Source organism: Physcomitrium patens, chromosome 8, assembly GCF_059467195.1.
Source record: "Physcomitrium patens ecotype Gransden chromosome 8, ASM5946719v1, whole genome shotgun sequence".
Classification (NCBI taxonomy): Eukaryota; Viridiplantae; Streptophyta; class Bryopsida; order Funariales; family Funariaceae; genus Physcomitrium; species Physcomitrium patens.
This window is the reverse complement of record NC_143417.1, coordinates 17940371-18010381: the sequence shown is the minus strand read 5'-3', so window position 1 is coordinate 18010381 and position 70011 is coordinate 17940371. Positions and strand designations below refer to the sequence as shown.

Genomic DNA, 70011 nt, shown 5'->3' with positions numbered 1-70011 from the left:
CTTTTAGATTACATAGAAAATTATTAAAAAAAAAAGTCTAAAAAAAAATTATTATTTGATAATTAATATTATTTCTTTTTATAATAAAAATAGTTGAATAAAATATTTTTTATTGAAGCTTATCCAAGACTACAATGTCTTTGCATACATTGTTAATTACTTAGATCCTATCAAATTCTTAATTTGAGCTTAAATCAAGTACTATAGTTATAGAGCTTGACATCAAAGTTAAGTATGTAGATACATGCTATCTAGAAATTACCTTTCTATTGCAATTCTTATATTTTTAAGTTCCAATTAAGTCTTCTCTTAAAGGATTTTGATTATGAAAAAATCCATCTACATCTAAATTGATAATGTCTACCTAATATACAACTTCAAAGTCAAATTTTTTAAGTAATAAAGTATATTTAATAAGTTTATTAATAAGCTTATTTGGCTCTATAAATTACTTCAAAGATTGATGGTCAATTACCAATGTAAACCATTGTCTATACAAATAATGTTGAAAGTGAGTAATGGTCCAAAATATTACCAAGTTTCCCCTTTAGAAGATAAGTAATTAGACTCAACATTGTTATTACTTCAAGAAGCAAATGCAATAAAAAATTCTCATCTTATAACATTCTTCTATATCAATACTACTTTTGGCCCTACTACACTCCAATTTGTGTGTAGTTGAAAAGGTCTAATAACATTTGGATATCAAAGCATTGGAATTGAATCCAACTTTTGTTTCAAAGTGTCAAATCTATATTGTTGCTCACAATCTCAAATTCATCATCAATCTTTTTCTATGAAAATAATTAAAGGCTAATAATCAAGATGAAGTTTTTAAAAAACTTTTAATAATAATTTATCAATCCAAAAAAATTGAAAGTTATGAAATATTACTTGGTATCAAGATTTTTTGTAAAGCACCTATCTTTGCTTGTTGTATACCAATTTCTCTTGGAATTGCCATTTGGTTCAATTATAATAACCATTTGTGGAAGAATTTACATTTGCTATGATACAAAAATAATCTCCATTGTTATAATTGCTCAAATAAATTGCTTTTAAATACATCATATGATTATATGGGCTATTACTAAAAATGATAATATCATCAATGTAGCATCTAATAAATTATAAGTCTATCAATACTTAGTCCATCATCTTATAGAATTTACCTTATATATTTTTAAGACTAAATAGAAAAAACTTCTAATAATAGAATTAATCTTTAATATCTTAATGAACTTTTAAAGTATTATTTTCACTTGATCTTCAATAAGTAATAGTAATTGATGATAAAGAGATCTTAAGTCCAAAGTACTGAATACTTGAAAAAAATCCTATTATATCAAACAACTCTTTTGATATTAACATTAGATGCTAATTAGACTTGATTTTACAATTAACTAAATATTATTATCTATACGTTTTTTTTTCTATTCAAATATCAAAAAAATATTTTTTTAAAGACATAATTGTAACACAAGTGTACTTACTATTGGTAAGTTCAATCAAGCTTGTAACTAATAATTCTTCATAACAAGTTTGGACTCTAGTTTTTTTTGACATATTAAGCATATAAGGTTGTTGAAAGATTGAGTGATCATCTTCCAACTAAATATGAATATCTTTGTCTCTATAGTCTTTAAGATCTTAAAGACTAAAGGCAAAATAATTGCAATACAAGAAAATTAAAAGCTTGTATCTTTTGTACTTTGGGACTAATGAGATGTGGCCTTAATCCCCATAACTAATCATTAAAATCTATGGTATTTTTTTACTAATTGCGTACCATTATATGTTGGCATGGCTTTTAAACTTAGTGAATTTAGAATCCTTTGCTCCATGACAATTGCTTTCTAACCTCAAATTGACATCAAAATATTTTTGAATAAGAAGGCATATGCCAAAAAGCTACACCAAAGTATTGAGATCTATAGCTTAGCTTAGAAAAAAAATACCATTGGTCCTCAATTATATGAGAAACACCTTTGATGCTAGTCAAAAAACTCATGACCTACTATCTTTCATTTGTATTAGTTTCTTTATGAGTTTGAAAATTACCATCTCATATTATGCAAAATTTATAAGTTCAAAATACAGATGATCTTAAAAAGATTATAAATATAGGAAATGTTCGATAAGGTGCTTCTATCTTATTGACTAAGACTAGAAGAAGTTTGTTAATCTTAGTAAATATATATATATATATATATATATATATATATATATTTAAAAAACTTGATTAATATCTAAGATATCATCAACCTTGTGCCTAAGAGCTTGTTTGGCTTTAAAAAATATTGTTGTAAGTAAGTGAAAAAAGGCAAAGTTGCTCCAAATCCATGAAGACCAATGAATATAAGAGCCTAAAGCTACAACATCCACAAAGTTTAGAAGACCAAAGAATTAATGAATATATTGACCAAACTCTAAAATATGTATTCATGTGTCATCTAATAGAAATACATTCTTAAAAATGTATCCAGGTGGTGTAGATTGATGCTTAAACCACCATTGTATAAATTGCATCAAACCTATAAATAAATTGGGCTAAAGATCATCTAAACCTGAGCTTGCTACAATATATGAATGATATTTATAAAATCATCCAACAATTAATAAATCAATATAACTTAACTTCTTTAAATCTTCATCATTAATAAGAATGAGTTTTCAAATGAATTGATTAAAATAACCAAGAATGGCAGAAGGTTATAATTTTTTAGAATATAAAATTAACCACATTTAAATATGATATCAAGCTACTTGATTAGGTGCAATTATGATATCTATATAAATATATTTCCTAATAAAAAGCCTAATTTATAATAATATTATTAAATTTGTGTCAATATTTGCAAAGAACTTCATAAGAGTATACTCTCATTTGATGGATGCTAATAAATAGGTTCAATAAAGAGAAATAATAAATAATGGTTAGATATCTTTAAAATATCTAATGAAGATAAAATAATTGGCATTGATAAGAAAGTTTTGCACATATTTTCAATTGAAGAGATGAATCTTTTTAGTATCTTATACAAACCTCTAAAGATAGTTGATTACATAGTTTTGCAAAATTAGATATAAATACTAATGTCTCTTCTAATAGAATTGATCTACAAGGCAAATCTAATGCTAATGCATTATAATCAAATAGGATTTTTTCCAACATAATCATGGTAGTTGTTGCAAATGTGATAGAAAATAAATTTTTTCTTTTCAATATCAATACACTACCCTAATATAATCCATACTTCCTTAGTTTAATTAACTAGATTATAACCAAATAGATAAAGTGCTTGTTTACTAATTAAAATATTATAGTTAATAGTATTAGTTATTTTACACTTTAGAAACAAGCATGAGTAAAGTGGTTCAAGTCTGATGCAAAAAATCAATACCAATGGCTCCTTGATATAGCCAATAACTTGTTTTGTACCTCCTATTAAAGTGACAATGATAAAAAAAAAAAAATAAGGTTCTATGCCTATAATAATAAGACTTAATTTTTAAGCAAGTTACTTGTTAATCATAAGTGATTAAATACTAAAATCCATCATAATATGTAAAAGTATAATATGAATGGTACTGCTACTAGTACAACTAATAACAAACATATTATTGTCATTAATCAACCATATCACTCTTAGGTACAAATTTCAACATTTTTAAGTAGATCTAGTTGAAACATCTAACAAATATATTATGCATATAGCCAATGGTATCTCAAATAAAAGACTTATATTTATTTCTTTTAAATGACCTTTATTAAATATAACTATGGTTTTACTTGCAAGCTTTATTTGCAACTTAACCAAATCATCCTCTGTTAAAGGCTTTGTAATTACTTTAGTTATATATAAAGATGACATACGTACCTTGCCTTCTAATATTTTATCATCTAACTGGAAAATCATTGCTTTTTTAAATTTTAGCATTAATAAATCAATTTTGGAGAATATAGGTATATTTAATACTTTATAAGTTAAAGTATATACCAAGTCTTTGAAACTAGTGTCTCCATCTTGTGTTGAAGTTGAAATAAAAGATCTTGTTGAAAAATTAACATATGCAAGAGCAAATAATAATAACAATCAAACATAAGTATTAAATTTTTATAATTTCTTTGACCATCTTGCAAGATTTTTGATACTTCACTTGTGGTAGGTGCTATATTCTTATCTATTTTTTAGGCATAAGTAGCAACTACAACTACCATTTATTCTAATGTATTAAATATACAATTATCCAAAGTAGAAGAATTTTCTCTAGCTTTAGAATTTATGTGAAATTCAATCATTTGGTCTAATAAAGACATACTATTGAATCTTTTTTTTAATATAATAATTTTATCTTCAAAATTATTTTTTTATCCAAAGTAAGCTGCTTACTTGAATATAAGATAAATCAAATATCCTCATTGTAATTGAGTTTACTAAAATAAGTATATTTTAATTAAATTTTTTTATATTTTTCTCTAACCTTAGTCATTTTTATATTTTGCTCAAGTTTTCTTATATGTTGAGTCTTTTTCTCCTTTTTAGGATAATTAAAATTATTTTTAGTGTGACCAAATTCACTACACTCTCTGATAATGAATAATTCTTTTATATTGATTTTCTACTAAGTTACTTGTGGTAGTTGTAATTTTTTTGGACCTAAACATATGTGTCATCTAAACAATCATATTAGTAGTATTATATTATTAAAGGGCCTTATGACATTTCTCAACTTCAATAAATGCTTAAGCTATTATTACCTTGCTATTTTAGTTAAAGATAATTCTTTATGTAGTTAAATCCAAAAGTTGCTTATTAATCTTACATAAGAAAATTTTGAGAAGCTAGATCTCAGCAAAAACACCTTCTAATTCCATTGCAAATTAAATCAAACAAATATACATGGTATGTAGAATATATATATATATATATATATATATATATATATATTTACTTTAAAAGTCTTGAATGTGTTGCATTTGATCATATCTAAAACCTCCATACTTATTTTCCAAGTGTTTAAAAAATATTTAGAGAATCTCGAATTATAGTAGTTCTTTCATTGTAGATAAAGTTATATTTATTACTTGAGTTATTTCTAATAAAGTACATAGAATGTTGTCTAAGGTCATATCTACTTTTTTTTTTTATATGATTTCTTCCCAAGATGTTCCAACTTTGTTTTAAATAGGTCTTTTCCTTTCACCATAGGTATTGTATTTGAAATAACACCTTTTCTGAGGGATAAAATAAAATTTATTCTTGCAATAATGCTCTACTTCTTGAAATTCAAATGAACATTCTTTATTCTATCTTCTTTGACTTTGAAATGCCTCATTTTCCAAATATTGTCGTAGTAATTCAAAGGCATACCAATTATTGAAAGTAAGAAATCTTTGGTTTTTTTTATATATATATATATATATATATAATTTTTTTATCCATATTTAGAACCTCAACTTTTAATTAAGTAAAAAATATCCTTGACTTATTTTGAAAATTGATCTCTAATCATCTTTTATCTTGTAAAATATTTTTACATCCAAGATCGAAAGCCTCCTATAGGTATCTAACACCAAATTTGACTAAAAAGCCTTGTTAGTATTCATTATTGGCTCAAAGTCTTAGATGTGGTCATTATCTAGGAGTTTCACAAAGAAGATTAATAAAATCAACTCTTAGTATATACCATAAAATGGAATACTTGGATACTTGCAACTATTTAAAGATCTAAAGAATATATATGCATGTAATCACTACCAAGCTTTACAATTCACTAATAATCACATCCAAATCACTACATGTCCAACAAATTATAAAATATAAAAATCTAAATGGCCAAAAACTTAACTTTATCTCTATAATACATCTATTAATATTAACTAGTATAATGCAAAATAGAGCATTATTAGAAAATCCTTGAAAATAATATCCACAATTAAAAAAAGTAATAAAGATAAAATCTAAAAATCTATATTGAATCTTAATTTCTAATAATACCAAAAAAATCACAAGTGAATCAAATAATGAGCATCTTCTTGCAGTTAATGGTTATAATTACAAAACTTGTAACAATAATAAAAAAGTAAAAAAATAAAAATGTGACAAATTAAAGAAAAAAAGTAAAAAAAAATCAAAAATTTACTTAGAAATCAAATAGAATTGAATAAATGTCACATTAATGCTCTAAATGGTCCCTACTTTATAAACCAAAAATGTCATTAACTTCCTTTGAAATCTTTTATATAAAACTTGGACTTTATATGCTCTTAGAGTGAACTTCCAAACTTGATACTTAAAAGTTTTGGACTATTTTATTTTATTTTATTTTTTTAAAGTCCTAATATTGCATATTATTATATATGATTGAACTAGCTACTATCACCATGTCACTCTATGATCAAATGTTAGCCATTTATTACATAATTCTTAAGATTGTTATATGTTCATGTAACAGTGATGTTTCTCCTTGATTATAAGTTCTATTTCCATTATTGTATAATACAAATTTTAGCTTGAAAATACATTAGGTACCTATCTATGGGATATAAATAAAAAAATATAATAACAAGATCCTAATTAGTCTAATAGGATCACAAATTCTAATTAAACTTTAACAAATTTAATCAAACTTTAACTAATTTAAAAGAAGTTTTCAAAAAATTACTTAAAAAAATAAAGAAGTTATAAATTTATCTTAAGGAAAAAAAAATTATTCAAAAATATTAAATTAAAAACCGTAAAAAAATAATTAATCATCTTTTTTAAATATTAAAAATTAAAATCTTAAATAAATCCTAACTAAATCTTAATGTAGTCTTAAATAAAACTAAATAAAAACTTGACCAAATCCTAATCAATATCCTAAATTAATCCTAATGAAATCTTAATAAAATTCTAATTAGTCTTAAATAAATCTTAAATAAATCATAATCAATTCGTATATTTATTTTAAAATATTATCAACTATTAATTTAATTTTTGATCTTAATTAAAATTTTATCTATATTTTAATTCACAAATAAATAATAATTACATAATGTTTGAAAAAAATTGAACAAACCAGTTGAAATCAAAAGCTCTTAAAATTCTTAAATATTGACCATTCTCCTTCTTCAATCAAGATGATGGTCTTTCAACAACAATTTTTTTTTGTAGAACCATTCAATTGCTTAATAAATTGGCTAATTTGTAGATAATCAAGTCCAAGTTTTTTTCATTAAAATGTTTTTTCAATCAAAATGGTATTTTTTTAGGATTGCATAGCTTTTCATTGATTCTAAATTTCAAATATTTGAGATCCTAACTTGATAAAACTTTCATATCATTCAATCTAACTGTTCAATTGATATCAAATTCATGAAATATATTTAAGATTGTTACATCTATAAACTTATAAAATTTCACTCATAATTTTTTTATGATTTTCATATAATCTTAAAATTTATAAAATTCTTTTTATTTTTCAAAATCTAAAACCACTAAGTACATCTTTTACTTTGAAAAGCCCTTATAAACTTAATATATATTTAAATTACTTAAAATTAATTTCTAAATAAATTTTTAAAATATTTCTCCCTAATTGTCTTCTTTGATTAGCAAAAGAATCTTAAAATTACAATAGGTGCATGGTTTTGTACCTTGGGATCTTATTTCAATCCTTATTTATAATTGGTTTTCTTTGAGTATCAATTCTTGATATTTTAAGGTAAATTTTGTTAAAATCTATTCTTAATTCCTTCTTAAAGATGTATATATAATTAAATTTTTTAATCTAATTTATTTTGTCTAATTTATGGCCTTATAAAATAAATATATATATATATATATATATATTTTCTATAGAAATGCAGCATTTATACTAAAATTTTTTACTACCTTTCTATCATTTATTTGTATTTTACTACTGTATCTTTTTACTAGGCTATTCTATTATAAAATCCATCTTTTTATGTTTCACTATATTATTGTGTTACCATACAACATTGTAGCTTATTCCAAAGCATTGCAAAGAAGCATCGTAATGTATCATTGTCAATTATGAATAATCGCTGCAAGTTGTTGTTCTTGTGTAGCCAATGCAAAATACAATTGGATCAATTTTACCTACAATGACATGAAAATATTTCTTGATGACATAGAAGCAACTTCAATTTGTAAATTACATACTTTGATAATAACCTTGTAACAAAAGAAAAAGATTGCAATCCTATTGCAATATCAATGAAAAAAAATATTGTGACCTATGCTGCAATGTTGTGATGTAAAATGGCTAATAGGTGAAAGGGTGAAGAAAATATCATATTTTTGAAGATCTTATTTCAAATATATTGTAACAAGTTATCTTGAAAAAATAGATAATAGTCAAGGGGTAGGAAAATTAAAGGTGCTAATATTGCCTTTTTGCAAAATAGGCTTCTACTCACTTTGTAGGACCACAAATAGAGCAAAATAAGGTAGATTGGAATATATATATATATATATATATATATATGTATATGTAAGCACCTTTGGAAAGAAGTTCAAAGTAGTTTTCAGCAAAAATTATCTAAAAGAACTAGATATTGATACCCAGAGAGACTAGCTATGAACTAGGATCGAAATCAGACCCTGATGGACAAAATCAAGCTCCAACGATGATTTTGGGGTTCTTTGGCAGATTGGAGAGTATAATTAGAAGGCAAACTTGATAAGGTTTCAATAAACATTGTTTTGGAGTGATTTAGATTTGCATTGACTTTGTAAGGGCTTTGCAACATCAGAGTTTGTTTTGGGTGACTCTGGATTTGTAAATTAAAAATGGAGATATTTTTTTGGAGAATTTTGTAAGTTTGGTAGTAGATCCACAAGTAAAAATTTGAAGGTTTGTGGATTTATATGTGTTCAATATATGCTATGAGTTTGAGCTTGATTGATAGGTTGGATCAAGGATTATTGAGGTTTAAGTGGGTTGGGATCTCAAAAAGTAGAATTTTAGGTTTAGTGAGGGTTTCTAAGATTTCTTGTAATCTATCAGTTGGATTGGAGTAAAATTTATGTGTGTGAGTAGTAGACTTATTTTCATACATATGTGAAAAATTTGAGATCAATTGAATGGTTCAATAAAGAGATATTAGTACTGGAAATTCAATATTTGGATTAGAGAAGGAGGCTGGCCAACATCCGAGCAAATATTGGGTCGATCTTCTTTTTGGTGAGTTTGAACTTCTTTAAATTTTTTGTTCTTATTATCAACTTAATTTTTAAGAGATAATTTAAAATTTGAGTTAAAATCAATGGTTCATTCATTAATTATTGAGGTTTAGAATTACTGTAAAAATTACTTGGCGTAATTTAGGGTTTGGATAGGATATGTTTAGGATTTGATTAGGATTTGGTTAAGGTTTGTTTAGATTTTTTTAGAATTTGATTAAGATTTGGTTAAGATTTGGTTAGGATTTATTTAAGATTTGACTAGGATTTATTTAGGATTTGGTTAGGATTTGGTTAGGATTTGTTTAGAATTTGATTAGAATTTTGTTAGGATTTTTTAGGGTTTGACTAGGATTTATTTAAAATTTAGTTAAGATTATTTTAGGATTTGATTAGGATCTGGTTAGGATTTGACTAGGATTTATTTAAGATTTGGTTAAGTTTTGTTTAAGATTTGATTAGGATTTGATAAGGATTTGTTAGGTTTTGACTAGGGTTTATTTAAGATTTGATTAGAATTTGATTAGGTTTTGACTAAAATTTAATTAAAGTTTCTATTTTGATATTTTATTAAAATTTCTATTTTAGTATATTTTTAAATTTCTATGTTATTTCTTTATGATTTCTTTAAAAGATCTTTAGAAATACTTTGTATTCTTATGTAATTCCTTTGAAATTTTGATTGAATTTGATCAATTTTTTATTATATTTGGTAATTTTTAATTATAATTTGTTTAAGAATCTATTAGAGTTGTTAGGATTTGTTGTTGCAATTTTTCTTTTATCTTCCACATCAGATACCTAGTGCATTCTTAAGCCAAACTTCACGTAATACGACATTGTGTTACTATATAACATTGTAGCTTATTCCAAAGCATTGCAAAGAAGCATCACAATGTGTCATTATCAACCATTAATGATTGCCACAAGTTGTTGCACTTGTGTAGCCAATGCAAAATATAATTAGATCAATTTTACCTACAATGACATGAAAATACTTCCTACTAATATAGAAGCAACCTCAAATTGTTAATTGCCTAATTTGACAATAACCTTATAACAAAAGGAAAATATTGCAATCTTATTGCACTATCAATGAGAAAAAAATATTGTAACCTATATTGCAATGTTAACAAGTAAAAATATTGTACTATACTACAATCTATAACAAAATGTTCTATGCCTTGCACTGCAACCTTGGTGCTTCAATTGTAACAATGTTTTGCACTACTCCAACACTTTGCACAACAATCCTACTATGCCTATAGACTCTTATGATTTACCTCACAACCACCTTGCATTGGAATAGTATATTGTAACCTTGTACTACACATTACCTCATACTACTCTCACACTTTGTATTCTAATGCCCAACACTATAATACAACAACATGATATATAACACCCAATTATACAATAATAATCCAAAAATAAAATAATATTCTAGCAAATACTACTAAATATAATAAAAAATAAGATGTTTTTATTTTTACATTTAACTTTTAACTTTTAATTTTTAACTTAAATCTATTCCATTTCAATGTGTTACACTACAAATTGAAGAAAAAAAATATAATCTTGTCAAAAGATGATAATGAATCTATACATAAGTAAGTGAAGTTATCTCTGATATCACAAAAGAGAAATATTAGAATACAAGTGTAAGTAGAGAAAATCCTAAAGTTTTATCAAAATGGCTAAATCACCACAATCAATCAAATCCTCACAACACAAGCTTTCTCTTTTTCAAAATCACTCACAAGTCTTGCTTTGACAAGAATGTCAAATCAAAGGAGTTTTTCCACCTAAATATTCAAATCCTTGTTGATATTAACAAATTCAACTAATGAAAAAGCTAAATAGGTGAAAAACCACTAAACCAAACTAAATTTCATACATCCAACAAGATTTGACATCCAATGCCAAATCATGTGACAACTTTGTAATTATATAGAATTTTACAATATTTTAGAACATAACTTTTTAAAGTATATGTGTTTAATAATTATTGGATTTTTTTATAAATTTTTTTTAGAAATTCATAATAAGTTGAAATAATATAATATTTTGATATATAATAGATTGGATAGGTCATTTATGTATAGAGAGAGAGAGAGCTTGAAATTGATTTGTAAATGAATAAAATAATTTGGAAAAGAAACAAGAAATAAAATCAAACTTTAGATTTTTCAAGTTCAATATTTAAATATTCCTCAATGTATAATTTAGTTACTCTGAACTCATCCCTTTCAGAACATTAATACTACTATATGTTTAAAAGAAAATATATAAGGGGTTTGGCATATGTTGTAACCTCTCATATGCTTTAAAGTGTTAGTCATAAAATATGAAATAAACATGTATGTGTAGCTACTGAAAACAAAACTGCAAATAAAGTGAATGAGATTTGTATGGTTGAGCACCATACTCTTGAACAATAGCAGCAGTCCTTATAAGTCCACGGGGGATGGACGGAGAGGCGATAAAAATGCGACCAAGTAGGATGAACGTTCAATGCGAGGTTGCAGTGCCGTAATGACATATGTCATCCACAATTCCGCACATCCATCCATCTACCCATCCATCTACCCATCCATCTACCCATCCATCTATCCATCCATCTACCCGTCCATCTATCCATCCATCTACCCATCCATCTACCCATCCATCTACCCATCCATCTACCCATCCATCTATCCATCCATCTACCCATCCATCTATCCATCCATCTACCCATCCATCTACCCATCCATCTATCCATCCATCTACCCATCCATCTATCCATCCATCTACCCATCCATCTATCCATCCATCTACCCATCCATCTATCCATCCATCGACCCATCCATCTATCCATCCATCTACCCATCCATCTATCCATCCATCTACCCATCCATCTACCCATCCATCTACCCATCCATCTATCCATCCATCTACCCATCCATCTATCCATCCATCTATCCATCCATCTATCCATCCATCTACCCATCCATCTACCCATCCATCTATCCATCCATCGACCCATCCATCTATCCATCCATCTACCCATCCATCTATCCATCCATCTACCCATCCATCTACCCATCCATCTACCCATCCATCTATCCATCCATCTATCCATCCATCTACCCATCCATCTATCCATCCATCTACCCATCCATCTATACATCCATCTACCCATCCATCTATCCATCCATCTACCCATCCATCGACCCATCCATCTATCCATCCATCTACCCATCCATCTATCCATCCATCGACCCATCCATCTATCCATCCATCTACCCATCCATCTATCCATCCATCTATCCATCCATCTACCCATCCATCTATCCATCCATCTACCCATCCATCCATCTATCCATTGGGTGGTCACACCATTGTGAAGTTGCGTTGCACATACTAGAGCGAACCTGGGGAACGGGATGTGAGAACGAGCAATTAGGACTAGAAAGGAGGGGGGGGGGGGGAGCAAGGACGCAGACCATCCTACCCTAAACTCAAAGGAGTGGGCCTTGCTGCGGGTCACTCTCTCCCTCTGTTTTGCAGCAAGGCCGTCGACATAGCCGTCGTGACCACGTATTTCAAGCCCCGTGTCTCGCGAAGCCGGCAGCCATGGTATTCCGCAGATTTGTGGAGATCGGGCGCGTCGCCCTCATTAACTATGGCCCCCATTATGGTAAGCTCGTCGTGATCGTTGACGTGATCGACCAGAACCGGGCGCTTGTCGACGCTCCCGACATGGTCCGGACCCAGATTAACTTCAAGCGTCTCTCGCTTACGGACATTACCATCCCCGAGCTACCGAGGACTCCCCCGAAGAAGGTGCTCAAGAAGGCGTATGATGATGCCGAGGTGGAGCAGAGGTGGGCCAACTGCGCCTGGGGCAAGAAGCTCGCTGTGCGCACTAATAGAGCAAGTTTGAACGATTTCGACCGTTTTGTAGTTATGGTGGCGCGAGTCAAGAGGAGCTGCATTGTGCGTCGGGAGCTCGGAAAGCTTAGGAGGGAAAAAGCTTAGGTCAACTGAAAACCTGGTATGGGTCTCCACGTCTACGCGACGTGAAAACTGTATAGAACTAGACTTGATATTCTTTGTGCAAATTTTTATCCATGAATTGGACGTTATTTGTTATTAAGGTTCTTGAACTTTATCGTGATTTAGGCCGTTTTCGTTGCTACGACGTCTGCTCCGTGAGCGGTGCTTTGGTGATTTCTAGGGTGCAGACGTCATGGGTGCAGCGTCCTTGTTATATTTTATTGCAATTAGCTGCTTCTAGTTGTCTCATCATCTATTTAATTTTTCAGTATGCGTCTTGTTGACGAGTATTGCTTCTCCAAAGCGGTGTAGTCCCTCCTCTTCGCAGTCAACTTCAATTAGGGTTTCTCTACGATTTTCAGCTTCTTTCCTCACAAACGCCTCTTTACCGTCAAGGAAAGTATGTCACGGTCTAAAGCCCGGATATCTATCGGTAGTTCTCTATATCAGTCGTCCTGTAACCCAATGCTTGTGAGATTTTTATGGTTTTCTTTATCCTCACATCATGAGATTTGCTTTTCTTTGAGTGGGTTTCGTTTAGTTGTCAGTATTGTTGAAACCTGCCAATATTTTTACCTTGTGACAGGACGCTCATGTCGATGGACACATTTCGAGTTTGTAGTCGCTAGCAATCGTGCTATTTGGGCCCTGCTGCAATTAATACGTGTGGGATGAGAAGCAGAAGAGACTTGTGACAATTTTCCTACTTATGAAATTTTGTTCATGTGAGCATATCCATCCTTTGAGGGAAATGACCCTATCACGGTGATTGTACATTTAGGAGTTGTTTTGCGTTCCGGTTGACTCTTCTAATTTGTAGGAATGAGCACCTCTACTTCTGGCTGTGTTGGTGGATGAGTTTGTGGTTTTATCGCTGCGTTTTCTGCTATATTTATCTGAGTCACTGACCTCTCAATATTTTATACTGGATCCGGCAGCCACTGGTAATGAGGTGTTTTGAATGCTCAAGATGTTAGAAGTAGTCGAAGATGTGTCTCCCATCGTTCCTTCGCATGCGTTGTGCATGAGTTTATTTGCGTTTGGCGTCGGCTTCGATTGAGTATTATTTGGAGAGAGTGTATCCAACTTGGGAACGTCTAGGATTTGTCTTGACCTCTTGTCTTTTGGTGACTTTCCACGATGAATCCCCATGTAACACGTCTTCTTTTTTCCACAGCAATGGATTGCGGTACCATTTTTCAATGGGGACTATTCTTCATCTCACCACCTTTGGCGAACAGCATAACTTGCATGTTTGTTTACATCAAGCCCCAGACAGTTACTTCGTACCCTCAGGTTTTCTGTAGCAATTATCTTTCTTCGCTCAAAGACAGGTTTTCTGGAGTCTCCAGTGTATTGCAAAACGGAGCTGCACTGAGAAATGATTGTCTGTAGGCAACAGGTGGCTAGCTTAGTCCATGTTGATATCTTCCTCGGAAACTGATGTGAAAATGTTTACGGCTCGCAGTGAGATAAGCTGCTTTTGAATATAGTTGGTGCAAGTGCCCTTTTGACACCTTGAACACCTTTTGACCTTCTCTGATAGTTCAAGTTCCACATTCCCAAGTGGATTCCTGCAGAGTGTGATTGAAGATCTGGCCACAGCTGGCATGTTACCATTTGCAAATGCACGAGTGATTGATTGTGTACAGTGGCGTGCAGTCAATCTACTATTGGGACTGCATTTCATGGTATATTTCAGATTGTAAATGAATACAATCAGCCTGGTCTCATATTTTTCAAGGAATGATAGTATAATGTTTGTGGCCAGAATATTCAAATGATGGCAAGTCATTGCGTCATTTTATGGTTGTACTCTCCAGAGTGAATGTCTTTGTTCAATTTGTACAGCATTACAGCATCACTCAACTGCCTGCCTACTCACATCTGCTGGTACACACTACTTTTGTAGAGTAGTGGCAGCAGGAGTTGACAATATGCATCTATGTTGAATTCTTTTGGTTAGAATATTGGTTGGCTCACAAGAAGGGAGGTCCTCAAACCCTGAAAGTGAAGGCTTGCTGTTGAGTCACGCAAAGACTATATCTTAAACTTCCTAGTGCTAAGGAAGAGGGTGCTATTCAAAACAGGGGAGGTCTGGTTTTAGATCCTCAGCAAGTTGGTTATTCATGAATGGTCTTCCTAGGTAGTGAAAATTGTAAGTGTGTTAATGTGTTGATGATAGTGATAATGTCCCAAGAAGAACATTTAAATATCTTTTCAACATTCCCAAAAAAGTTCACATGAGGCTCATCAATCTGAATCACGATATTGGGTATCATGGGAGCAGGGGCACACAATGATGTAATTGTGATTGTGTACAGGGAGCTGGAAACTGCATCATGACAGCTTTTTGAGTTTGTGTTCTTCTGAGATTTGTTTCGAAAACGTTTAAAATATTTTTTTAACATAATGGGGAGGACCCCTTTGCAGAGGGATGTCTTTTCTTCTTCTTCTTCTTCTTCTTCTTTTTTTTTTTTTTTTTTTTTTTGTTTTCATCATCGATAAAGAAAATGAGTGAGATCAAGGTATGCAGCCTACACTCCTTGCCCTCACTATGTCACTTCAGTAAGTGATACATTTTTTGTCATATGCTTAATAATGTTTGGATTTGAGTTTGAAATGTTCAAACAAGTTTACTTTGTTTCTTTTTCTTTTTTTTAGAGGGGGGCAGAGGAGGGAGTCAGAGTCTCTTTTACCTTTGTTCTTTGTTCTTTGTTCTTTTTTCTTTCTTGTGGGCCAATTTCAACATGTGTGCCTTCAGTTAGAGTCAGTGGGACAGGGATTCTGGATTCCACACATCAGGTGCTCCCAGCCCTAACTGTCCACAATTGCCACCTTATGTAACCCCATAGGTGGACAGGCCTTACCACCTTGCTAGTGCTTGTGGGTGTCCTGGAAATACCTGGCTGCTCATGGAATTCCCCCAAGGGACTTGTTTACTCTCAGGGCAGTGCTGCCTGCTTCTGCCAACCCCTGAATGCTCATCTCCCATCCACCTATAATTGCTGTCCTTCAAGCTTCATTCCTAAAATACCAAAGCTTGCTTGATGAAGTTTGCTGCAGGCTGTATGAGCTAAAGCTCTTGCATTGACACAAGTTGGTGGTTGAGTAGTAGAAGACATTACCAAAAGCATACAAGCAGATATACAGAGATGAAAGCATCAAGTGAAGCACAAAAGGGATCTTGGTAATGTAAAGGATGAAGCTGAGGAATGACACATGAAGGGGGGTGGGGGATGAGCAATTCATGAATGGGTAGAAGATGGCAGCACTCCCCAAGAATGGGCCACTCCAGGAATGCCCACCAATCATGGATGTGTGCAGGATACCTGCAAGTCCTGTGGAAAAGGTGGGTAGGGTAATGAAGCCTACTCACAGTGAAGTAGTGGCTATTTGCAGTGACAAACCTCAAATCTATGTGTCTGTTTACACTTGTTTGAGAGGGTGGCACAATGGCAGAAATGGTGGCCGACTTTGGGACAAGACTGCACAGTGATTGGGCCCAACAGGGCAGCTCAGGACAAGGGAGATATATGCACATGTGAACTTAAGAAGAAACTCTCATACCAATCAAAAAATGAGGAAAATGGAAAGGAAAATGAAAGGGAGGGAGGGATGGATGGTTGGCATGCAGACAGGAATAGGGTGACAGATGTTCATAGATTTAGTTTCAGTCAACAACACTCTCAACCTCTTTCATACACATCAATATTGACCATGACTATGCACTCTGAAAAGCCTTGTTTGGTTGAAAGAAGATTTTAAAAAGAAAAGTGTGATGTGTCTTCAAGAGTAAAAGAAGATAGGAAAAGAAATAAAAGGAGAAGAAGGACTAAAGAAGATGATAAAAGAAAGAGAGAGATGTGATGCACAAAAAGAGCTTTTTAAGAACAAAGAAATTCCTGTCATTTTCATTCCTACAGCATGCAAGAGACAGATAGTTTTGCAAATTTTGACCACAGTCTGTATTCAAAAAACAACCAGATACACTCCCCTCATAAGAAAGAAAAGAAAAAGAAAAGAAAATAAAAAATAACTCCCATGTCCTTCCTTCCTTCCTCCCCCCCCTTTTTTGTTTTGTTTTTTTGTTTTTTTTTGGTACTCAAAATTTGAGACTGGATTTTAAAGAATAATAAAATCCCCACTTAATTTATTAAAAATAAAATTACAATGATAATAATCTTATCAATATCCTAAATGCTGATGGGAATGTTATCCAATGCTCAAGGTTATCCTTGGGCATTGGATAAGGGAGGTCATGGGTTCCATGACACAACAATGGTCTGTTATGCTCAGAAATGGCTGAGATAAGTGTTGGTTTCTTTCCTGTATTTACCTCTACCACTGCTGTCAATACTGGGGCAAAAAGGTGGCTGCCAAATTTGTTTGAAACCCAAGTGGTGTTGGCAGGTTTCACACTGCTCCCATCCAGAATGCATCCTGAGAGGTACATGCAGATCTTGATAATAAATAACAAACTATAATAGTAGCATATATTTTACAAAAAAACCTTTGCTCCCTTGAAAGCCAAAACTTCAACTTCAATCACAACTTTCCCATGACACCCTCAAATGGTGGACCCACCATCACCACCACTCACACAAGTGAATTGTGCACATCAGGTGTCACCTCTGGTTCTTCCCAGTGGAATGGTTGGCTGCTGGGGCTAGAGAGATAAATTTGACCCCATCAACAAGTTGCTTCCCTCCCTCATGCATGGAAACTTGTTCTCTCTCAGGGTTCCAAATGGATCATGTTTAACAGGTGCATAGAATTGTTTGTGCAGCACATGAGAAAATTCAAATGTTAATTGGGTTTTATTTAAAGCTTGGGGAAGCATACATTTCAAAGACACAATAGAATCATGGGTTCTGAATTGCCCACTAGGGTAGCCTTGAAGACAGAGGAAATACTGATGACCAATTGGAGGGGCTGGTTACATCCCAGGGGAAGTGTCACTAATAGATGCAAACACTAGAGTTGCAAAATCTGGAGGCTGAAAGAAGGCTGTGATGAGCTCAAAAAATGGCTCTCCCTCCCCCAGCCCCGCATTATCTGTCTGTCTGTAAGTGTGCATCACAGCAATGGGCCATCTCCATCTCCCTCTCTCTGCCTACTCCATTTCCCAGCTCTGGGCAGCAATGGACTGATGAAGCTGCCCTCACATATAGTAGGCCACCTTGGTTGTCCACTCCAAGCATCCAGTGCTTACTTACCTCTCTGCTTCTGCCCCCCTTTGCCCACATCACACCTGGGCTGTAGAAGTGGTGAAGCCCTGTGTTGCAATGTGCATTCATCTGCCTCAAACCAAGCATTGGCCCTTGGGCACCTGTGTTGTGGAGAAATGGTAGCTAGCAGCAGCTGTGAAGTGAGGGTTCAATGGTGTGCCCTGTCACTTCTTGGAAAGAAGGCAAAACCTCACAGCATTTACAGACTGGATAGGAATGGAAAGATAGACAGTGAGTTGCCACATCATTAATGTATTGGATAGGGTTCTGCTTGTGATCTCTTAAAAATTGAGTAACAATTAACTACAGCAATAATGATGATGGGCCACACTGGTGAGGGGTTTTGTTTGCAATCAGTATCTTAGCTACCATGAGTGGTTTCATTTATCCTTCTACAATATTTTTTTACATTTTTTTCAAATGGGGTGCAATAAAACGACCATGCATGCAACATTGGAATCTTGATGCACACAAATAATGGCTGGAGATTGAGGGAGTAGACCAGCACAGACATCACTGCTTGTAACCTTTTGGCATTATAATGACCACTGAAGGTGACATTTCCATGTAAGTGGACTTTCTAAGTAGCAACCTCATGGTACCCCCTCTAATCCCAAAGTGGAGAAGAAGTAGAAGATGCAGAGATAAGAGGAAGAGTGTGTGTTGTATTTTGAAGTTTCATAGGGCAGGGGTTGGGCATTCTTCTGCCAAACACAACCCAACCTGATCCTGACATCACCATTGTTGGTGGTTGGGGGATTTATCAAAGAGGCTGCCAAGAGTGTGAAAGATTTCCAAATTATTACTTTTTGACCAACCTTTGAGTCTCTCTTGTCATGTGAGGTGGTAATGAGATGAGCACATCTTTGTGCTATTTGGAACATGAGTCATTCTGATCCTGATGAATTGATTCTGGCACCAATTACAACATGGCTAATTCTCTCTACATAGTAACTATTAAATGAATCTAAGCAACATCAGAGGAGACTGAAGAAAAGAAGGAGGGTGGGAAGGAAGGAAGGTGCTATGATTCCAACCACATTCTACTTGGCATCAGGGCTCCTTACATTCTGGGCTAGTATCCATTGCAGCAATGCTCCACCCTTACCTTCCTATTATGTTCCACCCTCTCTCTCTCTCTCTCTTCCAATCAGCAGCCACACTTTCAGGTTAAGGCTACCACTCTCTCACAGCAGCAATCTGTTCTTTTAAAAATCAATTCTCACATGAAAAGGGTTAAAAATGGAATGAGGAAATAAGCAATAGGATGTTTTCCCACAATAATTATAATAGTAATTCAGTATACATTTTGATGAGAAATTCTATCTAAAATAAACAAACACACACACGATTATCTACATTACATGTAAATACATTGACATATAGATAGATAGATAGATTGGGACTCATCTAGTGAAATCCAACAGCAACACATTCTGTACAGTCATAAAAGTGTAAGATATTTTAGTTTAAAATGAATAAAAAAAAATGGGTCAGTTCAACAAAGGGGAATGTGTACTTGTTCAAGGAGTATGACACACACCACCTCTGTCCAATATTTCTTGTTAAAGCATTGGTTAATGCCTCTGAGAACGTGAGAGGAAGCGACTCTACAAGCATACTTCATTTGTAGGCCTGTACAATGATCAGTATCTCACAGTTTCATTGTTGCTACCCATAGGGACCCCTTCTGTTGGTTACAAGACCAACTCACTCACATACACAGGGTATGTTCCTAAGACAGCTTATTGTAGCCTTTAAGGTAGCTGACCCATTTCTGATACCTGAAGTATTTTAGCATATCTTGCATAAGTGTATGAAAAAAAAAATATATATATCCTCATGTAGGATAATAGAAATCAAAAGAATTTTAGGTATTCTCACACAATTTTGCCCAAAAATATAATTTATATCAATGTTTTAGCTGAAGATTATTGTTAACCCAAATCCAACTTATAGACCAACCTAATTCCAACAAGTAGTTGGTTACAAAATGAAGAATGCTTGATTTCTAGATAAATTTTCTGAGTTTGCAGAAATTATTACTTTCTTACCCAATTACCTTATATGAAAACAAAATCTTCTCTCTCCTTCCTCCCCCAATGCTTTCTCTCATTCTTTCAAAAGCCCATATGTGTCAGAATACACACATACAAATCAAGTGGAGGAAAATGTTGGACTCTACTTGAAAGAATGGGGACAGGCTGCTGTAAAATGATGGGCCCACTGAAAGCCTTTCTGGAAGCTAAATGTGTTGAAAAGGAAGAGGATCACAAGATTCTTCTGTAACTTGAAATGAATTACAAGCAGGGAGGGGCAGTGATGATGCAAATTTATAGACACAGCCCACCAAGCCCCAGAATGCCAAAGGCAACCTTGAAAGGATGTGTGTTGTTGAAAGATGGGGATGAAAGAGAGAGTGGGGGTGTGGGCACAGGCAGACAGGCAGGCAGGCAGGCAGGCTCCTCCTCCTCTTCAGTCCAAATATACATGCCATTCTTCACTTTGGAGGAATGAATGTACCAGGGTACATATGTGCAACATGGGCACCCAAAGGAATGCCATCATGCAACTCCAAAGCAGAATAAATGCATTGACTTTGGGACTGCTGGACAAGGCCATGGTGAAATGACACGCAAGCTCATATGGGGAAAACAGACCATTCTTTGGAGAGGGGAAGCAACATCCAATGAAAGGAGGGGGGTTGGGGGGGGGGGGGTGAAGCCCAGAGCCAGAGCCTGATCATGTGGGCATTCAGATCAGAGGAAGAGTTTTCTTTTTCCAAGGCAAGCTCCTGGGGTGGGGGTGGGACGGGGAGGGTATAAAGAGGATGGCAGGCTTCACCCGGATTATATTACCTATCCTCCCAGTCGGACTCTCGCCATCCAGCGCTTGTGCGATTGCAGCAGATGTTGTCAGTAGCCCTTTCAACGCTTCACTGCATCCATCGTCCTCACTCCTCACTCCTCCCTCTCCTCTTCCAACCTGCAGCAGCAGCAGCACCGTTGCGAGGGGAGCCTGCTTCACTTCAGCTGTGAATCCTGTTCGCAAAAAATTAAAGCTCTTAGCAGCAGCAGTCGTCGCCGCCACCTTGAGTTTTGGACACTGATCCTTCAATTGTTACCCACTTGTTCATCATCCCTTTATGGAGAGAAGGAGAGCGCTGCATGTTTCGTCGTAGAAGTTGCTTGATCAGCGAATTCACGTTTGCCTTTTTCTGCATCGTAACCATTGTAATTTCGGTGGAGGAGGATTTTATTCAAGACGGAATTTGCTCGGAAGAATTTCGTAGAGCTGAAGAAGGCAGTTAGATTGGTTGCGAAGCAGGAGGTAGATCTGAAGGGAAGCCAAGATGGCTGGGGGAGGAGTTGTGATGGCGGGGGATATCAAGCACTACCCAGGCCGCACAACTTTCTTCGTGATCATGGTCTGTATAGTGGCGGCATCAGGAGGTCTTATGTTCGGATACGATGTCGGAATTTCAGGTAACACTTACGTAGCAGCTCTCTCATCAGTCCAGATGCACTTGGAAATCGTGAATTTGTAGAATTTAGCTCTTGGATGACAAACAGAATTGGCCTGGAGCAGCTTGTTTGAATTTGCAGTAGCCAAGTGCTTTACTGCTGTATGCAACGCCCATCAGTTACAATGATGACAGTCTTGGTTAGTGTTTACCTGAGTGGAGCTTGTATTTGTTCTGAGCTGACGGAGATGGTTTCAGGTATCCAGGTCCAGCAGTCCTGATTGCGGAGAACCTGTTGTCTACTGTTAATTCACTTCTTTGAGGGTAAACTGTCGAGTCCGTTGACGTGGGTAGTCACTGTTTTTCTTGGCAGGTGGTGTCACGTCCATGGATGAATTTCTGGCTAAGTTTTTCCCGGCGGTGCTTGAGAAGAAGAGGGCCGCGGCAGCAACGGAGAGCGCATACTGCAAGTATGATGACCAGAAGCTACAAGCATTTACGTCGTCGCTGTACATCGCTGCGCTCGTATCGACCTTCTTCTCGTCTTACACCACTATGCATTACGGTCGCAAGGCCACCATGCTCATAGCCGGTATTGCCTTTTGCCTGGGCGTCATCTTCACAGCCGCTGCCGCCGAAATCATCATGCTCATCATCGGGCGCGTCCTGCTCGGCTGGGGTGTCGGATTTGCTAACCAGGTAATAGACCTCGACCTTCTCCAACGTAACCAGCAGCTTCGCTTTTTGAAAAAAATTGAAATTCTTTTTTAAAAAAAGTTATTCTCGTGATCGTTCTAAAATCATTTGTCTGCTTTTCGTTTGTCTGAACACAGGCTGTTCCGTTGTACCTTTCGGAGATGGCGCCCTCAAAGTGGCGAGGGGCGCTTAATATCCTTTTCCAGTTGGCGGTGACCATCGGCATCCTCTTCGCAAATCTCGTGAACTACGGCACGGAAAAGATGGCCCGCAATGGATGGCGTGTCTCCCTCGCTATCGCCGGCCTGCCTGCCATCTTTATCACCCTCGGAGGAATCCTTCTGCCCGACACTCCCAACTCTCTCGTGCAGCGTGGCAAGCATGAAAGAGCCCGCCAGGTTCTTCGCAAAATTCGAGGCATTGAAAACGTAGAAGAAGAGTTCGACGACATTCTGATTGCCAGTAACGAAGCTGCCGCCGTGAAACATCCTTTCCGCAACATTCTGAAACGCCGCAATCGTCCACAGCTTGTCATATCCATGATCCTCCAATTCTTCCAGCAGTTCACTGGAATCAATGCAATCATGTTCTACGCTCCTGTTTTGTTTCAAACCTTGGGATTCGCAAGCTCCGCTTCTCTTTACTCCGCTGTCATCGTCGGTGCCGTGAATGTACTAGCCACTTGCGTTGCCATCACTCTTGTAGATCGCATCGGTCGGCGCTGGTTGCTACTCGAGGCCTGCATCCAAATGTTCGTCGCACAGGTACATCACCCTTTCTACTCTATGGTAACACCTCCTCGATTTCTAGACTTCTGCAGAGGAGCTCCATCATATCTAATGCCTTTCGCAACCATATGCAACTGAAATTTTATTTGTGGTTTTGCACAGACGGCGATTGCGATCATTCTTGCGTTAGGATTGGATGGCAATTACATGCCAACCTACCTGGGATGGATTGCTGTGGCGTTGATCTGTGTGTATGTATCCTCCTTCGCTTGGTCCTGGGGCCCCTTGGGATGGTTGATTCCCAGTGAGATCTTCCCCTTGGAGACCCGATCCGCAGGACAGGCAATCACGGTGTCGACGAACATGGTCTTCACCTTCCTCATCGCCCAAGTGTTCCTGTCAATGCTGTGCACATTCAAGTGGGGCATCTTCCTCTTCTTCGCTGCTTGGGTGGTGGTCATGTTCCTGTTCACATATTTTTTCATCCCCGAGACCAAGGGCATTCCCATCGAGGAGATGGACCTCGTCTGGACTCGGCACTGGTTCTGGAAGAATTACGTCCCCCATCCCGACACTCTCGCGCATCCTAATGGCATCCCCATGGAGGCCATGAAGACCAGCAAGCTTGAGGATGGCGCTGCGAACGGCCACAAACTCTGAGCTGGGCAAATTCACCATGACAATGAACAAGATCAGGGTGGAATGCCTGTTTCTCCAAGCTTGATCATTTTGTATGTACAGGGTGACATTGTAGAATTTTTTAAAAGATATTGATCTGCTTCAGAAAACAAGGATTGATTGGTCGGAAGAGGAGGAATGAACGTAAACTAGAAGCATTGCTCTATATTCAGGTGATGCATTGTCTTTCTGCACTATGTAGGTTAGTTTACTTGATGTGGGAAGGCAGCATCTCGATGTCTATAGGAGAGCTAGGCTTGAACCAGGTGAGTGCCGGCATTTTCAATGCAACTCAACTGGAGTTGTTCCACTTTATATATAATCATGACACAACATTTTTGACTATTCAAAGGTTTCTAGTCGCTAGAAAGAAGGCATGTGGATTGACTCGGGGGCGAGATAGGGGCAGGATGTCCATCCTACTCATGCATAGTCTTCCTTCTGCAGAGTTCAACTTGTAGTGCAGATTGGAGCTGAGTTGGAAACTAGGCTCTGATAGGATCAGCAATGTCAGTCAAACAGCACAACCTATTCGGCTTCCCAGCAGATTTTTAAAACAATTCATGGACTCGCAGTCTGTTTTCTAGAGCTGAAAGAAGTGTTGCTCTATTCGCATCAGAACGGAGGAAGAGCAGAAATGGAGAATTGCACTGCAAATTAGTACTCAGTCCTGAAGCGAAGCAGCTCTTAGTGCTCGTTAAGGCCATTTCCATTATCTTCTTGGTCCTTGGCACCAGAAGCAGCAGAAGTAAAGCCTATGTTGGAATTGCATCTTTCCAAGACCTACTCTGTTTCTATACATATGCGTTCAAATTATTGGAATGATTTTCGTTCTATAAATATATATACATATATTATTAATCTACATCTTTTGATTTATTTTTATATTTTTATTTGTAGTAAATTACAATCTCAGAAGCACTTGATTATGTTTCTCTTATTCAAATTTTTAATCACGTAATTATTATACTTTTTTATTTGATCGCATCTTATTATAATTTTAAAAATATGAAATATATGTCTACTACATTGAGACAAAGAGCATTGATTTGATGTACGATTTATGTAGAATATTGATAATTTTTTCCTCTTTAGATCACAAAAAAAAAAAAAAAAAAAAAAAAACTCTTTCACCTAGTTAAATAATCAACCTAAAAGGTAAAATAAAAATAAAATCTTAAAGTATGAATTTATCACTAAAAGTCACAAAACAAATTCTATATTTTTCACCAGTTCAATTAGTGTCAAGTACTCCATTAATTAAATATTAACTTAATTTTCAACATACCATGGCACTCTCTTATGTATAGTGTTTGAATATTTGATATATATATATATATATATATATATATCAGAAAGGAAAGAGGGAGTGAATTTGTGGTGCTTAGGCTTCTAGAGAATGGCACCGTAAACTGATGGAAGGGACACACACAGACACATGGCTGGATGGATGGATGGATGGGAGAGAGAGAGAGAGCTGGCAATGCCATGTCAGACAGCGGCCATGGATGAAGAAGGCAGGGAGAGAGGGAAGGGAGGGATCGGAAGAAGAAGAGCCGAACAGTTGGACGGGGTTGGAGGGGAATGCAGAGCTGGAGGAGGATGCCAAGTAAGCCAAGCCTAGCCAAGCCTGGGTGGGGGGAGTAGTGGGGGGTGGATGCGCTGCTGCAAAGCGCGCTTCTTCCTTTGCCCCCCCCCCTCAAGCAGAAGCAGAGCAGAGAGAGCAGAGACGGCCAAGCCTAGGCGAGGGGGGGGTGGCGATGGGCTCCTCCGGTCTGCGTCGCCAGTGGGTGCCGGGCCTTTCTGCGCCTCCCGTCTTGTGCCCCTTCCCCGCTCCCATTTTTGTCGTTTCTTCCGCTGCTGCTTCAATCCCAGCTGCGGTCCCTCTTGGTGTCTCCGCCCCCATCACCTGGACTTTAGCCAAGTATCTTCCTCCGCTCTTCTTCTTTGGTCACGCAGCATGCACCACCCGTGGGTCTTTGATTCTCTTTCGTCTTTGGACTGCCTCCAGCCAGCTTGCCACTCTGCACTGAGGTTGTCCTACTGGTCATTGTCGATCGTCTGTGCCTGGACACATTCAGGCCGTTTCTCTGGACTCACTAGTGCGGCATTCCTCTTGACTGTTGCTTCGCGGGCTCTTGCATCTGGCCTCCCTTCTGGCCGCTAATCAGTTCTTGCATGAGTGCGTTTTGGGCTGTGGTGTTCGGGCAACGGACTTTGCGAGGTGGGTTCTCGCTTTTCGAAGGTCTTGGTCGCTCCGTTTGTCAATGGTGTGGCTGTGTAGCTGAGTGCTTCAGCGTGGAAGGATGTTTCTTAGTTCTGTGCAGCTCAATGTGCAACGCCTTTTCCAGCCTTGCTGTTTAACTGTCCTATTCTCTGTCTTTCCTTTTATTGAGAATAGATTGCCATTCTTCATTGCAATGCTTGGAAGAAGCTCTGACAGAAGTAGAGAGAGTGGACTGAGCATGCCAGCGCTCTCACTTGTTGAGAGTTATGGTGATTGATCATGTTGTGTGGCCTGAATGTGGGGCGAACAGAGGAGGTGGAAACCATGGCGAAGGATAAATTGTATTCGATGGAGAGTGGCGAGAACAATTTTGCGGATGGAGGCGGGAGTATTGATCTGAAGAAACCGCTGTTGAGTGAAGGATCAAGCAAACCAAAGCATTCCCATGACCGAAGACATTTTTTGAGATCAAGGAAGGACGTAGTCTTGCCGAACCCTGCACATGCTATTTGTTCTACTCTCATAGTGGCACTTGGTCCCCTGTCTCTGGGATTTGCGGTAAGTTAGCTCTTTCATGATTTCGCAGAAACTGTGAAAAGGCTGAAATTTCCCACCAGTTATGTTCAGTAGACCAATAATTTTTGGAAGTCAGACACTTTGTGTCTGTATGCGTGGGTGTCCCTTTATGCCTGAATTGATCGGGACTTGACTGGTCAAACTTCTGTTGCCTTGCGAAATTTCACAGCTCGGTTTTACTTCCCCAACTCAAGCTGCAATCATCAGGGATCTGAATTTGACAATTGCCCAGTTCTCGACGTTCGGGTCCATTCTAAGTGTGGGGTGTATGCTTGGTGCAATTGTGAGCGGTCGATTGGCGGATTACTTCGGGCGGAAACCAGTAAGTCTTGGCTGCAGTAGTTTGCCTGGTTGGAGGTTTGTTTGCTTTTCGATAAAAATGAGTCGCTGGCAAGTCATGTCATCTCGCATATGATATTTGAGATTGACTGACAACGTTGGTGCTTGTGCTGAATCAACAGGCATTGTCAGTGGCTGTCATTCCCGTGCTAGCAGGGTGGAGTCTCATTGTGTTGTGCAAGGCGAGTAGCAGTTCTGAAATTTACAATTCATCATGGGCATTACACGTGGTAAACATTGTCAAGAATCTTAATATCTCTTGAAAGGCCGCTCTATAGACCTTGACATCCACAATTTATCTTTTTGCAGGCTGCAACTCCTTTGATCATTGCAAGGACCCTTGTTGGCTTTGGAGGAGGCATTATCTCTTTTACTGTAATGTCCACTAACCTCAAGCATCTGTTTTTTTTCTCGTAATTTTCTTTAAATTTTGTAACCTGAGTGATGGTACTGGCTTTGCAAATAAACATACACCAGCTTCACCTTTAGCAGGACGTGCATGGTAATTTACTCCGAAGCACTCATGTTCTCGTTCCGTTATGGTCACTTCTCTTTTCAGGTACCGATGTATATAGGAGAGATTTCACCAAAACATTTGAGGGGAACTCTAGGAACTATGAACCAGGTGCTGATTTCCTGCACTTCTCAATTTTACTCCCTAGCGTAAATTAACTGCTCGCTTACAGTATTGATAATGAGTGCTTGAACCATGTTATCATGATAGATTTATTTTGTTTCAAGCGGTCATAAACTTTCGTGGTGATTGGGCTTATGTGATATCTTGAGACTTGACTTGCCGCATTAATCGCGCACCGTCGCAAGGGGGTCTGATTGCATCCTTATCTCTTTTTGTTCCGCTGAAACAATGACCAGCTTGCTATTACAATCGGCGTCACCCTTTCCTACATCGTTGGCATGTACTTCCACTGGCGTACCCTTGCATTACTGGGTATGTCGTCCAATTATACCCTATTTCCTGTCAGAGGGCAAGTGCCTGTGGAATCAGTCTCACTGAAGTACTGTGAATAAATATTGGATATGAAATCTGAAAGTTCTTTCGAGGTCGAATATTAATGTAGATTATAGTTTCTGAAGCAGTCAAAAACTTGTTATGTGTTGCTGATAGGTTAAGCCTTGCTTTGGATGATTTGGACAGGTGGCATACCTGGGGTTTTACTTGTTGTTGGACTCCTATTTATCCCAGAAAGTCCTCGCTGGCTCGTATGACTCTCATCTGTATGCTGGATTTGGAACATCGTTAAATTTTGTTTTTTTTTGGTTTCTTTGTTTTTGCATATTGAGCTGAATTTTGTTTGCTGAACACAAAATCTAAGTCAGAATATTGTGCGACTCAAGCAGTCTATCTGTATGGGCAGGCTAAAGCGGACAGAAAAGAGGAGCTCCAAGTTTGTCTGCAATGGCTCCGAGGAAAAGAATTCAACGTTTCTGATGAAATTCAAGACATTCAGGTATGTTTTTGCAAATAACATCCATGTATGCTGCTTTCATATCATTGTAAATTTTACTAAAATAATCGCATGTGCTTTTTCTTGCGTATGCAGGCGGCCACGGAAGCCTCAAATGCTTTGCCCAGCGTTAAGTGGAGCGATCTGAAGCAGCGGAAACTCATTCAGACACTTATTGTAAGTTCTGTGTTTCGATCAGTTTTAGATTTCGATTCACTGACCGCATCGTTCACTGTCCTTACGGCGATTCTTAACTTTTCACATTCTCGCGATTAGTTTGTATTGAACAACACATCTTTTGGTTGAAGGTTGGAGTAGGTTTAATGGTGCTTCAACAATTTTCTGGCATCAATGCGGTCATGTTGTACTCCAGCTTCATCTTTACCACAGCTGGTATGTTGAATCCTGGAGATCTTGGTGTACATTTTCGTAGATTGATTCATCGTGATTTCTTGTGTGAAAATTTGGGAGTGGAAGCAGAAAGGAATCTCCATTGATCGCTCAGTTTTTGTGATGGTATCATCTGCTTTTACCTTAGAATATAATTTTTCATTGTAGCCTGATGCTTTAGGATAATAACCGTTTAGTATTTCAAAACTGAGTAAAAATAATTTCTGACATTTGCACTATACGATATCCTTAAGTTCAAAAGTCTGACTATAGCTTCAATGTGGTACAGGTGTCCAGAATCCAGGTGTAGCTACTGTTGCTCTGGGTATTCTACAGGTCAATGACAACCCCTCTAGATGATATCCTGCTTTGGCTCGTAGGATGCATTCTAATTCTACAAAATGTGGTCATCCTGGACATGGGTAAAGGCTAGTTGTTTGATGTTGCTTTTCTGCTTCTTTTTGCAGGTTGTCATGACACTTGCTGCAGCTGGACTGATAGACAAAGCAGGACGGCGCCTTTTGCTCATGGTAATCTGACATGAGTAAAAATAGAGTTCCAGCTTCCGATGGTCACTACATGATTCGCTAATATGAAAAATTACCGTGATTACCCTGCATATCAAAACCTTGAGAGCTCCACTTGAGAAGGGTTTTGTACTTTCAACACTGAAACTTGAATGGGTGCGTTTGTTCATAGGTTTCTGCAGGAGGCATGGCTCTCAGCAGCTTTCTCGTGGGTTTCTCCTTCTATTTACGGGTCTGAATTATGTTTCCGAAACTTCTCCCTTGATTTGTAGATGAATTGACCTTGTCGTCTTTTATCGTTTCATATTTCATTATTTCCGTGCTTTTCAAACCTCGCATAGATTGGTTGTGTGTTCTGAAATGGATGTGACCATCTGCTGAAGGCTTTGCAACCGGAGATGTCATTGGAATTGGCCACCTTTATTGGTTATCTGGCTCTTGTTAGCCTTCTGGTGAGTGTTCTACATCCATGCTGTTCCTCCAGTACATAACTTTTGGTTTGTAACATAAGCTGTTGACTTTGATCACGGGTCCGCTTGTTGATGTTCCACTGGAAGAAGTTTCAAAACCATTCTTCTGAGTTTGTTTGTCAAATTGATTTATTAAAGCTTGCTGTGTGCGAAGGTTTATATTGCAGCATTTTCCTTGGGAGTCGGTGCTATTCCGTGGATTATCATGTCTGAGGTGAGTCTTGATGTCTCAGAAATGCCTAGAAATTATAAACTGTTTCCTACAAAGGCATGGAATTCTCCTGTCTTCAGTCCCTTGTTTCTTAACATTCGTGAATGTTGAACGTACAGATTTTCCCTGCACACGTGAAGGGAACAGCTGGAAGCGTGGCAACTCTGGTCAACTGGTTTTGCTCGTCTGCCGTCACCCTGATTTTCAACTCCATGCTTCTGTGGAGCTCAACAGGTACCAACGGTATCAAGAAACTTTCCCGGATACTGAAAATCACACCTCTTTTCAGAGTAACGTAAAGATGAATTTTAGAATGGATTTTTTCTCCTTGTCTTTGTGAAATGGCCGAAAATATAGAACTTATGCCTGGAATACCTTGAATGCCCAGGATCGTTCTGGATATTTGCTGCCGAGTGTGTGGGCACAATGGTGTTCGTTGCTCTGTATGTACCAGAAACTCGTGGTCGGACGCTAGAACAGATTGAAGCCTCCTTCAAATGAGATCAATTTACTCCAAGTGCGATTATTTCAATACTATGATGGAAAGTCCCAGCGCCACCAACAGAAGCGAGGCAAACGGAGCTTTTAAGGTGAAACCGATTCAGTCGTTTCGTAATAAACCCAAGTTGGAAGTGCATGTGAGGTCTAGTGCGTACGAGTGTCCCTGCAAGCGACGCTTCTGAGGGTGGAAGGATGCTTCTGCTGCACATGGTCCAGCATAGAGACATTTATTAGAAACAATGGATCCCCGTGCTTCTTTGTATCTAATGTGGCAATTGCGGGAGGTATACAAGGAAACGGAACCAGTAGCAACTGCAGTTGTAATCGGGTGAGAAGGGGGGATCAACCTCCACTAGGCAGTGGTATATAAGATAACAGTAATCGATCTCTGAATATTTCGTGGAAGCATGGGATATTTGCACATAGGATCCCACGATATAGAAAAGTAGACAATGGTTACTGCTGAGGGAGATAGTTATCTAGAACCTCTGGTTGGAACGCAACGACACCGATTTTAATGGGAGAGATTGGCAAAAGGAAAAGATCTTCAATAAGATGTGGTTGATTCTGAAAGGATTGCATGGGCCTTGATTCAAGCCAAGATCAAGAAGGAACCTGATAAGACTGAGACTCTACTGGAGAAATTCCAGCTACAATGGTGTGTAAATGAGGTCATTGCAACATGGGATGCGGACGCACCCAAATAGATGCTGCTTAGTCCTAGACTAATGGGTCAAGTCACATAATAGGACGTAAGTCAGTCCAGTACTGGTCGGACCTGGCTTGTACATTTGTAACCTATGTTTATCTTTTCCTGTAGAAAGGATCTTCTTTATTTGTGTCAAAAAAAACAAAAACAAAAATAAAAACCTCAGAGGCAGAAAGTTAAACTACATTAAAAGTCCTAATTAATGAAGCTCACTTAACCCCCCATCTCGTTCCGTCGGCTTGTCGTCCACGTCAGCTGTTCCAGCTCACGCGGCACTGCCCCAAGCCCACCGAGTCAAGGTGGGTTGGTAGGCCACGTGGATGGGAGCAGGGAAGGCGTAGGGGTGGGATGCCATGTGGCAGGCAGGGTCTATATCCAGACGGAGGAGGACTGGAGTGAGTGAGTGAGAGAGTGCCCATGGAAGATGATATTTGTTCGGGGTTGCGCTCCTACACGGTTATGATTTGGGGGTTGTGTTGTTCATGGCTTCAGCGGTGGCTGTGCTGAAAAGTCGATCGTAGGGCTAAGTTCATTGTGCACGATTTGGTTTGGCGGTCTCTACAGCAATTTTTTGCAGAGTTTGTGGTGAGTTTTTGGAGTTTTTGTGCGGATATTGTGAAGGATTTAGGAATTTAGCCATGGCGATAACCGAGGTGGCTTCTCAAGTTACGACCAAGAGGCTGTTCAACATCGTGTCTGGAGGACAACAGCTGATGCGGTCCGTGTACTACTCGCGGCAGACGTCGACGAAATTCTTGTGGCAGAAGCAGAAGGAGGTGCTCTCCAGGATTGGAAGTGTTTCCTGGAGATGGTCGTCCAGCAGCAGAGGTGTTGCAGAGGAGAGCACCTCGACGGGTGATTTGAATGGGGACTCTGCGCCTCCTGCTGTGCATGCTGACTCTAACAGCTATGGAGTGAAGGGTGACAACCAGGCAGCCGACAGTTCTCTCGAAGAGTTTGACAACAAGGGAGATGGTCAGGAAGGCCTGCAAGATGTTGGATATGACATGTCCAAGGTCAGCAAGCCTGCCGGGGACGAGTGAGGCTTCTGTCGCATTCGAAACCCAAACTTGGTTTCGCGCAACAGTCTCTCCAGTACGTTATCTGCAAACGATTATTCAGACAATCAACGAAGTGTACATAAAGATCTGAATTCAGACTCGGGGATGAAAAGCTGGTGTATAGTGTTTTAAGACCTTGCGACAAATTCACAGGCACGGTTTACGTCTACTTTCGAAGTAACAGTTATAGATTATTAGTAAACAAAAGGATGTTGGCGACATGTTTTCAACGATTTTTTGATTAGTTGGCATGTTATTTCTCTCATGTTGCGGCTGACTCACAGCTGAAGTAGCTCGGCTTTTTTCCTCATGGGGGGATTTTTTCTTCAGGCAGTTGTGTTCGCTATTGAAGCAGTAGCCGCATGTGTGTAGAAGAGGGTTTCAAGGAATGTCTTGAGGAATTCAAGGGAGGAGCACGTTATTATCTTCATGAGATTGCATTGTAACAGTGAGTATGGCAGAATATGCGTTGTTTTAATTGTCCGATGTCAATTTGTACACAAAATAAGATCAATATGAAATTGTATTTTCCAAATGATTTGTTTGTTGATGTTTCATTCTCATTGAATCAATCGTGATAAAAGCTAACAATGTTGGGAATGAAGCAACAAATGCTATGAAGCTGCGATAAGTTTTTTTAGTGTTATTTGTATATGCCCCAATATGTAAATGATTAAAACAGAAAATTTTGCATGTGTCAATTATTCCGATTTATACGACCCATTTTCGATAACAGTGGTTTACAATGTTCTGGAAGTCTTCTGGTGCGCAATTTTGTCTGGAAATCTAAACTGTCTCTCTGTTGTTGGTTGGAACTGTCCGCACTATCTCTTTATTTTTCTTTGCAAGGGGGTGATAGAATAGTATTGAGAGCTCTTCAAACACTCCAGCAGATTTTATTATTCATTTGTTCTTGATTCTGTTTTTTTCTTGAAAAACAATAGAAACAGGAAACATCAGTTGGTGCCGAAGTTCTGTCACATGCTTTGAGGATAATTTCTTTCTGCGGTTGAGCATGACTGAAAAATCATACATCAACTGAAGAGGGTAACAAAGTTTCGGTCTCAGAAGGCAAACGCGCTTTTTTATGCAGAAAATGGGCATTCTGAGGGACACTAGTGGGATTGGTAGTTGACAATGAATTTAAACGTACTCTTAGAGACCAAGTCTCCGAGGGCCACCCCTGACGGCAAGTACGAATGAACCTGAGGGAAGAGAATGAGAATTTTTCTACGTTCTTCCGAAGTTCAAGTAACAGGACTGATCCATGAACACAGATTTCAAATGAGACGGGGAGTGATGTCGGATAACAATTGTGCACAACTGCCCAGAGGGATAAACAGGACAAATTGAGATCTACACATGAATGTAACCGGCACATGAATAGAGTGGGTGCAATCGGGCTTTTGTTTTTGAGCAGGCAGACAACTCATCTAGCCATCAGATTGCGGCAAGTGAGAAAATCCACATTCGCGTTTTAAAATGTACAGATGTGCTGCTGAATTTACGTGAACCGCAGTTCTTGTATTGCAGTTTGCTGAAGTGTCCACGTATCTTAAAATCGAACGTCGCCAAAATTACAAATCTCAAAAAAGAAAGAAGAATAAAAAAAAAAGGCAGACTATTCGATTGGGGGCTGAAACAACTGTTTCTGCACGTCTAATATAATTTGGACCGCATTTTCTTTGTCAAAGCGAGCATGTAAGTTACAAAGAATACACAAACACATTCACTGTCCCTTGTTTCTGCAACAGGACTGAGGATCCCACGCATGGGAAATGGTGGAAGAACCTGCAAGTCACTTACGCAAGCAATTTCAAACATTGTGTGAACTGCGACGAGTTGAATTGTGCCCAAATCTTGCACAGGCTGGTCTAACGACGCATGCGAGGCTTGCAGCGGAACTCAACCAATAAGGCAATGTGGTCTGATGACCATTCCGGAGAAGGCAACGCAGTATCCTTCCGAAGAGTGTCCTCATCAAGCAGCTCCAGAAGTGACTCCACAGTCAGTGAATCCACTGTCAAGCACAAACTTCCAGAGTGTCAAATTATAGCGATCTAATTCTTCTTGAAGACATGACTTCCACAGACTGTTAAAGGAATGGATGCGTTCATCCGCTATACAATATCATCTATGCATAAGACAAGTCGTAATTATGTCCTCGATAATCAAAAAATGGTGTTTGCTCTTGTCAACGCAACGATAATTCCTACCGTGTATGTGAAAGAAACAAGATTATCTCACCAGTATAAAAGATGTAATCAAGAGTGCCCAGGAAATCTCGAGTACAGTTCGTAAATTGTGGTTCGCTCGTGGTTAGATCCATCCGGCGCCTCTGCTTCTCTACAGTAGGATCGATTCCGTTCATCCTCGCAAAAGATTCGTAAGCACTCACCTGTACAATTTCCACAATACCATAGAAATTCACTGCCACATCTAAGCAGCCAATGAAGCTGCAAAACACCAGAACAGCTTTATCCACTCTTACTAGACTTGCTAAAGCACACTCATAGGACCTTCGTGACAATTATGGTTCACAAGAGTAAAACCATTGCCAAGGGATGATACCTACCAGTGGTAGAGAATGACACAGTTTGCTAGCAGGCCGCAAAATATTCAGTGGATCAACTTGCAGGTCAGGATGGGAAGGATCAACATGGCCTGTTGACAACAGACAGTGAGGTGCACTGCAACAGCATTCCAATACATCAAGAGTCAAATCAATATAAGTCATTCTCACGGGTAAATACTGCAACCATGAAGAACTGTAAAAATAGTTTGAAGCTGCTACCTGCCAGGAACAGAGTTGAAATCACCGGCCATCAACATAGGAATGTCTGCACTAGCTGTGATCTTCTCAAGTCCCTTCAGCAAAGTGTGCACCTAAACACGACAACCGTATCAAAGCCCTGATAACGCAACGTGAAAGTATCGACCCTATAATAAGTGTGTCTATCTAAAAATAATATCTACCGTTTAAACAAACATATTATTCTAAAACCTGTGTCTCAACACATAATCACGTAATCAAACTAGAAAAAGAAGGGATTTCACACCTGCCAGAGCTTCACATCCTTGAGTTCCTGGTTCGCATGAATATGTGTGTCTGCCTACGTTCAGAGCACGCCAATTAGCAACATAGAAAAAGTGATGGATGCCAGAGGTCGAGGAAAATATTCTTCAATATGGATCTTAATAAGCGCCTCATTACTTTAACATGCGCTCATCATTCGGCGCAGAATGATCGCCACCAATACACGCGTTACATCACTTTCAAAGCACTTAGTCTAAGATACAAATAAACACTCACCACACAAAGAAGCTGGACACGCTTGCCAGGGACTGCTTGAGTACCCATAAATCCTCCAGTATCGCGAGCTTCCAGAACCACGATCAAAGCTACATTATCCTGTACAAGGTGGAGCAGAAGCTCAACTCGTCGGGCACCTCATTCGATAAAATAAGCCGGAAACTACTTTATAAAACGAAAAAATATTTTAAAAACAATCATCTTGATAGAAATTGTCTGCATTCGACATAATCTTTTTCATTAGGTTGCAAAGGATAAAATATAGAAAAGCATATCCTGAGAAGGAGCCATTTAGGGAGCGACAAGATCTGAGAACACACAAAACTCCTAAGGCTTTACAAGGGCACCCACACCAGAAGGTTATCCACCATGACATACGGTACAAGTATCATTTAAACAATACATTCGAAACTTAGCCTGACCTTCAAAAGCCGACTCAAAGCCGCTTTCTTCGTTGTTGGTATCAAAGCCTCTGACAAAGACTGCGCAGCTTTATTAAACTCTACCTGCAAAATAGACAATTAATGTCACACTTGCACAACAGGGAGACAAACATTAGAGTACTTCACAAACATCACAATTGAACTGAACCTTTGTAAAATTTGATAACAATAACGTGACTGACAAATAAGTAGACATTAGTAAATGCTTAAGACAAAACAATACAAACATTTCACGAGTATATTAAACCATTACACTACGTGTTAACCCTAGTAATATAAATATTTCAACCGCCACGATATAAATTCCAACATCTTGGACGGGACCAAGATGATGTAAAGAGACACAAGAAGATACTGGCACATCAACAATAATGCAAACTCCAACTGATACCTCGTCCTGAAACTCTTTACAACTGCTTGGGCAGACCAATCGTGCAAGTTGAAAAGCAATCCCTATCAGAACCTCAGCACCTTACCTCATATTTCTTCACTAAGGAAAAGCGATCGCGTCGGAAGAAGGTTGCACAACCATCAATAACATAAATAGAGCCTGTATAAACCTGAAAGTATCACCAAAAACAGGTTAGTCTACAGCAATATTCTTCCTACGTCACATCCTCTGAGAAACCCTGCTTGTTCATAACCAATGAAGGGCTTCATACTAATTAATGCTAACGTCGGTGGTTAAGCTGAAAGGACACAAGTCCAAACAAGAAGAAAAAGAGTAGTATTACCTCGCCAGTCTTCTTCTTGTAAATACTCGTGTAACCATGCTTTTCTAACCCTGGCGCAAAAAACTCTTCGTAATGATCGCTTTGCACCTGCGGGGTGAAGCTCACCAGTCCACTCATACCATTCTATTATCCAAAAATCGTCTAAAAACTTCACAAATGAGATGCTGAAGTATATTGCCTGCTCGAACGACAGCTAACTCGCCAATAGTACTGTTAAGAGGTGATTGTCTTCGGACAGTAGCTATGAGACCTTACGTAGACTATATCGCAACGAAACAAGTGTGTTGCCCACCTCCCCATAACGATTGATGCATACCTCCTGAAGACACAGAATATCTGCTCGGTACGCTACAATCTCTCGTAGCAGGTTCTGTCTCCTGTATGTCCACGCCAATGCCCACGGGGGGCAGTAGCTGTATTGGTCACTGTTGGCATACAGATCTGACAGAATATTGTACGATAACAAAGTGAAAGTACCCGAACTCGACTGTCGTTCCTCAGTGACCATTCCTTCCAATGAATTTAGTGACAGCAACCGGCGAGGGGTAGGCGATGGTGCAGGAATCACGCGGGATGTTTTCCTCTGATGAGCAGCAGCCGTTGGTCGCCTGGTACTTCCATCGATTGCCGCACATTCTATCTTCAGTATGTGACTATATCCTGTGTTGTGGGCGTGTAAGTTCTCCCTTGTCCAACCTCACACCATATATCACCGGCTTCTCGGTTCTGGTTGTGAGACTCCATCCGAAAGGGGCTGGAATATATGGATCCATTACTGTGGTGGGCGGTGTGTGTCGCAGCACTGGATAGACTCCTATCAAGTGATCGCAGAGCCTTCGCTGCATTCAAGTCGAACATAAAAGGGGATTCACCTTCTTCAAGGCCGTTTTCTCGCTTGTCAGCGGCCTGTTGGTGCATGGTAACATGATGCCGCCATGAGTCAATGAAACACTTCTGCGTGCAATGCAAACTCTGCGACTGGGCAAGTTTTGCTTTAAAGCACTGCACACACTGCAGTGTAGCAGGCTCAGATGGGTGAATACAGCAGACTAAAACTTTCTGCTCACCCTGCAGTCGAAACCTGTTTGTTCAACACAAAGATAACAAATTATTCTCTCGTAGTTCTGATTAATACTTCAGTTTTTGAAAAATAGCAGCGCAGACTCAACAAAAATTTCAAAGAAAGAAGCGCGCGACAAACTACACAGTTGCACAAATAATATCCTGCAGTCACTTCAACTTCAACTTCATCCACAAAACATTTCCATTACAGGTCAAGAAGGCCGTACTGCTGAGCGAAATAGTATTTAACGCTCAACCCAATGAAAAAAGGCACATTCACCACAGAACATATACCGCAGTGATTACTTCAGCTGACTACAGACCTGCCATTCGCCTCCAATGGACGTAGAACTCTACATCGTTTACTTGAGAAAGCATCATCATTCGAAGATGTGGGCTGTTATGATTTAGACTAGAATAAGAAAACCATTATTGTGATTTTATTTTTTTTACCAAGACAGACAACCACCTTCAAAACCATCTGGATGCTACTCAAATGGTGCTCGTGTTCGATTGTTATTGATCTAAAAACAAAACTTGTACAGGTGTGAGTTCAGTACCAGCGGCACTGGAGAAAACAACTGTCGGTTGACGACGCCTCGGTGACATCATCGGGAGAAAGGTTCGAGTCACCGCGACGCAGTAGCACATAGGCCGACAACTCACACCCTACAATTGGAATGTCCGTCGGAAGATGCACCCGCACCACACTCAGCATGCTTCCCCTCTTTTGCCTCCTCCTTCCTCCCTAACCAGGTTCGAAATGATGTTTGCGTATCTCTTGCCTTGCCCTTTCAATTTCGCATGATATGCCCCGAAATTTATTTGCGGTTGAGGCGGATCTGCCATCAGGTGCCCCTCTGCGCGCCAGCGTTTCCTCTTCACACTCCCTACACTCCTTTACAATTTCATCATAAGCCTTTTTATGCTAAACCTGATTCTTTAGGCCTCTACTGTTTCTTAAGGCCATTTCCTTCCTGATGCCCGCTTCCGAGCACTCATTTAATCCCAAAGGCTCACAGAAAAACGCTGCAAAGCTCGGAAACACGACATGTACGAGAAACACGCCTCTTGTATTCTCGCACAGACCGTCCCAGTCCAAAACTGACACTCCACCGTTGGCCCTCAACAGCATGTCCTAAGATTTCACATTCTCACCAGCTTGGTACAGTTTTCATACACAATATCCCAGACCTGGCTGCAACAAAGACCACAATAAAGCGATGGCGGCCCGGTTCTCTTTTGCTCGCATGAACCCTAATGTTGTCAGAGCACATGAGAGGGCGTTGTCAGAACACCAAAACTGAATTCTATCATGCTTTGATGGCCACCTATATATGAAGACTCGCAGCTACTAGAGGAGGAATAATTGGAGGAAATGCACCCTCCGAGATACAAACAGCTCAAACCCATGAAAAACACCAATTCAACTCCCACCTCTGCCTCCACTTGTCCATTTCTGGCAGACTTCTCTTCAAACCCCCGCATAGCTGTACCCTAAACCTTCAACCTACAACCAACCCTTCCAAGTAACAGCCGTAACCGAGTTCTCAGATATAGTACACCTCACCACACAATCACCATAGTTGCTGCAATAAGACTGAATTCTGAGCCATTCTATAGTCAGAAGTTCATGGAAAAAATCAATTCAAAAGAAAATTAAGTGGACAGTCTGATACCTGAGAATTAGAATTACTGCGCCACAGATAGAGGGTCAATGTGGGCAGTAATAGAACCGGGGGTGGCGATGGCGGACGCTGCATGTCAAGGGAGGTCTCCTCAATGCGAACCTCCTTGAATTTTGAACAGTGGATTGTGACTGGATGGAACGCTCTTCCATTCTTCTTTAAGTGCTAACTCCACTCCTCGCTGTGACTGCCCATGGATTGCTCCCAAGTGGAAATTTTGTGTTCAAGAGGTTCATATGTCTCTCAACATCCTATTTGCTGGAGACCCATGGGAAGTCGTCTGCACCGAAGTGGGGACTCTATCCACTGCTCATGCATGATGGTATACTTGTGCTGTGCACTTCCCGTTTTAAGTTTAAAATTTGGGCCACCGACCGGGTTTAATAAGAAAACGATCACAGAAATTGGTGATTAGTGGCACATACAAACTTCACTTTATCAGTGTGAATACTACATCAAGCTGCTTATCTTTAGTCAGAGGATGAGACTGCATTAGTCTCTATAGAATCATACAAACTGTAACGATGACATCGAATGATTTAAATGATTTTCAGGAGTAGGCCTACTATGTCTAGGGTTTTGTGGAATCATTCTGACCGTTTCGATCACTTAGTGGTGCAGAATCGCTAACTCTAAGTTTACACATAGCCTCCACATCCACGATTTCAAGCCACGTATTATGAAAGTATCAACAGTTAAGAAAAATATGAGAAATTAGAAAGGTTTAGGAGTACAACAAACAGCCTGCTTTATGCATATCTCGTGAGACCTTCGTACATAAGGACTAAACTTGCAGAAATATAAGTTGTGGTCCTCAGCCATTTTGGAGTCTCAGACAATATCAATATACTGAGACACCCCTAGTACTCATCATCGAAACGGGATAGTCTAAAATGATTGATTTCTTTGGCAGTTCCGGTGCGAGTGCCAGATGAAAGGGGTTGCAAAACAATACTTTGCGAAAAGTTGAGTTTGAACAATGAGATTAAGAACATTTCTCCGAGTCCACTGTTCTCACTTCGACTTGCGAGACTCGTTCTCATATTCATCCAGTAAACTCTCAACGTCGTCCCAAAAGATGCCCTCCGCCAAAACTCCATCTTTTGTAAACCTGAGGAGGTATACAACTACTCTGTAAGTGATTCTTAGCAAGATGAGAATCTCACCTTCAATATGAGAAAATCATTGCCAGCAGGTAAACCTCTCACAAAGAATCAGCAAGCATAGAATATACTGCATGAAAGATCTCAACAAATGTAATCAGCGTAAAAGACTTGACATCCCGTGCAATACAAGTCCTACTCCCTTGCTACAAAAATATAGCATATTATAAAGAAATAGAGATTGTGCGTCAAGCATCGAGGTGTTTCACGACAATGTAGAATGCAAATAACTTACTACTATCCATCTGTTAGCCGTGAAGACTTGAAGAAAATCATGAAATGACAGACTCAGATTCACCTAAGCAAGCGAATTAGAGGATTTACCACTTGGTTACACTCTTGGTAAGCTCTACAGGTGGATGAGCCAAGATGTGTTGGGGATCCGCACTTTCTATCCGTAATGTGTACATGTCAGAAGACTTGGGCATCTTTGAAGAGATTGCCAATCCCGTACCGCTGAATGATCCCTGCGATATCCACCCTCCAAGTCAGTAATTGGGCAGCACGCACACCAGGTCCCATGTACTTGAGCACCAGCTACTCCGATGGTCAAATACTAGTGCGAGGGAAAGTGTGTCAAGTTACAAAATGCAAACTCACTTCAAGTCATTGATAATACCAAAGTACAAATCATATCATTGATCACAAGTCTCCAAAGCCCCGTATTTCTTTCAGAGCAGACACATCTGTATTTGCTACTGTCTTCCAAGAGTTATATAGTTGCCGAATTTTTCAGTAGAAGCATGATCTAAAAGTACTAACTTATGATGGGAGTAATCGCCTTGTAGAATACACTAAGAACTAGAAATTCAGATACGTACCGGGAACGGGTGGGTGAACAGAATATGCTGTTTTTCTTTAGTTAGAATGATGTATTGCAGAAGCACATTAAAAATCACATACTTGCCATAGTCAAGGATAATTCCATTCCATGAATATAATACTTGACGGACACCACAAAGCATTTTACTTCGTCCCAAGAGAGTAGACAAGTCTCAAGAAATATTGAAAAATGTGAGGAGGATATAAGATGATGCAGCCAATTAAAAAGGTTTTGTTCTCAGGAAATTTCTTGGGGTAGAATTGAGCAGCTAAAGCAATGGCGCATGTGATCAGGCCTATGGACATCTTCAGATTGCTCAACCTCACATTTTCGACATAGCCCCGCTCAAGTACTACCTGCAAACCCATAATCCACACGACTTGCAGTTAGATACCGTGGAAGTACCTAAAAAACGGTACATAACCAGGTAAATTTTCCATACAAGTCTTCCATCCGCTTCTATGCTACACCAAAAAGAGCAACCTTTCAGAACACAATACTAGCTCTCATCACAACATACAAATAATCCCAATCTTGGCTGACGTGGTGTGTACAGCAAAACAAGATGGTGACCTAATAACATAATCCGATCTATACTAAAACCCCTCTGGAGCCAGCAACGATCAGCACTAAGAAATCAAGAACCAAAACAATTTTACATGGACCCAATAAAAAACTCAAATAAGAACCGCATTAAACTGTAAACTACAGTCACAATCACCGTATTCCGGAGCAAAAAATCAGGCACTTTCGAAAGTGAAGAAAGAAGAGCCAAACTGACCTCGGATGTAGTGTCGTCGAGGACGCGCTTCAAGCTATATGGATCGTGTAAGTTGGTGCTTTTCTTCGGGGGCGTGGGGACGGTCATGGTGGCTGCAGCATCCCTGGAAGAAGGAGCCGCCATCACTAACACACAATCTCGCACACCAACAACACCAACAACAACCCCAGCGCGCTCTCACTCTACCTGCAAACAAACCCAGTCCTCCTCTCCCTCGTCCTCAGTCTAAGTCTCCGTCCACGTCTTCGTCGCTGCAGCGTCAGTCTACGGGTAACGCTCCCTCGCGTCTGCGTTCGAGAGCGACTGCGGCTGCAACACCATCCGCCAGTGTCTGCTGGCAAATTCACGGTATTCATCCATCCACTTTGATGGATGGATGAATGAAAGAATGGATGGGTTGTGCAGAAGTGGAATACTTAGTAGCTCCATACTTTCGAAGGGAGGGGTGGGGTGGCCCTACTCAAGCGTCAACTTTGTTACATTAACTAAGCCTTCAATTTTCATCTAATGGGGGAGGAGGGGGTCAATATTCTTATTTCAAGAGTGACCCTGTTATTCTTTACTAAGTAGACACACTAATGTCCCTAATACAAACTTTTAAAGAGGTTATAGTCCCACTACTTTGGGTAACTCTTTTTATTTTATTTTATGTTATTATAATTCATTAATGTTTTTTTGTTATAACAAACATCAATGATTTTGGCTACAATCAATATTGACGGATTTAAATTCAAAATTAGGTGCTATAACATTTTCTCATGTATGTATTATGTATGTATGTATGTATGTATGTATGTAAAATCCAATTATCAGATTTATTAGTTTTTTTAGTTGTGTGTTTTTAGGAATCATGTATTAATTGTTGAAATATGTTGTTATTAAAAACGTGCACCCTTAACATTTGCCCTATCAATTAAATCATGTTTTTATTGTTTCATTTATTTGTAACATATTTTTATTATTGATGTATTGGTATTATAATTAGTTTGTAAAATCAGATATATTAATCCTACACTTAATGCAAGTAAAATAATTTTGTTTCAAACTAAACTTGTGATATTAAAAACATATAAGTCAATGCATATTTAATGATGTTTGTAAAATTTTATGATTCAGCAGTTCAATATTACAAAAAATCATATACAAATATTACAAATGTTACATATTGTATACAAATATTACAAAAAAAAATCATATACATTATCTCTTGTATCATATTATTTGTAGAAATCATCTACAATTTTTCATATATTAGCTTTAAGGACTGATTATATATATGCAGGACAAAATAAACAGGACTCTGCTTTAAAGAAACAGAACAACAGTTCAAAACAAACAGGACTCTGCTGAGTGATCCTTGTGTATAAACGAGGACGCTTGTCACCAGCTTCAACATAATAACACACCGATTCATGTGTTTATCTCACTTTCAAACTCCTAAAATTAGTCAGCAATTGTTTCAAGAGATTTACTGAGTCTTTCATATTTCAGTTTGGAAGCATTAAACCTGGCTAACAGGGACGGGACTGGCATGAATACCCTAGAAAGACCGAGGAGCCTGGACCTAGAAAACAGCGGTCTTTGTTTAATATCGCATTGTACACGAATGCTGGTCTTAATGTCGAATTCATCACCAATTATTGAAGGAGCACGCATTCTCAGGGCTTAGATGAAGTCTCCTCCTCATGATACAGGGACAATGCATTTTGGCTAACCGCCTAGTGGTGATACCACTTCTCAGCTTGTCCACAAAAATCAGTCCGCATCGGAAACCTATAAGGCTGAGACCTCCTATTTGACAATTTGCTCTAGTTCAAGACTAAAAGGTTTCTCTCGAGCAGGATGCACGAGGCAACAGGGACTACTTTCATGGAGTGAATAAATGTGACGAGGCAGACATACTCGAAGTACCATTCGGGGGGTCAGCTTTGTATGAGCTTTGTCTTTCCCTTTCCAGCTGGATCAAGTGAGTACGCAAACTACGCTCCTCTACCTGTTCACACATCAACCCACAAGAAAAGAAACTGGTAAGAAATTTATGTAAAGGAGCTTGTTATTGTGACAATTAGAGCCTCTATTTCTTCTCAAGTGAATGCCAACAATATTTGACCGACATCAAACCTTCCGCGGACATTTAAACGAAATCACTAACAGCACTATACTCGTTAAAATGCTTCAAAACATGATCAGGTAAACATTGTTGAGAGGTTGGGGTAGCTGCTTACTTCTAAAGAAGCTGCTACAGACAGGAGGTCTCCACATTCTTCTAACAATGCTCTCTCTTGAGCTGCTGTTTCTGCCAATTGTGATAATAGCGCTTTCATACTTTCTGTCTGCGAGGTGAAAAATATTTGTCAAAAAAAACTGCAGCGAGATTTCCGCTACCTTAAAAAAGGTCATGCAAGGCTAATGCAATCAGTCCATCCACACGATAAGATGAGATGAAAATGTCTACATAATTTAACAAATTAGTCTTCTAATTCTCTTAAAAGAAAATTCACCTTAGGTAGAAGGACGTAAACAGATCCTTCAATTGCAGTGAGTACATCTACTGCTAAGTAAAGAGCTTCTTTTACAGCATGCACATCCGCCTGCATGCAAGTTTGAATCAATGATAGTAATTGAGAAGTTCAAACCACAACTTACTACGGTATTGAGCAGAAAAAAGTACCGAAAGTTTGCAAGTCCTCATTTGCAAAAGAGGGAAATTTGCAAAAAACAGCCACAACGTATAGTCTAGGTATGGAATCAGCCTGCTACGATGATCTTCAATATTGAAGCAACCAGAATAATTGGAGATATCTCTTGCTTAAATATGCTTAATTGCAAGAGAACATATGATTTTGTAACAATTCTTATCTTGATACCACTAAACATGTGTATCCCCAAGATTGTGGTAATCTAAAGAGCTCTGAGAGCGATGACATATAGCTTCGAATGGAGCCATTGTCAAGACTAAGGAAAGTATCAAGACAAGCATGTGATAAATTTGATAATGTTTTGAATGACAACGCATACAAACGAAAAAGCCCCCTTACCCGAGCACCTCCTGTTACTGGGACCCTCAAAATTGCAGATTCCAAAGCTTCCATACAACCCGTCAGTGCATTAGAGTGCTCCTCCTCTACTGTTTCCCAATCTTCTAAATGGGTTGCCTGCATGAGATAGAATGATGGAAATTCCCAAGGCATGTCAAATGAAGAAAGCAAGAGAAGCTCACTAGGGATTCAAACAAGTCAAGCTGAAAGATCAACTCCTTGAAAGCGAGTTACTCTGAATATGTTCCACATCACGTTGATGGTAGATTGTGCCTTACAGGAGACAATTGGCATTGCTTACATGCGTAGAGAGGATAGAGCGAAGTTTGTGAGCTTGCCGTGCTTGCTGAAGTTTAATACGCTGCATGGCTACTGATGTGCGCAACTCAGATGTCTTGACCCACACGTAGTACAGCTGCCTCTGCAATATCCAAACACAAGTCAACAGGCACAAGTAAATCGTAAATCCGATTTTCGTCTAACTAGATCAAAATTCCAGAGAATGAATGTCTTCTTGGGGTGTAAATCGATCAGGTACAATCGGATGCACTACAATATTTACTACTTTTGATTCCTAAGTTTGGAGTAAACGTATATTTCAATTACGATGCCCTCCACCCGTTACAAGATTAACACAAACAGAGAAACAGTTGAATAAAGGCCACAACTTTCAACCCCCGCATCAGATAGAACATCAGCATTATAACGTGCACAGAAAACACAAGTACGAGGAGTTGGGACTCTTCTACCTCCTCTCCCAATAAATCGGCAAAAGGATCCAAAGAAGGTTAATCTGGCAACTACAACTAGCTGGATTAATGCAGTAAAGATGCTCAGCAGGAGCATCCCCCTGGTAATAGAGATGTTTTCGACATATAGAAACGACTTCGACATTGACTCCTGTGAGAAATGATTGCGCAGGTATTGTTGAGGCATTTTTCCGTAGCCGTTTTCATCGACAAAACTCTCAATTGCAACACACAACTCTGGCCGTAGGAGTGAGATAAAATAAAAAGCTTCTAAACTAAGAAAAAATGCTGACTCTGAAGTCAAATGTCAACTAGATATAGCTACAATTGCTTCCAACTTCATCAGATTGTTGCGAAGGTGAAGCAATGAGAATAGTATTATGTACCTCAGCCGTTGCTTTCTGGGCACGCGTTACTGCTTCAGCTCGTGCATTCACAAAACGCCATTGCAGCCAGCGATTGTGGAGGATTCTCAACAGTTGAGCTTCCTCTTGCTGGGTTAGTGCCTTCTTTCCTCTGCTTCTACCATCTATCCCAAAATTCAGAGTGGTGCCTGCAAAATTTCGAGCGGTGCCTGCCAGCGCTGCTGCTGATCCATTCACAGGCCGCGACCTCTGTGGACTGGGCAATCCCCTCGATGGTGATGTGCCCTTCGAATGCGAAGGTGATGATGGTGGATGTGGTGTTGACGGGGCAGAGTTGCCCGACACTCGACCAGGGGAAAGAGCCCAGGAAGATGTGCTCCCATTCATGCTCTGGTTCATAAGCATGCTTGCAGCGGATTGGTGGGGCAACACCTTGGTGCGTCTAATTGTCTTAACAGGAACAATAGCGACTGCAGGAAGATCAACGCCTGATGATCGATTTCGACCCCCTTCAGAGAAGCGTCGGAGTCTATTGCTCATGTCCTGCCACACACGGGCAGGAATGGTTGCTCCTCTTCCAACTCGGACCTCAGGTGCAGAGCTCCCGGAAGACACACTCTCAGTATCAGACATATTCTCAAGAGGTACAGAAAGAGAATCCACAGTGGCAACTGATTCTTGTGAAAGCCGTCGGGCATGAGTTGCATGATCGCCTTGAAATGTAGTATTACTGCAGGGATGGACATCATCGCTGTCACTGCTAGCTACACTCACCTGAGCTGCACTCTCTGTCGTCCCTGTTCTACTTCTACTGGGACTGGGATTGCGTCGTAGTGCTACTTGACCGGGTGTTGCAATGGGACCGTCATTGGCAGATCGATTGAAACTACGAGAAGAAATGGATTTTGTTCGAGACAAAGGAGTTACAGGACGGCTTTGCCCAGTCATCGTCGGTGATCTCACGAGAGACAGTTTCCTCTCCACAGTGAGATCTGTGCTTCTGGTCATGTTTCCACCAAAATTCTTTCCTCTGCGCATGCCAGGCCACCTCTGATGGTCAAGCTTAGAATGAGAATTTTCTGTAGGTCGAGCAATCTCAGCTTGATCAGCGCACTGACGCCGCATTGGAGAGCCTTTTCGACATGGAGTCCCTGGAACGTGTGCAGTACCATTTCCATTTCCTGCAGGTTTTAGGGTGTGGTTCGGGTGTTTACCAGTTGTCTCTTTCTCCCTTCCCCTCTTCGCCTGACAGCTACTCACACTGTCTTCGTTGGAGTCTGCACTCTGCTTGGCTGCAGACATGGAGGGCCACAATTCGGGACCTTTGGACAGCGGCGGAGCTTTGACGCTCGAGGTCAATCCTTCCGTGGTGGAGCTCAACGAAGTCGTCTTCTTCTCCGACGGCGGAGAGACAGCAGGCCATGGTCGTCTCCTCTCCGTCGAGTAAGAACGCTTCAGAACCTCGGACGCATTACTGCTGCGCCCCAAGTTCGGGGAAGGGTGCCGAACGACGCTCTCAGATGGTCCTTTGGCACAGGAACTAGGAACAATGCTATCCTTTCTAACTGGAGAAGACTGGCGAGAAGAAGGTGCCGAGGGTGGTTGCCTGGCAGGAGAAGGATTGAGACTAAGAGGCGAAGGATTACGACGATTTCCTGCAGGTGTGACCAGAGGGGAAGGGGAAGCAATTGAACTCTTGTACCTGGACGTGATCTCCATAGTTCGCGATTTGCGCACCACTTTGACCTTCTCCACGGGCGGATGACTTCCGTAATTATGTACATTGCCGGCTTCCCTTTTCTTCTCAGTCTGCATCTCCCGAGCATTTTCTGCGGGAGTAATGGGAGACGAAGGCACCACCGCGGCAACCTTAGTCCAATACTATCCTGCTCGTTCCTGCCCCTCTCAGAACTCATATACCAACTACTAATATTCACATCACCGGAGCTATTCCACCTCCGCCTCTCATCAGCAATCACATTTCCAGCTCTACCACCTTCCACTACCGCCCATGCCACATGAATGCAGCACCAACAATCGCCAACCCTCAATCGACCTTTCACTGAACCTCCCCCTTACCCGCCTGCTGCTTGATCACTCCCGCGATACTCCTCCTCCAGGCCTGCCCTTCCTCACATCGTCTCCCTTCACATTACACCCTCCTTCTTCGACTCTTCCCCATTTAATCATCATCTCCCTATTAATCACCTCCCTACATCTCTTTCTTCCGCGTCATGTCCTAATTGTCAGACCTCTCACTCTCTCTCTCTCTCTCTCTCTCTCTTTCTCTCATACTCATCAAAAAACCCAACATTAAGAAAAACACAGTCAGAACCTCAACTCCACTACGGCATTTGTTCCGCATGAGCTGACATCCTCACCAAGCTGACTCAAATTTTTTTTCTCTTCCCATTCTCTCGACTCTCACACTTCCATCAATGTGTCCTTTCAAAAATACCAGAAGCAGCCTCGAGTGGATATCCAAGCAAACCGACCGGAGCAAGACACAAATCACAGGAACACAATTAAACCCGCGAAAACAATGCAACACGAGTGACTGAATGCAGCAACATAGGTCCTGGGGGAGGGAGGGGAGGGGAGGGGGAGAGGAACGGCAGGCAGGCAATCTTCGAACTGGACATGTGTCGGGCCTTGGCCCCACGCGGTGCAGGGGGACGAAGGGGACGAGGACGGAGGGGGAGTGGGGAAAGAGAACCAACCAACCCTCTTCTGCCGTTCAAATCTTCTGTCTCGTGACATCTACGCAAGACAAGGATTCCAGGACCGGGAACTTGCTGTACACGGAGGAGGACAGGGAGGGAGGGAGGGGAGGAGGGTGGCGGTAGGGGTTAGGGAGGAGTGAGGAGGGATGTTTCAACGGACGAGGCTTCAACGGATCTCCCCTCCTCTCCTCTTCCTTCCTTCCTTCCTTCCTTTGCCTCTTCCTCCTGATATGAATGTCTCGTGTACATATATATTTAGCTGAATATATACATATAATTTAGTCAGGCCGCCATTCCATAAGGAGGATCACAGCAAAAACTGGTGTGTGTCGCATTCTAGGCGAGCTTGAGTACGCTCGTGCGAATGAGGTAAGTTCGGGGGCACGCCTTGGGAACCGGGTCGCTATTCTGGTCCATGACGAACAGAGAGCGTCGGTGAAATGGATGTTTTCTAATCGTCTTGCACACATGGCAATCAGGCACGGAAACGGGAGGCAGTTCCGAATGCAACACGCCAGTTCCACATCGGAATCTCCATCCACAACCCCCCTCCCTATTTGATTTTTTTAAGCACGGTTTCATGACTTTGGGCGTGAGATATTTTATTTATTGCTTCCGGGGAGAGAGCTTCCTACTACTCCCTCGTAGGCTGCTCAAACCCCCAATCAATGGTAAGAATCAGTCGGGCACACTCTGGTTAAGATTGTCCGAAGACTCCTCGACACCAAGATTGCCGAGAATGCAGAATAATGAACCAAGGTTGGTTCACAGTTCCCTCCCTTTATTTTGGGGGGGGGGGGGGGGTGTGCAAACAGGCATGCATTCATGCAATATGAATGTGGCCAATTCCAGCAGCCAGATGGCATCACCACACACCTCGGAATGGCGTTCGTTCATCAGTGGATTCATTCATGCACACATTCATCCATCTATTGTGCTGCTGCATGCCCTATTCCCCTCCTCTCTCTGAAGAAGGAAGGAAGGGACAGAGAGAGCACAGAGACGTCCATTTCAAATGGCACGATGATGATGATGATGATGGTACAACAACAACAATGCTGGCATTCCTTCTTCGGCATTCTTCTGCTTCGGTGTTCTTCTGTGTTCTTCTGGTGTTGCTTGGCACCCAAACTACCTCCTCCTCCTCCTCAAGCGAGGGTTCTGTCTCTCAGTGTGGGTTCTGTCTGTCTATCTGTCTGTCATTCACTCACTCACTCACTCACTCACTCGTTCACTCCCCAGCAGCAGCACAAAGAGTGTCTCACGTCATTTAGGCCCCCCATCCCCAAACTTACTTACTTTTTAAGCCCATCCATTCATCCAACCATTTCTGCATTCATGCGTGTCCTTCATCCATCCAGTACAACGTTGTTGGGGCCCTGACTTGGACTCTTTCCTCCTCCTTTTCTTTTCTTCCTTCTCTTTCTTTTTTCCTCTTTCTGTGTTTTCCCGATGTGGAAAGACTATGGTTTGTGTGCCTACTACTCTATCAAGTAGGCCACTGTACTAACCCTCGATCCAAGCTTTGGACCAGAGTCAATTGCATGGTCTCTTTAATAGTGGAACTTGCCCACCATGCAACTACGCTAATTAATGGATGGATGAGTTGACGAATTGAAGGATGAACGTATTTATGAATGGATGGATGAGTTGACGAATTGAAGGATGAACGTATTTATGAATGGATGGATGAGTTGACGAATTGAAGGATGAACGTATTTATGAATGGATGGATGGTTGAGTGAATGAATAGAGAGATATGTATACACATATATACATTAAATCCTCATTAACCTTGATGTTTTTGATGTATGCTTTTTACTAGAAAGGTTGAATGAATTGAGTTGACATATTTAACACAAAGATATTTTGATAATATGGTGGTTTTGAAATTGTCATAGACAAAGCAAATAACTCTTTAAATGATTTTTTTGAATAAGGTGCATTATAACAAATCACATTCTGTGTGGATTTTCTTCCTTTATTGTTTGCAGTTTTTGTAGGAGAGATTGCCGTCAATGGTGCTATCAAATAAGTGTATAAAAATATCAAATTAAACCACGACAATATTAATAACAATTTTTGTTAGAATCTTGGCCATATCACAATCTGCAAACACTGACTTGGATCACCTGATGCCATACTTTTCAGTATTTAAAGTTTTAATTACACAATTTTAGTTTTCAAAGAAATAACAGCACTGTAACATTTTATTTTTTAAAAAAATTATCAATCTGATTTTTTTTTTGAATTATAGGCCTAGATTTCATTAAAATACTAAATTACTAATCATATGCAAAAAATAGAGGTTTAATTGAAATATTTTAGTTTACTGGTTGTAATTACCAACATAAAGAATTTGTAAAAGAAGGCACTTTAGAAAATCCATTCTATACATGCGTTTTTTAATTATTAGATAAAAATATCAGTAATTAATGTAAATTACAAAAATATAATCTCCATTCAAAACTATTTTTGTAAGAAAAGATGAATTCTATATATATGTATACATGAAAATTCAATTATTTTTTCATGACTACATCCAATTTTAAATAACCAGCTTTACATTGTAACGTGAGCAAAATTTGGGTTACAAATGCATTATTCTTTTAAGCACTGGCAACTTCAACCTGAAAATCCACGATGCAAATAACAATGAGATATAATATCAAACATTAAGTGTGTTGAAATATTAGAAAAGTATTTAAATGATTATAACCAATACACAAAGAGATATACAAATCACTTATTCTTAAAAGAAGAGTTAAAAGACTAAACATGGTCCAAGTATTATCTGCGCACATATTAAATTCTAAGTAGATGCTCGTTCTTCAAGCTTTTGGAAATCTCACACAAATCATAGAGACAACTTGTTAGGAAAGCATTCTACAAGTTAGCCACCGAAGTGAAAAAGAAGCAACATTGTTAAGCTTGTAAATTAGACTTGAAGCATAGGCGTCTATCATGAATTTCGGTCTAAAATAAGCTGAGAAGGTCCTTTGAAGAGTTATAGTAGATTTTATCTGTAAGACAATTTTCAAAATCATTTTGAAGTTCATCTTAATATATCACCACCTAAATGGTTCATGTACCACATATTAAGAAATCATTCTAACAACTAGAGATGTTGAATTCTTCATTTAAATTTTAACCTTCAATGTACGATTTCATTTTCTTTTAAGATCTAGCTTAAAAAGAAGTTCCGATTAACTTTTGAAAGCTTAAATGTACCACGAAAATAAAATAAAAAAATAAAAAACAATAATTTTGTTGATATTTATTTCTTAAATATCCGGTTGCTGTTGAAGATCATTGGGAAAATAAAAAGGAAAAAAAAAAAAAAAAAAAAAAAAAAGATTCACTGTGGAACATGATTTATAAATTCACAGAAGTTTCCGTCAACTTCTTTTGTAACAACTGTAACACCTGCATCCATTCACGTCTCTCTATTTTTTATTATAAATATAAAAAAATTCAGGACTTGAATATGTAATTTAAAAAAAGAAAAAGGTGCTTCATGTATGGCACAACCGTAATTCGTCGTCGTTGTCGTGGAAACCCTAATTCTCGAGAGCCCCACCATTTCCTCCCTTCAGCTTCGTAGCCATGGCCATTTCGATGCCGTGGAGCCCATTCCTGCACGCAATCGGTTGCCCATGTGATCTACGGGATGGCACGTTACAATTCTTGCGCTGCAGATGTTTTAGCCTCTCCGCTTTTTCGTTCTTTTTCAGTTGAAATGGTTTTCAGGACATTTTGTGGCCCTAGTTGCTTTGCACGTTGAACTTTGAGATTGTTTGCGTTCACTTCGATGTGTGACCGTGGTTGTATAATGGATACTTTTGTTTAATGAACAGCCTGCACTTTTCTCCCGTGCTGGGTTTCGAATGAAACAATGGTCTGAATTTTTGTTTTGTCAGAATTCAAGGTTTTGAAACTGCACTTCACATGTAATGAGTTGTGCGAAATGTTCTGCTGCCCTGTCTGTAGAATTTATTGCATTGGCGGATTTCCATCAATATCATTACCAATATTGTCATTGTAACATTTATTTGAAAATAAAATTTTATGAAATGTTTTCATGTAGAACTGTAGGACACCTCACAAGAGATTTACACTTGTACTGCTTACTAGGTCTGCAATTGCTCTCAAATTTAAGTGAGGGACTGGCTCGGTGAAATGTAGAACAGCAGAGCTACGTCCTTGGACAGGGTGTTACGGTATCTAGGCACTCTAGGTGAATATCAATAAGATGCTTTGAGTGGTGGTGAATGAGAGTTTATTCGTCGGCCACTTCTGGACATTGAATTGCGTCGTCATGCCCAACTCTGATAGTGCTTTAATCTATTCGAAACGTTCTCTTTGTGTTCTGCTTTACTGTTAGAGAATATGAGCAGGATAAGGAAGATTTCCCGCGCAGGGGATTGAAGCGGATAAACCTCTCTTTCATACATTTTCCGCAGATTGTAGCGTACTCCAGCGGGAACGGTTTCTGTACTTACTGCCCACCTTCATACTCACAGCACAAGTACGCAGTTCGACGAAGAAAAATCGCAAATATAGCAGTCTATGTTGCTGATTGCACAGTTCAAACAGTGTTGAGTACGGAATGTGCTTTCGTACGTTGTGGCCGTGCTCTGACAAGAGCTTTGACTTGAGAATTGAGGCCATACCCTGTAGCACCTTGATTGGGAGAGCTGTACGTGTCTCCTGTGTCTTAGTGCTGGTTGTTTGGTTTACATGGACTGGTTCGAGAGGTTACTGGAGCTCTGGGAACTCGGTACATGCCATTATTAATCGTGGCAACTAGATGACGACCTTGGCAACGCAGACGCATTTATGCCCTGCGAGGTGAACCCTTGATTCCCTTAACAATTTCTGAACGCAGTAGTTGTTGGGTATGTTCCAAGCAATTGACAGTGTAGATGCATCCGAAATGACTCAAGTACCATCGAGAACTGGCAGGCTTATGAAAGCTAGTTTACAATTCGAGGATGACTTTGAAATGGATCTTCGATCTGTTGTAGAGAAAACACAATATTGTGGATCTTGCATCAACATTCATTTTAGTGAAAAGTGGTTGTTGCAATGCGACGATCAAATCCATGACATTCTGCGGAGCCTTGTCCTTGTCGGCACAATAAGACTTTTTTAAAGAATTCACATGACCTATGGCGTAACCAATCTGCCAAGTTCATAGCTGCGTAAAGCTATGTGCACGTGCAGGTATGTATTGGCGCTATGTGATGCTAATACACTTTCTGAAGCATCGACATAGATGCGATCGAAGATCTAGGCATCAACAATCGAAGTTTATCTTTACATCCAAGTGAATGAAATATGATGGTGATTCTCTGGATGTAGAGGATTGCATCGACATAACTCACAGGAACGAAACAGGTATATAACGTTGGTTGATCTTGAAGCTCTTTTGGATTAATGAATGTACAGAGCAATTCAGCACGATTAGAGTCTTTATCGGGACTATCAATGACCTATTGTATCTTTCCTACAGTACATCAAGTCCCGTCACTAGATATATGCCACTCAAGCCTTTGGCTCTTCAGAATAACCACTACAATTGACGGGTCCTCATGTTTCAGTCAAGTCCAAAACACTGTCAATGAGCTTCTAGTTATTCTTTTCCTAGACTTGATAGTATCAAGCTTTCGTAGCAGTTGAGGAACTTTGAGTGGTGGCTCCAATTACGCTGACCTTTTATAAACTTACGGACTATACTCAGAGTGCATGCTCCTCCTCCATAACACTTATTCAAAGAGTTCCCTCTTTCTGGTACTGTCTCACTTTCGACTTGGTCTCTCCTTGTGCAGTGAACTCATCTTCTGGTGCAAATTTGAAGTTTGATTTTCAATTACCAATTCCATGCAGTCGATTTAGTGGATGTCTGCAGAGGTCTCGGTTCACTAAATAGACCTTTCTATCTACGGCATACAGATTACAATTGGCACCCTGGAGAGGCTACGTTAGAAATGATACAAAGTTATACAACGTCTGGCTCAAATATTGTTGATGGAATTCCCACAAGCCTACATTGACACAGAGTTCGGGTATGGCGTCAAAATTGGAAACTTTTTTTTTTTATGTGTCTGCCTACAATTTTAGTATTGTCCAGTTCTCCAGAAATGAAGCCGAATCTATTTGAGTTGGTCCATCTTGGAGGGCGATCTGGAGCACGATCGTGTTATCGTAGTCTTAAACTAAAACGGTGATACTGGGCTGAAGGCATGTAAGAAAAAGGGGTTATTTAGAGCCAGTAGAGAAGTTGATCTTTAGTTGGCACCGCTTGTGATTCTCTGCTGGAATCGGTCCCAAAAAAATTGCTGTAATGTTGGTGATCGGTAGTAATTCTCCACTGTGAAAACAAGTTAAAAGAATCTCTGCATAGACTGTATATGAAAGTCACACTCCTTGCAGATTATGACTGCATTATGTGACTCTGTTACTCTGATAATATTCGAAAGTGATAACATGTTTAACCAGTGAATGTTAAGATGGTTAAATTGAAGTGGTTTTCTTCATGCATACATATACGTGTGTCCTATTAGAGATATGACGTAGGAAAACAAACATAAAATGGATGCCTCGAGGAAAGCGAAGAAGTAAGAACCTGGGGTATACTCATCAGTTTCCTTTGAGCTTCTTTGCTCCCGTTCATCGGCTTACCGACTGAGTGCCAGTGCACCACTGTAGTCGGTAAAATGCCTCTGTAAAATGTCAGGAGCACACTGGAAGGCGTTAGCTTATAAGAAGTGGTTAAAAGTTCATTTCAATCACGATTTGTTTGTCTACTTCAAAAGTAGTGTATAGATACGGTTACATGTCCTTGGAGCTCACTGCGGTGTGAAGCAGCCACATCCCATCTCTGACTGGTGCGTTGTATTGGACTGGCATGGACTGGAGTGAGCACAACCATAGGCAGTTAGCCAGTCTAAGCCGTGTTCACGAAATCCAGTGTTTGTGACTTCTAATCCAATGTGATACATACTCTAAGTCTTCAATTCCTTCAACGCTCCAGCTGGTGTGCAGAACCTTGTTTTGGGGTTCTTGACCAGACCCATCTGACGAAGTTCCTGTGAATGTGCACAAGGGCGATCCACCACTGCAATGCACTACTAATTCAGGTGATGCTGGCAGGGGTTTCATAACTTCGGATCCTGCAGACAGGCAAGCTGTGACAAGTTCTTGCAAAAGGGATATCAAGGGCCTTCAGTCTCTGAACTTTCGCTTTAGGATTGCGAGAGCTTCTGGGGGTTGCAGTGAAGTAGTTGAGAAGATGCCAAACATGGCCATCCCTCTGACTTCAACACGTGCTCTCTGTGCCCTGATCTTCAATTCTATCGTACTCACCACTTCTGCTTGCTTCTCTCATTTACCTGTTCCTTGCTCGCTTTAGAGCAGTCGCCTTGCACCTCATTCTCATTTGTTACAGCTTACACTCAATAACTGAATTGTGTCATTAAAATCAGATTTACTACATTTAGGCCTCTTAAGTGAACATTGAGATTCAAACAATCGTCGATACTCGAGCAGCTCCTGGTTAAAAAACTATTTAATAACACCCATGTTGTGTTGTTCCTGAAGAGGAGTTAGAATATGACAAGGACTGATGATAGGGGAACAAGTGTGGCTTTCAAGCATTCAATGCCTGACTCCCTCCTTTTCAGCATGCACCCCAAGCGCGGTTTCGGAACCATCTTAATCTTCATAAGAGTGGTCATGTAAGACAACTAGGTTCTACTGTTGTACAAAGTACCCTACAGTAGATAAAAACTTGGACTCTAATTTTTTTGATCCAGGTGTGAAAAAAGGGAGAAAACAAGAAGAAACTGGATTTTCAAAGTGTGTTACGTGTGGAAAACAAACGATCTTTCGAAGATGAATCCTGCATGCAACATATGTCACTTCCACGTTAACTTAACAGACACTGTAACTTGACTTGTGAAAACCGGGGGATATGGTACAATCCGCAATGCCACCTAGTGTGAGTGGTGCCAAACAATGCCCTTCTTTTGTAGTTGCCGACTTCCCCTAATTGCACCTTCAATTGAATTTTTCACTCCGACTCAAACTCAATTCTTTCACAGAAAAGGAGCAATTGGAAATAGCAACCATGTAGACAAGGGAGGCAGTATTTTGCCCATTGAAGAAGGGGTGGGGGAGTTTTGAATAACAGAGTTGGAGCTGTGTGGATTGTTGTCAATAGAGCCCGTACAAGATTACGTTCATCCCAGTCAAGGCTGATCCATGTGGCTGGGACCCAGATCAAACGACAGCTAATCCCCCTTTCCAATGCCAGAGCGTTTGAAACATTTTTTTTGTGGCAGAGCAAGGTAACTTGGATCCCCTCACTCTCCAATTAGGACTTGCATGTGGACTACAAACAGTGAAAGAGAAAATAGCGAGAGAGAGAGAGAGAGAAAGAGGAGTCTTTGCGATGCGTGATGGTGGGCAACTTAGCTTTTCATGGATGTGAATGATTTTTCTCAACTGTGTAGATGTAAAATCTACACAAAGTGGTGAAAGGGAGGCTTCGATCATTCGTGCATAGGCAGAAGTCAGGAATTTTCAAGGTTCGTGGCAGTAGCAGTGCTGCATTAACAAGACTGACTGCATCAAATCCTCATCAGAATTTGAGAGAGAGAGTGAGAGAAGTCTCTCCTGTTTAACTGGGGCTCAATTCAGCTTCTCATGTCCAAATATTTAGATACCAATGGATGTGGGTGGTGTTAGATTGTGGGATTTCCTCAGAAGTTTCTGGAGAATGTGGACTGTTTCTCTTTGAGAAGGTGGAGCCAGGTGCTACCTTGACACTGTCTATAAATGACACTTTTTCAAACCGGGATATGAGGGGCACCAAAATTCCGCAGATTCCAAGGCGAAAACCCACTGGAGCACCAACCAATGAATTGGGGGGGGGGGGGGACTGAGAGTCAGCTACAAAGCACCCAATGGGGGAAAATAGATATATATATATATATATATATATATAAATTCTCATTACATATTTGCACATACATACATACATACACACTTATATATATGCACATACACATACATACACACTATTGTTATTGTCTCTTGCTCCAAAGAAATCTCAAAAAAATAGTTGTCTTTCTCTCTTCTCCATCTCACAAACTATGGATCATTCTAAGGCTATGAGAAGTCTTGATTATCCTAGTGTGTGGAAATGTTCATGCTTAAATTTTCATACTCTTCTTTGTGTTTTGAATCTTCTTTTCAGAAAGGTGATGGTCCTTGTGAAATTTGCAGAAAAGCAGGAGATGGGGGAGAGTGGGCAGTAGTAATTGAATGCTTTGAAAGAAATATTGTGTTGTCTCCAACATGAAATAGTTCCAATATTCAAACGCTCGTGATTAGTAAGGTAAGAGTGGTATAATTAAACCTGCATGTTTTGAGTTCATAAAACATCACTCCTTGTGAAAGAAAATGCATGCAAGCCCTGCCAAAGAGTGTGCAGCCACAAAAGAGCTTTATTAGAAAGTGTATTTTTAGGATGGTTACAAGATTCATTAGCTCAGAAAGATCAGGCTATGAATACCTAAAAGTGCCCAGCAATCATTGAATAAAGCCTCGGAAATCCCATGAAGGAAAAAAAAAAAAAAAAATACAATAATAAAGCTTCCATAACCAAAAAAAAATGCCCACAGGTGGAATTATGTGAAACACTACAGAATTCAATTTATATCACACCAACTTCCTTTTTCATGACCAGTTGGTTTATTTTTGGTCTAATGTAAAAACTCCAGTTTTAAAGCATCAGTTCTGTGATTTATGTAGAAGTTTTTGTCATCATCACCAACTTCTTTTTCTTTGTCTTTTTCGATTGTCATTTTGATAATTAGAAATTACAACTCTTAATGACATTGTTTTTTTTATTTTTTCCCTTCATTTTCAAAATAGTTTAGTTAAATTTGACCCAATCGAGCTTTTTAATATATATAACCACATATATTAAGATAATTGGATTCTAAAATAGTATCATTATTTATGCATGTATAGATGTGCATATGATTTTTTTATGTATACATGTAACAAAAATACATGTGCACCAAACATTAAATTCAGGCAATATAACATTTTAAAACCTGCCAAATGGTATTTTTGTATGTCAACAACTTTGCACTATGAAAAGCATGACTTTAATTGAGACTGTTGTTGAATTGAACAAAAATATTCATTACTCTGAACAAAGAATTTATACCTAAAACACTTGGAAATCTGTAAAAAAGAAAAAAAAACCAAAAACAAAATAAGATAAACCTCCAAGCAGGTTGTGTAATGGAGTTTTATGCAGAGAGTTGAACCAAATTGACCTTGTTTGAGGGGAAGTCAAAGAAGAATATTTGGTCAAGTATTGGTCCAATTTAAATAATGAGCAGTTTTTTCTTTCTTTTATCTTTTACCCCTTTCCTTCAAAAGTGGTAAGATAATTGAATCATGGTTAACATGGAGAATTTAAAATCCTGATTGATACTTTTTTAGAAAACACTTTGGCACATTCCATTGTGTCATGATAGAGGCCAACTCTTTCAGGCCATTCATCCATGAAAGAGCAAGAGAGTGGTTGGTTGGGTGTGTGTAAACAAGTGGCTCTTGTTGATCAAGTGGATGGCTGCATTTTCTTATGAGTTGGCAAAGCTCCAAGACTTTTTGGGATGAGCTCAATTGAACAATTCATTCCATTCATGGCAGACCTTTGCCATGTCAAAACTTGAAGACACTTCTTTGAAACACCTCTTTTCAAGAGTTGATTTATTTTTTTACATATTGATTATATGCATTTGTTTATAGAGAATGGGTTTCTATCAAGAGATATGAAGCAGCTTTGAGACTGGTAATAGAGTCTGTGTGTGTGTGTGTGTGCAGCACTGCCAATGAAGTGATGTATTTACTTGACCAAGTTCTTCCAATAATTCTTATAATCATATGATTGGATTGCTAAAGATTAAAATATGATGTATTGTAATCTCTCAAAGACATCTACAATAGCAATATGTATGGTAGCATGTCCACAATAAAAAGACTCTGATGGAGTGGAGCTTGATGCTTGTGATATCATAACAAAGTTTTTAATGCAAGCATCTTAGAACAACCTGTTGCAAATATTGTAAACCTTCACTAGTTTATGAATCTTAAAGGCTAAGGCATGTCAAAGCCCTTTATCCACAACTCCCACAACATCTTAGTCCTCTTTCTATTTATAAAATAGATCAAAGAAATTGTATTTTTCAATTAAATTAACACCTTATAACACTCAATACAACAATAATAACACTGTTGTTAAAATATGCGATTTGTTTATTTTTAATGTTTTAGTCTTAGTTTAAAGTGTTTATTTCTAAAATTGGATGTTTTAAGATAGTACAATCCTATAAAATATCTATAAAAGAAAGATTAAAAATATTATAGTTAAAATAAAATTAATGCTTGTGTTAGAATACAAATAATAATACTAAGGTTTTATATCAAAAAACCAACTATAGTTGATGATAACTAATAATATACTAAAGTTGTATTTATATATATTTTATTAACATTAGCTAATGTAAACAAGATGGTGGGAATATTTAATATTAGTATATTGTTAGTTATTAACATCAATAATGTAATAGAATTTTTTTAAAAAATAATTGTCAATTTTAATCAATTATAATTTTGATTTGTAGTCTAATGTAGAGCTTGCATGTACCTCCAATAAGTAGAGAAGCAAATAATTTAATAAATCTAGACATATAAAACATTGGTTTCAAATCTTTAATATTATTACGATTTTTTACCTTCCAAAAGTATATTTTTTATTTTGATTTTAAATACCAATGAATCAACCCATATATTTATATCATTTATGCCAAAAGTAAAACAATATCTTTGTGTAAATAAAAAAACAAGATTCTAGTTACAATTGATATTAGTAAAATCTATTTTTATCAAAATAAATATATCCAATATTTTTTTAATCTATTTTTTTAAAACAGTGAAATGGTGTTTTGTATCACAATTAAACCTCCATCACAGATTTTTTAAGATATTTGACTAAGGTTATATGTGTTACTTTACAACAGTGAAATAATGAGATCTTAAAATAGTATGTATATATTTAATTATATAAATTTAGTTACTATTTATGCTATAATTTTTATGTAATCAAAATTTTAAAGAAAATGAAGTAAGAACAATAGATATTTGTTCACTTGCCTTTTGTGCATTATCTCATATATATATAGATAGATAGATAGATAGATAGATAGCTAATGGTGATGCATATTATCAAGTTATATTATGATTATTTATGAAAATTTCCTCACTCAAAGTTCAAGAGATGTTTTTATGTAATTAACACATACAACAAAACAATCTATGAGGTTGAAACTCAAGCTGTATCCTAAACTGACATACCCATGATGAAAAATATGATAATCATGATGAATGTAGTTGGTTTTCATTGATATTGAATCCAATAGTGAAGAAATAAATCTAGATATCATTTCGTTTTTTTCATCATGGTTAGGATAGATGAATCAATTTAGTAAAAGCTTGAGTCTATTTAACATTCCTCTATGTATGTATGTATAACCCAACAAGAAATTCTAGCGCACACAAGACCTTCATTCTGGTAGATTCCCTACATTATTATGTAATGTTGTAACCCTAAATTTTTCCTTGTTCATTTCAGGTCATTCATCGTCCCCACTCCATCCTCTCAATTCTACGAGATGTCTCCACATCCAACCCGAATGGATGAGAAGGGTAAGGGTGGAGGGGGCAGAGGGGACGGGTGGATGGATGAAGGAAGAGTGGACGAATGTGTGGATGAGAAGCAGCGGGGCATCACTTTGTGTTGGCGGCGCCATCAGCACCCTTCCTTTGATGAGGCCTAGGCTGGGCTGGGCCGGGTCGGGGCCGAGATCCGACCCAGCCCAGCCCAGCATTGGCCCCGTGCTCCTCCTGCTCCTGCTGCCTTGTAGTATGGGTGTGGGTATGGGTATTGGTGTATTTGTATTTGCCGAACTTTTGCAAATGATGCCTTGGCGGAATGGGAGTGGAGGGTCCTTTGTCTGCTGCTCAGTTCCAGGCTGTCCAAATGGATGGACCAGGAGCCCTGCCTGGCTGCTCCCCCTCCCACCTCTCTCATTCTCTCTAGCCTGGTACCGCCGACCAATCGGATGAATGATACTCAGCGAACCTGAGCCCATCCATCTCTACGTCCATTTATTCATCCATCCATGTATCACCCCCCCCTTCCAATCGCCCTTGACCAATCAGACAACACACAGGGCATGGGACCACATCCATGTGAATTTATTACAGCAGCAAATCCAAGTGATCTCCACCAAGTATGTGCCCAATGGAAGGAAGGATTGTCCATCCCTCCCTCACCCACAACTCTTGCCAATGGGGGTATTAGCAGGCAGATTTCCACCAGCCCACCCACTTAGAAAAGAAGTTTTTAAGGGGTTTTTGTTTTTGTTTTTTTTTTTCCTTTCCTTGCCCTCCCCTGCAAGTTCCATGGATCATCACTGGCTACCACCAAATACCATATCTTAGATGCAAAGGGAGAGCTTCCTATTCTTCTTGTGCAGCTCCCCAGCAAAGAATAACAGTCCAAGCCACCATGTTTGACTGTGGGAGTAAGCAGGGCCTGGGAAGACAAAGGAAGGGATGTTGACCCCACTGCATTCATGCCCCTATTACTACTGTAAAACCAACCAGGAAGAGAAGGGAAGGGGAAGAGAGCCAGAGAGACAGAGAGCTGTGTCTGTCTGTGTGTAGAGCAATGAGCAATGAGCAATGCAGCAATGCTGCTGCATTATATCTTTCATAACAGGGATACTCCCCTGTTGCCACCACCATTCCTCACTGCCATCAGCACACAGACAATTCCAAAGATGCCCATCATTTGCCCTTCTCTCCAATGCCCACAGAATGATATCACCAAACCATAAGAAGGAAGGAAGGACTCTCTCTGTCCATGCTCTCTGCCTTGCTTTCTCATCACCCCCCCTTATGTACAAGATGCACACACCCCCCTTCCTCTCCCTTGTTTCCTCCCAATGGTCTTTGTTTTTGTGGGTTTTATTTCTTATTATTATTATTATTTTTTTTGTTTTTTTTTGTTTTTTTGTTTTTTTTTTGGAGGTGTGATTGTTGTGGCAGATGTGTGAAGATGAGTGCAGTGGGAAACATGTTCCTTTTTCAAATACAGTATGTGCATACACACATGTACATATATACATTACATCTGGGACATACTCTCTGGGTAGAAGGTGTTGCTTCCAACTGGTAGAGGTAAGACCATTCACACACTGCCACTTTAGCAAATCCCATACACTTCTTGGAACAACAGGACTTTCTAATTTGGATGTATGTTTTGCTACACTTGCTCATTTACTTGCATGTGTTGGTTTTCTTTTTCTTTTTCTAGAAGGGGTTTAAAAAAGATAAGGGAAAATAAGATGCTTGCACCAACCAACAAGGCTACTCAAATGAGTTGCCAGACTGGAGTACAAATGGGTTGTCTCTTTTTGTACTGTTGTGGGTGATTGTTGTGGACATCCTTTCCCCTTCCAGTATTCTACGTGCATGTTACAATCAATCAACAAAACAGTAGAAAATTCACTCCTCCCTCTCTCTCTCTTTCTCTCAGTGTAGTTGTGTTTCAAGCTCAGGTGTACTGGAACCTCAGGTTTAACTTTCTCTCACACACCTGGGTTGAACAATGCTCAGAAAACAAATTGAAACACACATAGTCTGCATAATATAACCATAATAATATAGATACATTATTGTGCAAGTGAAGTTTCACAGCACAAAATCACATGTAACTTGGCTTGGGTTGTAGCAAAATTAAATCCTCCTGCCCCAATGCCAGGCGTCGGGGAGGCAGTCGCAAAAGATCATTCATTAGAAGAGCAAAAAATTCTTCTATGGCAAGCACCCTGAACTAGAGAAACAAGCTGCAAGAGGAGGGGGGGGGGGGGGGAGGGAGTGATGGGAGGGAGTTGATATTTGTGTGTGGTTATGGTGGGGGACCAGGAGTGGGAATAGAAAGGCAGTCCGCAGAGTGGGGCGGCACCGAGACGAAAAGCCTGGGACACACTAACGGCGGCTGTCAGCCATCTCCTCACCTCTGGTCTATTATTACCCACCTCCTCTGTAGCAGTAGCTGTAGGTACCGCTCTATAATGAGGCCACTCTTACCGGCAACCGTCCGTCCCCGGTGGCTCTTCCCCCCCTGTCAAGTAACTCTCTCACCTTGTTTTACATGTTACCTTGTCTGTACTTGTTGCTGCTGCTGCTTCTGCTGCTGATGGTGGTGGAGCTTTTTGAGCTGTGGGGGTGGGTGTTTTTCTTTTCTTTGCGGTGGTGGTGTTGTTATTGGGATGCAGTGGTAGTGCAGTGCAGTGCGGAGTAGTGCGGAGCAGTGAGTCAGAGATAGTCAGCTCTCCTTCTCTTCCTTTCATCCTCCTCCTCCCTACTCCCTCTTGCTTTCTCCACAGGTCATGGTCTGTGCATCTTCTGCACTTCTCCAAGATTCCCTGCTCGCCTTCTGCTCACTCCTCGCTTCCCTACTCCTTCCTCATGCTTCATGCTTCTCCCTTTGACGCTGTTTGTGATGTGGAGCTCGACGTGGGGTTGTATTGTGCCTGCGAGTCAAGCCTGTGGAGCAAATTATGACTTCAGATTAGGGGGATTTCGATCGCGTGCGTGCTAGGGGTGTTGGCGAGGAAGAGGAAAGAGGAGAGTTTGGAGGTGTATGAGTTTGCGAGAGATTTGTTTTACGTGGCTTGTCGCATTTGGGGACGAGGATTTTGTTAGTTCGAGAGAGAGAGTGTGCAGAAAAATGATGAGCTTGTTGGAGCGTGGGACTGTTTTAGCGAGTGGAAGTATCTTTGTCGCGGTTTTTTAGATTCTGCAGGTGAATCTGAAATGCGGGGAGGAATGTGTTGATGAAGAGGTCTGATTGGTGCATATCATTGGCATGCAACGTTAATGAAGAAGGTCCCTCCCCCCGGTTACATTCCTGTTTTGTGCAATTGAGGGCGCGGGTATCTGGTAGGTAGCTCTGAGTTTATTTAGATTTGACCAGAGTGACATCGAGAGTAAGAGGGTGTGCGTGTGTGTGGCACGGGGCCGAGTTTTTGTAGTTGAAGATTGCTGCATCACGAACGAAAAAGTGCTACTTAGGTGAACTCTAGTCCCACCGAAGTAGTACAAGTTTACAGGGTTAGCAGCAATGAAATTGGTATGTTAGAGTGCTCTGGCAGTGGGCCGAACGTTGGCTTTTAACATTTTTCTCCCAGTTCTATTTGTCGACATGAGCTTGCACTTTGCCAATGCGTGGTAGTGTAATTGTCGAAGCAGTCTTGCAAGATTACTCACTTCCAGCTTTGGTCTGTGAGTTGATACCCACGTCCGTTTGCCGTAATTGATTGCTTTCTTTGTTGTGCGATCTGATCCTTCAGAGACTGAGGGCTCGGGTGAACGAGTGCACGCAGTTACGCAATCAGAATGAACGATGGCGGGGTTTGGGCACTGGTTCTGGTTGCCGGAAAAGATCCTGCCTGTTCAAGCACACCGTGACGAGGGCGTGAGGGGCTAATCTTCTCGGTCAGGAAATACGGCAGAGGGGATGGACGGTGCATGTTCCCCAAATTTCGATAAACTCAGTCGTTTTGAGCTTGAGGCGTGAGCTTTGACTTGAGCTACCGTTTGATAACCGGAAAATGTGGATTTGATCTTGAAATTTTCCTCAGGACGTCAATTGTTCTATTTGCTGGGGGAATGCGTGAGATAGATTTGAAAACATTGAGATCATGACTGGGCCAGTCATTGTTGCAAACGGTTAAGAGTATCAAGAGCAAGAGGAAACCGTGGACTGAGAAGGGAAGCAGAGAAAAAAAAGCAGTTGTGTTGGGACACGGCTTGGGTTGAGTTTAAGTGGAAAATGCTGGATACTGAAGAGGGCCCGCCGGCCGTTCACTACCGTTCCGGCGAGGATAGTGGGGAAGAGGGGCTTGCGGTTCTACCCAGACACACGAAGGTCCTGGTCACGGGCAATAATCGCACCAAGTCTGTCCTTGTGGGACTTCATGGAGTTGTTACCAAGGCCGTCGGTCTTGGAGGGTGGCACTGGCTGGTATATCCAGTTCTTTAGAACCAATCTTTCAGTAGAGCTCTGTTAATGTGTGAACCCAACTTACTGCTCTTTTTCTACGAGTAGGGACGCAGATTTTACTCTATTGGAGTCATGTGTTAGCTCATCGGAAAGTATTGGATTTCAGAATCAAATCAGCTTCAGCACTTGTATCAACCTGTGTTTGGAAGTGTCTGGTAGAAGATAGCAAAGTTTTTAGATATTTCTGGCCCCTGTTAGTTTAAGATTAGCCTTCTTCTTCTTCTTCTTCTTCTTCTTCTTATGAATTAGACTACGTCTTCGGGAGATTAGTGTCTATCAGTTTTGTTTCCTGACGAGGAAACGTGTTGGTTTCAGGTTCTCACAAATGGCGACGAAGTCAAGCTTCAGCGGAATGCCTTGAGTGTAATCGAAGCTCCTTCTGGTCACGAAGAGCATGACGAAAATGAAGACAATCCGTTTTCTAGTGGGACAAGTCTAGGTTTGCATTTTTGGAGATTTCTTCCCACCCAACGTGGTCTTATCGCATTGGGTTGATACGTACCATCGGACATTGCCTTGACTAGACTGTGAATTTATGGGACAGCCAATGACCAGTTGAAGGCTTATCCTTTCTGGTAGCACGTTAGTGTTGCTGGTCAATTGTTAAGTCTCGGTTCGGAAGAGGTTCTTAGCATTGTTATTATTAATATTATTGTAGTAGCAGTAGAATTACTACTAGCAGGCATTCTTGCTAAAAAACAAAGAGCTGTGGCGGATGGGGTTTGTGTTGTATAGTTGAATTATGATCTGAATGTAGTACTATTTTTATTATTTTTTGGGTACAGAAGATAATGTTCCCCGAAATGCATTCAAGCCAAGAGTTCAGCTGCGAAAGCCGTCTATGACAATTGCACGTCGTCCAAGTGCAGCAGATGAGGATGTTCTAGCAGCCGAACACGCAAATTTCAACCGGATGTTTGAGAAGAGAGACGAGGTGGATGAGGGAACAAGTCCAACTTCCAATGCTTTACCGGTATGGAATGCCCATATTGTATTTCTTCCCTACTTCAGCTTACATGTTGGACACTCATCTTGATCACACCAATTTGGTCGAGCTCAGAGTGTCAATGGCTTAGCTTGGCTACTCTGAAATGGTTTGCTTTAGCAATGCGGACTACGCTGAGACATTACTGTCGATTTTTGCCGGTTACAGTTGGTGGACTTGAGTAAGCTGGAAACCGCTGCACTGAAGAGATACCGAAGGCACTTTAAACTGGTAATCCTTGCCGCTTTGTTTGAAATTCAATCAAATTGGAAGGAGCAAAATGTACTGTCACGGTTGATCCTTGGGGGAAAGGAAAACTGCAGACAAGTGTAACGTTAGGATTGTTGCGACCATCCAAATTTTGTTTCATGTGAAAGGGGTTCAGCTGTGCTGATTCTGAGCTCCATCTTGGTGTACGTAGGTCAATATGAATAGTATAATGCATAGGACAATGTGTTGTGCTGATTCCTGCCTCTGATCTTATAGGTGGAAGTTGGTCCAAACTCAACCAAGGAGCAGCTTCTGCATGCTGTCGGTCGACATTTCATGTCACAAGTGAGGATTATTACTACATATTTACGTACTTTTCTGCGGAATCCATCATCAGAATTGAATTCTTCTCTTTTCAAATTCTTTTAAGAGTATCTCTCGCTGACGAGATGAAAACTGTCCTTTAATGGTTTGTATACTTCGTTTGACCAAAAGGCCTCTGAAGTTTTAGCAAACGCATTGACCTAGAGTATTTGATAACTGCTGTATTAGACGGTGATGTCAAGAGATTTTAGTGGGTGTAATTTCTAAAAGTCCCATCACAATTATGTGTAAGATGCCCATACTCAATTAGTCTCTCAGCTGAATTTCCAAAGTGCTCTTAATTTCCTAAAAAGAATATTGCGGAAACACTCGCTGACTTAGAACATAGTAAAATAAAAATTGCTTCTATTTTGCTAGATTTTGTCTTGTCAGCGTGAGTTCCACGCTGGCTTGATAACTTGGCAGCTTGGGTCATTTCGGGAGTACAATTTCTCTGCTGACCTATAAAGAAATTCATTAACATGTATGGCCTGAAAAGTGTGCTAAGGATGTGCTTTATTGTTACGCTGTGCAGGAACTGGACGAGGCACAGGTCATTGCCGCGTTCATGCAGGCTGCAAAGCGTCCAAGGGCATAACCCGACAGCTCTCATACAATTTAAGCTCATTTCTACGATCTCCACATGCTTGGAAATCGGGTTTCTGGTGGCAGGGATGAGGAGCATACGATATAGTTGAGTGGAACAACCAACCTCTGTCGTTGGATGGTCAGTAGAGTCAACCCTACGTCTCCTCCGGATTCTATTGTAACATAGACAAGACTCGTATCTGTGAAACTCTTCCCTGGGTTTTTACACAGAAAAGGGGTCCTACTGTAGCCATTGTCATTGGATGAACCTTTTTGGTTACGTCATTAGTTCCACCATTTGTACAGAAGAAGCTCGGATGAGCAGAGGGGGTGGTAGTGTGGTATGTCTAACTAATTTCTTAGTTACCTTTCAATTGCAGTGTACAGAGGATCATTTGATGCACTTGTAGCAGTCTGCTCCGCATCAACTGTTTTATTCAAGGAATAGCAAACGCCCCGTACAGATCAAGCAAAGAATTCTGAAGGCTACCCTTGTTCTTTTATGGGATCTCACCACCTTGATGCCCAAGGTTGTATATTCTTACTAATTAAAGGAAGACTTCCCTTCTGTACACACCCACGTTTTCTCACCGAACAACTCATTTAGTTTCTGTTGTACTGATCAAGCCGTATTTCTCAATGTTTCGGTGATTTTCTGAAACAATTTGTACAGACGTGGCTGGTATCTCACTTTTCAGTTTGAATACCTGGTGAGTGTATTAACTATAAGGGTTGGTCGTACTGATCTCAGATGTTTTTGTTAGTCTACTTTAAAAACGTGTGTGAATCTTGTTCGAAACTTGCAGCATATTTTGACTGGGTCGATCCTTAGGTTTGCCGCAGCGTATAATCCTGTTAACACGATTGTAAGCTGGAAATGATTCTTTTGTTACTGTAAAAAAAAGGTGTTAGCAAACTGACACAATGTTAAAGAATTGTTATAACCTAAGAACTAGGGGGACCCTAGTAAGTGAGAGTGAGCGAGTGAGAGAGAGAGAGAGAGTAGGTCAGTCATCACATAGCCTCACTGTATGGGTTCCCAGCTTGGGGTCTGACGCAATCAATTTTCCCCATGTGACTTTTCATTTTCTTCATATTTCTATGCTGCTATGTTTCTGAACAAAGACAAACGATGGAGCCATAGACCGTCCCTTTTCAGAGGTCAAAGTCTACTGGAAATGACTCAACCCCATGAAATTCTTTGAATTTTTTTATTCACTGTAATTTCCAAATTCATGTTTTATTACAAATACATATTTT

The 70011-nt window shown here is 39.5% G+C and overlaps 6 protein-coding genes, 2 long non-coding RNA genes and 1 pseudogene across 14 annotated transcripts; 5 read left to right on the top strand and 4 right to left on the bottom strand.

Annotated features, from left to right (window-relative positions):
* Window positions 1-12686: 12686 nt before the first annotated feature.
* On the top strand, window positions 12687-14770 carry LOC112285371 (large ribosomal subunit protein eL14z). Of its 2 annotated transcripts, XR_016504619.1 has the most exons (3): window positions 12687-13230; window positions 13819-13957; window positions 14410-14770. XR_016504619.1 is itself a non-coding variant. In XM_024526128.3 (2 exons), the coding sequence occupies exon 1, from the start codon at window positions 12810-12812 to the stop codon at window positions 13212-13214; it is 405 nt and encodes a 134-aa protein (XP_024381896.1). In that variant the 5' UTR covers window positions 12687-12809; the 3' UTR covers window positions 13215-13230; window positions 14410-14770. The 2 variants fall into 2 exon arrangements, 1 of the variants encoding a protein (XP_024381896.1); XM_024526128.3 differs by lacking the exon at window positions 13819-13957.
* Window positions 14771-21325: 6555 nt separating this feature from the next.
* On the top strand, window positions 21326-24373 carry LOC112285458 (sugar transport protein MST4). Its single transcript, XM_024526310.3, has 4 exons — window positions 21326-21948; window positions 22300-22625; window positions 22760-23386; window positions 23513-24373. The coding sequence occupies exons 1-4, from the start codon at window positions 21816-21818 to the stop codon at window positions 24008-24010; spliced, it is 1584 nt and encodes a 527-aa protein (XP_024382078.1). The 5' UTR covers window positions 21326-21815; the 3' UTR covers window positions 24011-24373.
* A 1543-nt stretch (window positions 24374-25916) lies between these two features.
* On the top strand, window positions 25917-31349 carry LOC112285479 (sugar transporter ERD6-like 4). 2 transcript variants are annotated; one of them, XM_073535751.2, is made up of 18 exons: window positions 25917-26252; window positions 26566-26813; window positions 27001-27153; window positions 27293-27352; window positions 27480-27545; window positions 27730-27795; window positions 28044-28119; window positions 28327-28391; window positions 28547-28639; window positions 28733-28813; window positions 28945-29029; window positions 29316-29362; window positions 29494-29556; window positions 29726-29761; window positions 29937-30005; window positions 30178-30237; window positions 30354-30468; window positions 30623-31349. In XM_073535751.2, the coding sequence occupies exons 1-18, from the start codon at window positions 26207-26209 to the stop codon at window positions 30733-30735; spliced, it is 1542 nt and encodes a 513-aa protein (XP_073391852.1). In that variant the 5' UTR covers window positions 25917-26206; the 3' UTR covers window positions 30736-31349. The 2 variants fall into 2 exon arrangements, with proteins under 2 accessions (XP_073391852.1, XP_024382110.1); XM_024526342.3 differs by having other exon boundaries at window positions 29726-29785.
* Window positions 31350-33950: 2601 nt separating this feature from the next.
* LOC112285478 (carbon catabolite repressor protein 4 homolog 1-like) lies at window positions 33951-38916 on the bottom strand (annotated as a pseudogene). Its single transcript, XR_016504620.1, has 11 exons — window positions 38618-38916; window positions 37312-38076; window positions 36996-37082; window positions 36738-36821; window positions 36241-36324; window positions 35819-35917; window positions 35565-35618; window positions 35300-35391; window positions 35081-35195; window positions 34753-34903; window positions 33951-34525 (listed from the first exon to the last, which is right to left on the bottom strand). The product of XR_016504620.1 is annotated as a carbon catabolite repressor protein 4 homolog 1-like (transcript).
* A 258-nt stretch (window positions 38917-39174) lies between these two features.
* On the bottom strand, window positions 39175-39876 carry LOC141044439 (uncharacterized). The gene is made up of 3 exons (XR_012218039.1): window positions 39737-39876; window positions 39495-39579; window positions 39175-39314 (listed from the first exon to the last, which is right to left on the bottom strand). It is a non-coding gene; the product is annotated as an uncharacterized LOC141044439 (long non-coding RNA).
* Window positions 39877-40435: 559 nt separating this feature from the next.
* Window positions 40436-42726, bottom strand: LOC112285480 (signal peptidase complex subunit 2). Its single transcript, XM_024526343.3, has 5 exons — window positions 42513-42726; window positions 41936-42087; window positions 41730-41811; window positions 41233-41375; window positions 40436-40856 (listed from the first exon to the last, which is right to left on the bottom strand). The coding sequence occupies exons 1-5, from the start codon at window positions 42633-42635 to the stop codon at window positions 40760-40762; spliced, it is 597 nt and encodes a 198-aa protein (XP_024382111.1). The 5' UTR covers window positions 42636-42726; the 3' UTR covers window positions 40436-40759.
* Window positions 42727-43921: 1195 nt separating this feature from the next.
* Window positions 43922-48875, bottom strand: LOC112285456 (uncharacterized). Its single transcript, XM_024526309.3, has 6 exons — window positions 46686-48875; window positions 45852-45971; window positions 45551-45667; window positions 45014-45103; window positions 44738-44845; window positions 43922-44505 (listed from the first exon to the last, which is right to left on the bottom strand). The coding sequence occupies exons 1-6, from the start codon at window positions 48477-48479 to the stop codon at window positions 44380-44382; spliced, it is 2355 nt and encodes a 784-aa protein (XP_024382077.1). The 5' UTR covers window positions 48480-48875; the 3' UTR covers window positions 43922-44379.
* A 2168-nt stretch (window positions 48876-51043) lies between these two features.
* LOC149988497 (uncharacterized) lies at window positions 51044-55908 on the top strand. Its single transcript, XR_016504618.1, has 2 exons — window positions 51044-55180; window positions 55343-55908. It is a non-coding gene; the product is annotated as an uncharacterized LOC149988497 (long non-coding RNA).
* Window positions 55909-64696: 8788 nt separating this feature from the next.
* On the top strand, window positions 64697-69325 carry LOC112285882 (uncharacterized). Of its 4 annotated transcripts, none has more exons than XM_024527210.3 (7): window positions 64697-64765; window positions 65893-66566; window positions 66921-67044; window positions 67391-67578; window positions 67759-67821; window positions 68077-68145; window positions 68699-69325. In XM_024527210.3, the coding sequence occupies exons 2-7, from the start codon at window positions 66375-66377 to the stop codon at window positions 68759-68761; spliced, it is 699 nt and encodes a 232-aa protein (XP_024382978.1). In that variant the 5' UTR covers window positions 64697-64765; window positions 65893-66374; the 3' UTR covers window positions 68762-69325. The 4 variants fall into 4 exon arrangements, with proteins under 4 accessions (XP_024382978.1, XP_090108882.1, XP_090108881.1 ...); XM_090252756.1 differs by having other exon boundaries at window positions 64706-65672; XM_090252755.1 differs by having other exon boundaries at window positions 64742-65614.
* Window positions 69326-70011: the final 686 nt, after the last annotated feature.

Bases quoted from the DNA above. Each gene is read 5' to 3' on its own strand.
- LOC112285458 (XM_024526310.3), top strand. From the start codon at position 21,816: ATGGCTGGGGGAGGAGTTGTGATGGCGGGGGATATCAAGCACTACCCA. The intron at 21,949-22,299 runs GTAACACTTACG...TTTTCTTGGCAG, and splicing joins ATACGATGTCGGAATTTCAG to GTGGTGTCACGTCCATGGAT. The intron at 23,387-23,512 runs GTACATCACCCT...GGTTTTGCACAG, and splicing joins TCCAAATGTTCGTCGCACAG to ACGGCGATTGCGATCATTCT.
- LOC112285371 (XM_024526128.3), top strand. From the start codon at position 12,810: ATGGTATTCCGCAGATTTGTGGAGATCGGGCGCGTCGCCCTCATTAAC.
- LOC112285456 (XM_024526309.3), bottom strand. From the start codon at position 48,479: ATGCAGACTGAGAAGAAAAGGGAAGCCGGCAATGTACATAATTACGGA. The intron at 45,104-45,550 runs GTAAGGGGGCTT...ACTTGCATGCAG, and splicing joins CAGTAACAGGAGGTGCTCGG to GCGGATGTGCATGCTGTAAA. The intron at 44,506-44,737 runs GTAAGCAGCTAC...ATGTGTGAACAG, and splicing joins CTGTAGCAGCTTCTTTAGAA to GTAGAGGAGCGTAGTTTGCG.
- LOC112285479 (XM_024526342.3), top strand. From the start codon at position 26,207: ATGAGTGCGTTTTGGGCTGTGGTGTTCGGGCAACGGACTTTGCGAG. The intron at 27,353-27,479 runs GCGAGTAGCAGT...ATCTTTTTGCAG, and splicing joins GTCTCATTGTGTTGTGCAAG to GCTGCAACTCCTTTGATCAT. The intron at 28,814-28,944 runs GTAAGTTCTGTG...TTTTGGTTGAAG, and splicing joins AACTCATTCAGACACTTATT to GTTGGAGTAGGTTTAATGGT.
- LOC112285480 (XM_024526343.3), bottom strand. From the start codon at position 42,635: ATGGCGGCTCCTTCTTCCAGGGATGCTGCAGCCACCATGACCGTCCCC. The intron at 41,376-41,729 runs GTACGTATCTGA...TGGATATCGCAG, and splicing joins TGTTCACCCACCCGTTCCCG to GGATCATTCAGCGGTACGGG. The intron at 40,857-41,232 runs GTAAATCCTCTA...ATACCTCCTCAG, and splicing joins ACCAAGAGTGTAACCAAGTG to GTTTACAAAAGATGGAGTTT.
- LOC112285882 (XM_024527210.3), top strand. From the start codon at position 66,375: ATGCTGGATACTGAAGAGGGCCCGCCGGCCGTTCACTACCGTTCCGGC. The intron at 67,045-67,390 runs GTTTGCATTTTT...TTTTGGGTACAG, and splicing joins TTCTAGTGGGACAAGTCTAG to AAGATAATGTTCCCCGAAAT. The intron at 67,579-67,758 runs GTATGGAATGCC...TGCCGGTTACAG, and splicing joins CAACTTCCAATGCTTTACCG to TTGGTGGACTTGAGTAAGCT.